Source organism: Gossypium arboreum, chromosome 5, assembly GCF_025698485.1.
Source record: "Gossypium arboreum isolate Shixiya-1 chromosome 5, ASM2569848v2, whole genome shotgun sequence".
NCBI classification, from domain to species: domain Eukaryota; kingdom Viridiplantae; phylum Streptophyta; class Magnoliopsida; order Malvales; family Malvaceae; genus Gossypium; species Gossypium arboreum.
Genome location: NC_069074.1, coordinates 14,242,286 through 14,303,233, shown reverse-complemented (window position 1 = coordinate 14,303,233; position 60,948 = coordinate 14,242,286). Strand labels below are relative to the sequence as shown.

General features: G+C 31.7%; 8 protein-coding genes and 1 long non-coding RNA gene across 15 annotated transcripts; 4 read left to right on the top strand and 5 right to left on the bottom strand.

Annotated features, from left to right (window-relative positions):
- The first annotated feature begins 5,815 nt into the window (after nt 1–5,815).
- On the top strand, nt 5,816–10,390 carry LOC108453660 (endonuclease 4-like). Its single transcript, XM_053027976.1, is given in 11 exon segments — nt 5,816–5,945; nt 6,218–6,356; nt 6,730–6,904; nt 7,006–7,116; nt 7,210–7,265; nt 7,985–8,068; nt 8,656–8,748; nt 9,024–9,091; nt 9,456–9,529; nt 10,025–10,127; nt 10,129–10,390. Coding segments are annotated over 10 exon segments (924 nt in total). The 5' UTR covers nt 5,816–5,945; nt 6,218–6,227; the 3' UTR covers nt 10,160–10,390.
- On the bottom strand, nt 10,100–12,260 carry LOC108453661 (uncharacterized). Its single transcript, XR_008282958.1, has 3 exons — nt 11,909–12,260; nt 11,731–11,807; nt 10,100–11,613 (listed from the first exon to the last, which is right to left on the bottom strand). It is a non-coding gene; the product is annotated as an uncharacterized LOC108453661 (long non-coding RNA).
- A 9,369-nt stretch (nt 12,261–21,629) lies between these two features.
- On the top strand, nt 21,630–22,307 carry LOC108450971 (pentatricopeptide repeat-containing protein At5g18390, mitochondrial-like). Its single transcript, XM_053027478.1, has 2 exons — nt 21,630–22,153; nt 22,262–22,307. Exons 1-2 carry the CDS (start codon nt 21,630–21,632, stop codon nt 22,305–22,307), a joined length of 570 nt encoding a protein of 189 aa, XP_052883438.1.
- Nucleotides 22,308–25,900: 3,593 nt separating this feature from the next.
- On the bottom strand, nt 25,901–27,681 carry LOC108452096 (pentatricopeptide repeat-containing protein At5g66500, mitochondrial). The gene has a single exon (XM_017749841.2). The coding sequence runs from the start codon at nt 27,679–27,681 to the stop codon at nt 26,026–26,028; it is 1,656 nt and encodes a 551-aa protein (XP_017605330.1). The 3' UTR covers nt 25,901–26,025.
- Nucleotides 25,963–30,056, top strand: LOC108453294 (glycine-rich cell wall structural protein-like). The gene has a single exon (XM_053027975.1). The coding sequence runs from the start codon at nt 29,357–29,359 to the stop codon at nt 29,831–29,833; it is 477 nt and encodes a 158-aa protein (XP_052883935.1). The 5' UTR covers nt 25,963–29,356; the 3' UTR covers nt 29,834–30,056.
- Nucleotides 30,057–30,409: 353 nt separating this feature from the next.
- Nucleotides 30,410–34,924, bottom strand: LOC108453293 (secretory carrier-associated membrane protein 3-like). 2 transcript variants are annotated; one of them, XM_017751314.2, is made up of 14 exons: nt 34,801–34,924; nt 34,547–34,626; nt 33,727–33,789; nt 33,376–33,510; nt 33,229–33,291; nt 32,818–32,851; nt 32,507–32,629; nt 32,188–32,250; nt 32,008–32,101; nt 31,770–31,815; nt 31,614–31,681; nt 31,237–31,285; nt 30,915–30,980; nt 30,410–30,770 (listed from the first exon to the last, which is right to left on the bottom strand). In XM_017751314.2, the coding sequence occupies exons 2-14, from the start codon at nt 34,607–34,609 to the stop codon at nt 30,684–30,686; spliced, it is 954 nt and encodes a 317-aa protein (XP_017606803.1). In that variant the 5' UTR covers nt 34,610–34,626; nt 34,801–34,924; the 3' UTR covers nt 30,410–30,683. The 2 variants fall into 2 exon arrangements, with proteins under 2 accessions (XP_017606803.1, XP_017606804.1); XM_017751315.2 differs by having other exon boundaries at nt 34,766–34,838.
- A 3,741-nt stretch (nt 34,925–38,665) lies between these two features.
- Nucleotides 38,666–44,753, bottom strand: LOC108450201 (uncharacterized). Of its 5 annotated transcripts, XM_017747720.2 has the most exons (16): nt 44,450–44,753; nt 43,967–44,059; nt 43,013–43,090; nt 42,808–42,915; nt 42,613–42,648; nt 42,298–42,405; nt 42,040–42,123; nt 41,848–41,966; nt 41,264–41,365; nt 40,947–41,063; nt 40,785–40,850; nt 40,358–40,424; nt 40,113–40,166; nt 39,861–39,965; nt 39,385–39,432; nt 38,666–39,100 (listed from the first exon to the last, which is right to left on the bottom strand). In XM_017747720.2, the coding sequence occupies exons 3-16, from the start codon at nt 43,055–43,057 to the stop codon at nt 38,948–38,950; spliced, it is 1,212 nt and encodes a 403-aa protein (XP_017603209.1). In that variant the 5' UTR covers nt 43,058–43,090; nt 43,967–44,059; nt 44,450–44,753; the 3' UTR covers nt 38,666–38,947. The 5 variants fall into 5 exon arrangements, with proteins under 5 accessions (XP_017603209.1, XP_052883932.1, XP_017603210.1 ...); XM_053027972.1 differs by lacking the exon at nt 43,013–43,090; XM_017747721.2 differs by lacking the exon at nt 43,967–44,059.
- A 7,929-nt stretch (nt 44,754–52,682) lies between these two features.
- On the bottom strand, nt 52,683–55,999 carry LOC108450718 (uncharacterized). Of its 2 annotated transcripts, XM_053027971.1 has the most exons (6): nt 55,566–55,985; nt 54,669–54,718; nt 54,495–54,572; nt 53,505–54,075; nt 53,297–53,431; nt 52,683–53,209 (listed from the first exon to the last, which is right to left on the bottom strand). In XM_053027971.1, exons 1-6 carry the CDS (start codon nt 55,701–55,703, stop codon nt 52,940–52,942), a joined length of 1,242 nt encoding a protein of 413 aa, XP_052883931.1. In that variant the 5' UTR covers nt 55,704–55,985; the 3' UTR covers nt 52,683–52,939. The 2 variants fall into 2 exon arrangements, with proteins under 2 accessions (XP_052883931.1, XP_017603956.1); XM_017748467.2 differs by having other exon boundaries at nt 52,683–53,431; nt 55,566–55,999.
- A 3,478-nt stretch (nt 56,000–59,477) lies between these two features.
- Nucleotides 59,478–60,368, top strand: LOC108450970 (uncharacterized). The gene has a single exon (XM_017748721.1). The coding sequence runs from the start codon at nt 59,478–59,480 to the stop codon at nt 60,366–60,368; it is 891 nt and encodes a 296-aa protein (XP_017604210.1).
- Nucleotides 60,369–60,948: the final 580 nt, after the last annotated feature.

The window sequence follows — 60,948 nt, the reverse complement described above, 5'->3', positions numbered from 1 at the left end:
TAGTCAGGTAGGTTCGGATACCCTGAATGAGCATGTAAATATAAAAATTTAAGTATTGTATCGTATTTTATATGATATTTTGAATTGAATATATGAAAAAGATGTTATATGAAACATGAAAATGAAATACTAAATAATATAAATTAATTGAAATTATTCTGAAAATTTCGGTAATGCCTCGTATCCTATCCCGATCTCAGGTACGGGTATGGGGTATTACATTTAATGGTATCAGAGCTAAGGTTTAGCCGGTTCTCGGACCGAACGTAGCATATGTGAAGTCTAGAAATACATGCCATTATATAACTTGTGATAAGATAATGTAATATCTTCTAATTCTGATGAGATTTATTTTACTTAAAGATAGAGATACTTTCCCAACCGAACTAATTACGATAATGATAAAAGCGATACTTAAATATATGAGCAAAAGTAGATTATGATGAGTCGAAACTCATAAAGGTATGAATAAATGTTATATTTAAATTTATGTGTATAGTAAGTAAAATTTTAAGGTAAGTATTAATATTGAATTGAATTTGTATGGATATATGTGATTGATGTGGAAATAGAATTTTGGATATATGTTATATTTGAAAATTTTATTGATTGGGAATGTGATGAAATTGATATGAATATGTGATTAATTGAAATGTGTATTGATTGGAAACTGGAAAGTGAATTGAATACCCTATTAACTGTACCGGACTGAGTCGGATATAGTTGGCATGCCATAGGATTTTGAGAAGGGATTTGGATATGCTGATGTTTATATCCTTCGGATTTATCCGAAGAGGCACTTTGTGCTATTCTGGTGTGTTTTGGATGGATTATATTATTCTGGTGTGTTTTGGATGGATTATATTATTCTGGTGTGTTTGGGAGGATTATATGATACTGGTGTGTTTTGGAGGATTATACTGGTGTGTTTTGGAGGATTATACTGGTGTGTTTTGGTTGGACATTTTGGTGTGTTTGGATGGAATCCGTGTATCCGCCAAAGTTCGAGTCTTGTTAATAGGGGTAAATATGAATATTAAGTGAAATTGAAATGAGAATTGAATTCCCTATTAACTTGTCGGACTAGTCGGATATAATTGGCATGCCATAGGAACTGGAAGTGTACGGGATTTGTCGGCTATACTGATCAGGCACTTTATGTGTCGTATTTCAGGCACCTTGTATGTCGTATCAGGCACCTCGTGTGTCGTTTCAGGCACCTCGTGTGTCGTATACTGATCAGGTACTACGTACCGTTTTAGGCACAATGTGCCGTACTGGTGTGTTTAGTTGGATCCGTGTATCCGTCTGAGTTCGAGTTATGTTAATAGGGTTGAGTAAATGAAATGAGAAAATCGAATGAATTTGATCGAACAAACTATTGAAAGTGTGAAAATAGTGGAATTATGAAAAGAAATGTGAATTGTGAATTGAAATAGAGATATGAGATTGAAAGCTTGAACCAAAGGTTCATGAATTGATTAAAGATAATATAGATGATATATGATGCCATTTGATGAAAGAGTATTGCCGAGATATGAAATTAAAGCATAATTAACACATATGACTTATATTGTTACATGCTTGATGTCTATTATTTATTATAGTATTTATAATTTGAATTATGGTAATACCACTGAGTACAAACATGCTCAACATACGATTATATTATTATAATTCAAATTATTTATTATTATTAAGTGTTAAATCCCTATCACTCCATATGGGATTCAATTCTATTATGTTTGGAAAAAGAAGTCAATGGTGAAACTTATATGAGACTATTCTTCTGTCTCTTCCGGATTTCTCTGAGAAATCATTTGGATATTTATTATTATTTTCGTATGAGTTATGTTCTCGGATTTTTGGTATGGTATCGTATTTTGGAATTCTTTATCTCGGTTTTCCTATCACTCTTATTTCATAAATTATCGATCATAATTTATCCTTAAAGTATGTTCTTTGGTTTATGATGACTATGTCTATTATGATAAGACTATACGTATCTGCATTTGGCATGTCTACGATGTTATGTGCCCAACATGTTTGATTAAGTAAATTTTATTCAAAACTGAATAAGTGTGTGTTTATGTACACTTGGTTGAATAAGTATGATTAGTAAGTTCATATGGCTAAATTTGATGTTGTGATATGAAAATTTCATGAATGATATAGTATATTATTGCATATGAATGTCATTAAACTGTGATAGTTGTAAAATAATATTTGAATAAAAGTACAAATTAAGTGGAACAATGGATTTGAGTACTTTCGTTCAGTGGCTAAGACGAATTGACGGAAAAGACCATGGTTGGACCATGGCATCAATGTGATATGTGATCTGTGTAAGACCATAGCTGGGCTATGGCATCAGAGATATGTGATTACATGCTTCCGTATAAGACCATATCTGGGATATGGCATCAATGTGATATGTGATTCGTGTAAGACCATGGCTGGGCTATGGCTACAGTGTGTGATGTGACTATGTGCAAGACCATAGTTTTACTATGGCATGATGAAAACGAAGTACTCAATTCCGAAATAGTTCCCTAAATTGATTAAGAAAGGTAAGTGATAAATGGACTTAAAAGATTGAAATTGATTAATTGTTGATATTGAGCTAAACTAAGTGAATTCATTGTTTGAAATTGTAGATGGCAAAAAATATTGATAGACTATATAAGTGTATAAATTTTCTTGAAGTGAATTATGTGAAAACGATGATGTTATGTATGAATGTCAAGTCATATGTGTGTAGTTATGAGAGTTAAGTTAGAGGCTTTACGACCTCACCCCCTTACCAGAGTTGTAATTATGAGGGAATAAGTGAGATTTTGATGATATGCTCCGACACTGTATGCTACAGTCTAAAGGTTATTGGGAAGAGATGTTTGAGATTAATTCGATTGTGATTATGAGAAATTTTGTGGAAGTTTTTCATTAGAGTTGAAAGCAACTTTTTCTGGTAAGATTTTCGGGGACGAAAATCCCTAAAGGGGGGGGAGAGTTGTAACAGCCAAATTTTTCAGTGGTGTCGGAAACAGTGATTCGAGATTACTAAATCCGACGAGTATGTTTAGAAATTTTAACAAATAATAATTATAGCCAAGTGCGAACTTAAAAGAATTGTTTTTAATTAGTGAATTTTGAGATTTTAAAAGAATTAATCAGGTAAATTTGGTTGAAAACGAGGTATCGAGACCTCGGATTCATAAACCGAGCCATAAATATTTTTATAAATACTTATGGAGTGTTATTTAGTATTAAAGTTTCGTTAGAAAATTTTAACGTTTGGTTAGTCAATTAATTAAAAAGAACTAAATTAAAAATAGTGCGAAATTTATTAAATTGTGATTAAATAGTTTAAGTGATTAAAAAGGAGGGATTTAAAAGGAATTGGACCCAAATTGTATGGGCTGGACGGTTGGGCAAGAAAATCAGCAAAAAAGACAAGGAGAAACAAGGGCAAAATGAGAAATTTTGTAAATTAAACATATAAAACAAGACAAATTTGAAAAATCTAGAGATATCATCATTTTTCTTCAGCAAAAACGCCATGGGAGGTCTGAAAGCTGCTGGTTTTTCATACTTTGACATATGTGAGTTCAATTCTTACCCTTTTCTTTGAGATTTTTATGTTTTGTGACTTTTACAATTAGGTCCAAGTATTTAATTCATTAGTTTTTATTTTATGAACAAAATTAAAAGATATCAATGATAATTTTGGCTGTTTATGATGAAATAAAATGAATTTTAAGCTTTGATTTTGTTGTTTGATGATTTTATCAAGTAATTTCAATAGAAATTGATTTTAGGACCTAATTGTGAAAAAGTTGTGAATTAAGGTTTAGTGTTAAAATGATGATTTTCAAAGGTTGTGTAATAGTTTATAATGATGGAATAAAATGTTAATTGAGAAAAATTAGCTTAATAGATGGGCTAATTGAGCAAGGACTGAATTATATGACCTTTGAAATTTAGAGGAAAAAAGGTAATAAACATCTTGAACTAAAACAATATTGGACAGCAGAAGTAGACTAACTTTGAAAAATCACCATAAATTGTAAAAATTGAATTATAAGATGAATAAAATATAAAATTAAAGCTTATTGAGTCTAGTTTTTCATAGAAGAAACGGTATAAGCAATAGATTTGTAAATTATGAGATATATTAAATTTTGTGAGACAATGTTAGAATGAATTCGGGTTCTCCTGTTTTGACTTTGGAAAATCACCAAAAATTGGAGAAAATTAATTAGAGTCTCAAATTTATATGCTTAGAATCCTTAATGAGTCTATTTTCAATAGAAATCAATGGGAACATTATCCGAGTTTTGTACTATGATATAATTAATTTTTAGTGAAGAGAGGTCAAAACTGTTGAATAGTGAAACAGGGGAAACTTAAATGAATAAACTGTACTAATTTTCTAAACCAAAAATTCTCAAAATTTTATGGTGGAATGATATGTGAGTCTAGTTTTAGGGAAAATTTACGGATCTTAATTTCGAGCTCTGTAGCTCGAATTATAAATAATTGAGTGACTATGACTTGTGTGAACAGATTGATGTGAGCATTAATAAGTAAATTGTGAAATCGTACTTATAAGAATGTTATATACATTAAGGACGTGGAATGGAGAGGAGGAGGAGGAAAAATATATATGAATATTCAGTTAGCATGGCTAATTTGCATGTTTTAAGCTCATGGACTAAATTGAATAAAAGTAAAATTTTAGGGGCAATTTTGTAAAATGTCAAAATGACTAAATTGAAGGAATAAATTGTTTTATTATCTAAATTAATAAATTGAATGAAATTATCAATTTAAGATTGGGTGAAATTTGGGAAAATGGTAAATTACCAATATGCCCTAAATCTTGGTATTTCTGCAATTTAGTCAAGTAGGTTCGGATACCCTAAATGAGCATGTAAATATAAAAATTTAAGTATTGTATCGTATTTTATATGATATTTTAAATTGAATATATGAAAAGGATGTTATATGAAACATGAAAATGAAATACTAAATAATATAAATTAATTAAAATTATTCTAAAAATTTCGGTAATGCTTCGTATCCTATCCCGGTCTCAGGTACGGGTATGGGGTATTACATTTACATTTGCATTTTAATCGCCCAACTTTTAAGTCACTTTGATTTTTATCATTAAAAAATCTTTTTTTTAAATCTTGATCGGGTAAAATAATTAAAGATTAAAATGAAAAGTGACAACAACTAAAATAATGAATTAAAATTTGTGTACTTATTCATCCTTTTGCAAAAAATTCTAAATTTCTTTTTTTAAAATTCAAAACATCTAAAACAATTGAATCAGTTATTGAATTTTTCATCCATTGATAATGTCTATTTGTTATTAAAATACTGAAATTAATTAATTTCAATAATATAATAATAAATCGGTTTATACTATGAAAATATAATTTTTTTCAATAAATTTACATAATTAATTTTTTTAAAATTTAAAATTTTAATATTGAAAAGGATAAACAAATACAATATAATATATTTTTAATTCTTATTTTTTACTCGGATCAAGACTTAATAAAAATTTTGGTGACTAACATGAAAATAAAAATGTAAATATGATTTAGATATTTTTTGACGTGTTGAATTGAATTTAATACTTGAATAACTAAAATGAAAATTTTCTAAAAATTGAATGAGAAAATTGTAATAATTATTTTAAGTGAAGGTAAAAAAGTTGTTTAGTTTATTATTTATCTTCCTACTATAGTCCCCTCTACTTTTCACTTCTAAGTTCGAGTTTTAACCCACCAGGGAAAGGCCTACTTGCTTTTCAGGCAAAACTGGAGGGTAAGTCCGTTGAAAGTTGAAACGTAAGTACTAAAGACTAATCCCCGTTTATGAAAAATATAATATTCTCACTTTCCCGGGGATCAAAGGCCATATATTTTGCGGTATCGTTTTTGTTTATTTTTCTTCTTTTGGTTTGTGCTTTGTGGGTTAATTTAGAAACTGAATGATTTTTTCTTTGCTTGGTTACTGAGAAAATGTTTGCTTTGATTTGATTTTTTCCAAATTAAAAATAAGATTATTATGGATCAAAAGGGGTTTTTATCTTTTTGTTCCGTTATTGCTTGTTTCTTCATCTTCTAATCAACTCAGCATGAAAAATATTTATTTTTCTTCCTAAACACAAATAAAAAGGTTGGCTTTTGAAACTTTACAGAATTCAATTAATGGGTTTTAGAAGAATGGGTTGGCATGAGTTACTATGGGTCGGAAGGCTGCTTGTTCTTATGCAACTGCTTCATGGGGTGTTTGGTTGGGGAAAGGACGGTCATTTTGCTGTTTGCAAGATAGCTGAGGTGAGACTTCTTTTCCTTTTTTTTTTTTTTTAAATAATAATAATTTATTCTTGTGTAGTATATGGACTCTCCAAATGTTTTGAACCATAAAATCATTTATCTTGATTTAAGGAAAGTTAATCTATTATTTGTTATTTAATAAGATTGAGATTTAGTGTTCATGATGGAACCAGCTTAATAATTGAACATTCAGGAATTTGGGTTGGTTCTTTTGTGTGATTTTGGAGTATGTGTTTTAATTATTTTATGCATTTGTAACCAACAATTTTATATGAAGCATTCATTTCTTGAGAGTATGATATTTTGCATCAACTGATTATGAATCAGAAGATGATGACAATTTCATCTGATTTTGCTGTTTGTGATCCTTCAGGAATATCTTACTAAAGATGCTCTGGCTACAGTAAAGGAACTGCTCCCTGATTCCGCTGGAGGTGAGCTTGCATCTGTATGCTCCTGGGCTGATGATGTAAGGTGGCACTATCACTGGTCTAGTCCCTTACACTATGTTGACACCCCAGATTTCAAGTGTAATTATAAATACTGCCGTAAGTTTAAGGTCATTTTATATTTCATGTTCAGATTTTGGCAATGTCAGTATTGCTTTGAGGTGGACTTCGTTAACTTTTCTAGTCATGGATACTTATAGGGGACTGCCATGATGCTGCTGGACATAAGGATCACTGCGTAACTGGAGCCATTTTCAACTATACAAAGCAACTTTTTTCAGCATATCAGGGATATAGTCCTCAGTTGAGTTGTAAGTTTGTTATTTCTCCAGGTTGCCACTTATGCAGGTTATGACATTATATTTCTAATCCTTATATGATGACTCTTCTTCTGTTGGTAACAGACAATTTGACAGAGGCGCTTATGTTCTTAGCTCATTTTATTGGGGATGTCCATCAGGTTTGTGCTCTTCTTCTGGTACCCCTGAACTTAAAGGTATTCCTAAAGATTCAATGTTACAAACTGTGCAGTTACACGGGAATTGGTCGAATGGCTGACTGGGTTTAAGGAATATGGTTTATGATCATTTGTTGACTCAGAAAATATGTTGTTGGAGTCTATTACTTTGCTAAGAAGTTTAAAGAAAAGGAAAAAAGAGTTAGAAAACAAAAATTGGTGTAAACCTACTCCATTTTCTATGATTTATCTTTAGAAGACTGGTAGTGCAGTGCAAATTTTTCAAACATTGTTTTTACTTGTCTTGTTGCATGATGGTTCATAGGATGGATGATTGTTAAAGACAGTCATTGTTAAATGCTACAGCTTAATCCTTAAAGTCCATTGTTTTAGAATGACATATTATAGCTTTAGAAAGCTATACTTTTTTGAAGGTACAATGAATATTTCCTGTAATTAAGGTTCTTTGTCATGTAATATTTCATTTTATGAACTTTTTTATGTAAACTTTGGCTGCAAGGTCACAATTTTACAAAGTATTCTGACTCACCTTCTATCTCCATCTAGTTTGTCTTGCTTATAACTGTTTATCCTTTTATCCATATTTAAACTGATTTAGCTTCTCACTTTCATGTGGAAGTATGGAAGAAAATTTGTCAACTTATTTCTTGTGAAAAAAGAGTTTACATTCAGTAACCTAACTTTTTCTTTCCTGACTACAGCCATTACATGTTGGCTTCTTAGGAGATTTAGGTGGGAATACAATTACAGTCCGTTGGTACCGCAGGAAGACAAATCTACACCATGTGAGCTCTTCTCTGTCCAGCATCCTTTTCTTGTTTTCCCTGTGATATGCACCAAATGATGTTAAAGCAAATTAAATATGCACTAATATGTTACTGTCTTTATGTAAACGTTCTCCCTTTTATGATGGGATGGGGTGCAAGAATTACATTTCAAAGCAATAATAGCTAGTTAGCAGGCATCGAAATAGGTTGTTAAAAACAAGTAACAATTGAGCCAAAACTGTCACTTGCCACTCCTGCTATCTAATAGTGAGAGAAATTATATATTAAAAAAAAGGGGGAAAAAGCACATGAAGGTGCTGCAGGTTTGAGTTATTGGAGGCAAACATATATTTGGGCAGGAAAGACAATCTCCTTGCCTCCTTCCTGACTGATGTAAATCTGGTGATAACCCTTCTTTTTGCCTGACTTGATAACTTGTTTGTCAGAATGTTTGGATAGAGATCTGCCTCTTTTAACAAGTTTTTTCAAAGAATTGATTCATGTCAAAGTGCTGAGAAAATCACCCATGAGAAAGTGGGCATATTTGTTTGGGTCCTATTTGTTCCATCTCAATGCAGTTTTATCCAATACTATCATTGTTCCAGGTCTGGGATACCATGATTATTGATTCTGCTGTGAAGACATTGTATGGCTCAGATCTTGCAACAATGATTCAAGCCATCCAGAGAAATATTACTGTAAGCATTTTGATTTCCTTCATATTCACTTGTGCAAGTAGCTACTACAGATAGCCGATAAGCACTGTTTTACTTTTAAAGGTGTAACATATTGAAACAAACTGAGCAGACAATATACTGTTTTATGATTTCCCTTCTTTTGTTGTTGTTTTTGGGCTTTTCTTTTCTTTTCCTCCTTGCGTTGGGGTTTAGAGTTGTATGTATGTTTGAAATGGCCTATGCAAATGCCAAGGTGTGATACTTATTGTTGTCATTATGTTTCTTTGTCATTGTAGGATGCTTGGTCCAATGATGTATCATCATGGGAGAACTGTGGACATAATCAAACTGTTTGTCCTAACCTGTAAGCACATGTCACAACTTATTCTTTCAACTCTTCTTCCAAGGCATATGCTGGACTTCTTAACTGTATTAACTGTAATGAAAATTGTTAAAGCATGTTAAAAGCAAAAAAAAAAAAAAATGCTTTACTTTATTGCCTATGTCTAATCACAAATTAATCCTTTCGCGTATATTAAATGTGCACCAGTTCATATTTCAGTTTTTCATGCATGTCCGAGTGGAAAGATGTAGATATACATGCTCCAAGCTTACGAACACATTTTCAATTTAATTCTGAATTTCTTACTTTAAGTAGCGAAAAAGTAATAATATTTTGTGTTACACGGAACTGACGGCATTAGGCATGATGAATTGCCTATATACAGGTATGCTTCTGAAAGTGTTAGGATGGCATGTAAGTTTGCATATAGGAATGCCACACCGGGAAGCACATTAGAAGGTATTTTCTTCTTCTCCAACAAACCTTTTCTTCTTTGACAATTGGAAGGCACCTCTTTATGGAATATCTTACGCTCAATTGTTGAGTTAAATAGAAGTAAAAACTTGTTGGATTCAGATGGCAACATTACTGCTACTATGCCTTCTAAGCACATGACTGGGTTATTGGCCTTTTCACCTTGCTCTATGACGGATTCAGTTCCTTAATTTGGTGCATATATGTGTTGTGTTTATATCTGGTTGCTGCTAACCATTAAAGGCACATCGATGATCTTTCTTACTGTTTTGTTTTCTCTTTGATCACCCCTTTAAATACTATTTTTCTTCCAAATGGTTGACTCAACATGGCTTTTCATGCAACCTGCCATGGTTGGATATAGACATGCTAAAATACAGAGAGAATGTTATTTGGTACATGATGCCACCTTGATGAGAAGCAGATCAGTTATCTTCTTTATGCCATCTTCTTTTAACATATTATTCTTTTGTTCCATAGATGAGTATTTCCTTTCTCGGTTGCCTATTGTGGAGAAGAGGCTTGCTCAAGGCGGGATTCGCCTAGCTGCCGTGCTTAACCGATTATTTAATTCTGAAGTTAAAATCGCTCAAGCATGAAGATAGGCATTTGTAAATTATGAAGTGAGGGCGACTATAGTATCCCTTTATCAACTCTTTCAAGAAAAGATGATGAACTTTATGTTTATCTCCGACTGTATTACTGTTAAAGATGCTCTTGCCTCCCTTATACTGGAAAATGCCCCACTTTGCTTGTCATTTAGGTCAACCTTTAGGGTACATCACGTAGTGGAACTCGAATATCAAACTTAATCTGAATGATTACCTGTTTTCAGTTTGTGTATAACTCCCATATACCGAAGTTAACCCCTGTTGGAAAACACATCAATTCCAAATTCAAGCTTTTCAAAAGATCTGTATTCTGTTTCGGAATGTTTTAACACATTTAAAATCTTAATGGGAACCTGTTTTAAGTCATGTTAACGAATACGCAAAAGGCTTTTAAGAAGAAAAGAGCATTGGCAGCTATTCACTGCCTAATATCTTAGGCCCTTTTACAGCCCCCCTTACAGCCCCCCAGGCTGCAACAGCTGTTAAAAGTTTGCCACCTCACTACCCCAGTGGGGACGTTTCGTCCCTCTGTGCCTGGCCTGGCTAAATCCGGCATTAGTACAGGTATTGATGGACAAAGCACACTTCACTTCCTTGAAATCCCCAGATGATGCTTGCACGTAAGACTATTCAAATAAGCAGAAACCTCGGCAATCCTTTGCTCATTAAACTGTAGAAAATCCCCTGAAATTTAAATAAACTAATTATGTCGTGTTTTAGGGAACTGTCAAGATTGCTGAGGTCACTGGTGCCATCCAAGACTTTTACTCACAACTTTTGCGCTACAACGATGGAACTGAAATACCAATGCATGAAACTGTCATAGAAGGATGGAACTTTACCTCACACCTTTTGCACTACAAGGATGGAACTTTGAGATACCAAGCTTTTGAACTACAAGGGTTTATCTGATTCATTACCGTGGTTTCTTTGTGGTTGCATTTGGATTGCCAGAATAACTTTAATGCATTAGACGAATTTTCAATGCCATTAAAAAGAAAATAGCAAAACATGAAACTGGCACAAAAATTTGACAAAAATGTTCTCTTTGTTTTATCTGCTATCAACAAACGAGCAAATCAACGTTTAGCAGTTGCTTGCTTTTGTGTTGTGGCCTTGGAAACAAACCGTTCTCAAATCTGCACAAACTTCTCTTGGTCATGTTCGGATCTAGAGCATACCTCGGGAGTTTCTACTTGATATTCTGTCCTGAATTTAGGCCTTCTGCTATATTGAAATTGCGTAGCGTACTTCTCTATGTTATGTTTTTCCAAAGGTCATAACTTGCAAGAATTTGAAAAAAGCAATCGCTTGACAAAGCCCCAACCACCCATGGCTGTTGGTCTTTGATATTTTCAAATTTATGATTCATCTTTCATTGATTCCACCTTTATGTAACTCGGTGTCATCTTAATTCATCGCCCAGTATGACTAAATATAATTGCTTTGCTACCAGATCTATGCGACGAACAAAACGGAGAACTTTGAGACTGATTCTTCTTTGAATCAACACAAAATTAAAATAAATGAACAAAGAAGATGGAGAGAAGTTCCATAAGATTGATATTATTTTACCTTTTTAAACTTGAAAATTGCCTTTCTTCAAGATCAAAGTACTGAGAGATGATAATCAATCAGAAGATAAACTGAAACTGATAGGAAAAAAAGAAACTGAAAATTCATTCATCTGAAAAGCTATAAATACAAGCTCTGTACAAAACTGATATGAACATCGACAAAAAAAACAACTCACATCTTTCCTAGGACGGGCAACGTTTACCCTTCCAGTTCTCTTACTTTTTGGGAGAAATTAAACAACCTAGGACAAGTGAGATGCAGATTGCCTGCGACTACTTGCAGAGAAAATAGAAGCAAAAGAATGGGCAATCCCCATTAAGATAGCAATTTTCACTTGACCCCTCCTTGGGATCGGACGTCCAGCAATTCTCGGCGAATAATTCCCACCGTTGATCATTTCCCCCCTTGCACCTGCCATTTGTTTTTTTTTTTTTTTTTTTGCAAAGATCAACAGGTTTAAGAGACTAGAGAATAAAAGAGAAAACAGAGGAAGTATTTTTTGAAGAACGTTATAGTTGTGTGATAAGCAGTTGCAGGTTGTCCCTTGGTATATATAGAAGGAAAACAAACTATTGCCCCTTGTTTCTCCCTGATATTACAGTCATGCCCTCAGACTTTGACTATGGCCTGACGATATTGACCTTTCGGCGTTATGTACTACTGCTCTGTTGCATTCACGTTATGGAATCTCTCCTTTTTTTCTTTGACTAAAAAAGTTCCATTTTTACTAGTACTTTCTTTGAGTGAACTCCAAGAATTCAATCTATTCAGCCATTAGAAATTTCAATGATAAGAAGAAGATGAGATGATGATTAAGGCTTTCTTCTTCTTCTTCTTTATGATAATTAAGTTGAAATTTTATTAAGCAGAAAGTTTAAATAAATTTTTACATAGTCCATTATACTAACTTACAGTGTAATATTAAAATTCAAATTAATAGTTGAGTATTTGATTTTTAATTTGGGGAGAACTAATTACTACACTATGCTCTAATAAATATATTGAGAAATAAAAAAATCAAAATTACTCCTTTTATATTTATTTTATGTAGTGAACAAATTTATATTCAAATTTGTAGGTATTCTATCCCTTTTCTTTATTTAGAGAAAATATCCTTGGTTTTGAGTGAAGTGTGAACATGAAATTCCTTAAGTTGAAATTTTCAATTCTATATAGTAAAGGATGAATTGGTAATTCAAACAAAGCGACAAGAAAGATTGCTAATCTCGTAAAATAAATGATAAAATAAGGATTTTTTTTTTCTTTTTTGCTTTTTCAAAATGATAGTAAGGTTTTAAGTAGTTAAAATATAAAATTAAGTATCGATGTCATGTCTGCATTAAAATCACGTGTTCCATTTGAATATATTGGTGGAATTCATTTCACTTACATTAACAAAAAACCAAAAAGCAGAGCACCACCAAATCCAAAATTGCCCCAGCGGTGGCTTTTGTCTCCCCTCCCATGTGGCACTGTCAGCCACCACCACGCCAATTTTATTTTTCCATATTATTTCTCAAAAATCCGATCCAAAGTCTAAAGTGTAAATCCACTTCCTCTATGAGAAAACTTTATAATTGGAGCCTCAAATTATGGACCCCACCACAAGGTTATCATCTTCTTTAACGTTAATGCAAAGGAGATAATGTTGCTTGAAAAAAAGGTTTAATATTTTGCTTTTGGGGGGTTAGTGGGGAGTCACAATCTTAATGTCTCGTATATTTTGAAGAAATAATCACAAGTTTAAGGGCAAAGTGGAATTGAACAGCTAATTGTTGATTACTTTAATTACTAATTGTTGTTAGTAACTAAGTAGTAAAATATAATAAGGCGTTCAATGAAATTAATAATTGAAAAAAAGGGGGAGTACGCCTTGTTGGTTTGATTCAATGCACATCCTGAAAGTACAAGAGGGATTAGTTTAATGGAGTTGGATTGTGTATGAAGGAGGGAATAGATTCGACTCTATCACTAAGTCAGGTTTATTAATTAATTACATAATGTGACAACCAAAGTACCTTTTAGTTACGGGTTTTGCTTAATAATGTCAGATCTTTTGTTTTTGATATCATCCCTTTATTTTCTAATGTCTGTTAGGTATTGATCAATGTCCTGTTTTCCTAGTTGTCTTGTCCTTTACCGAGCTGCTTAAATTCATTCAAATCCTTTACATTTTAAAAAAATATCAATGAACATAATATTTATGATCTACTTTTTTTTAGATATTTAGACATTTAGATTTCTAAAGATTCTATTCTATCCTCATATCACTCAACAGTATCTGTAACACCCCCAACCCCAAACCGTTACCGAAACGAGGTTATGAGGCATTACCGGACATATCAGACAACTTACGAATAATTTACAATTAATATAACTTTCATAGTATAATATTATAATTAAGTCCCTATCTTGAACTCTCGAAGTTCAAACACGTATTAAAAGTAGAACGGGACTTGTTCGAATATTCCAATTTTTTTTTATAAAAATTTAAAGCATTTCGCTTATTTTACCTAAACTTCTGCAAATTCAAACCAAAACAACCAACACCAATATTTCACATTCATATACTAATATTTATATTATTAACAAAATTTTAATTTAATAACTATCATAGCATCATTCAAAATTGATTAAAACTTCATTCATTTAACAACTTAATGTTCATGTATCAAAATATCATGTACTTTCCCTACCATTTCATTTAACCATCTAAATTTTATAATTCATCCTTCACTACCCAAAGTAATATACATATTCAAGTGACTAAATAACACCTATGTACATGCCACCTTTACCCAAAAGAAAAATATACATCACCAAGTTTGTGTTGGAGTCGGGATTGTTCTGGATGCTAAGCCGGGACACTTGACTTCTACTAACCTGCATGACGGAAACAACCGTCTTTGAGTATGGATATACTCAGTGGTATTACTATAAATCAAGACTATTTAACATCAATAAATTACAAATATCAACCATAAATTCTATAATTATTTAAACTACTTTTATATATAATTATTTTACTTCATAAATCTTAAATTCATAATTCATTTTTCTCATACTAACTTAATTCATAATTTAGTTCATACATTCTTTCTCGTACTTTTCAATAGTACTAAAACAAATAATCTCATTTTCAAAATTTCATTTCAATTATTTACCCTATTAACAAAGCTTGGACTATAGCAGATCTGGATTTCCACCCAAACACACCGAATATCCAACCCAAACACACCGAATATTGTAAATCCTCCATAACACACCGGTATAATATATCCTCCCAAACACACCAATAAGGCATTAAATGCCTATTCGGATAAACCGAAGTATATAATAACAGAAACATCTTCTCGGCCGAACTACAATCTCTTCATCACATCACAAATCCAATGGCATGCCATTTGTATCGAATCTAGTCCGACAAGTTAATAGGGTATTATTTTATTTTTTCTAATTTCAATTTAATTTACACAAAATTTTTCAATACTCATTCAATTCAAATATCTATTATCTTAATTCATATACAAATTAATTTTCACACAAGTGTATACCATCAACACCATACAATTGTCACCATTTATTTATTTTTCAATCAATACACTTTTCAAATAATCACATACTTACCTCAAGTCTTACTTACCATACATAACAATTAAAATTTCAGCAATCAATAATAATTAAAATTTGAATTATAGTAATACACACTGTAATTCTCCCGTTTTAGTCCTCGATGACTTTCTCATTTCCTTTCGATGCTGATGCTTCAAGTTCTTTGTTGACTTTTAAAGCTTCAAACCTTAAAACCCGAGTTTTTCTTTTCCCTTTTCTTTCTTTCTTTTTCTTTCCCTGTTTCGAAATGCTTCTGTTCTGTTTCTTCTTTGTTTCTTTTGTCTTTCTTTTATTCTTTTATTATTTCATTTATTTTACTTATTTATTTTATCATTTAACTAATATATATTATTATTATTAATTTAATAACAATATAATTAACACATTTGTATACATGTATCTTTGTACATTTGTACACTATTATTACCATCCATTTGTCATTCTTTTATTTATTTAACAAATAAAAATCTTATAATATTAATATTTAATTAATAAATATCTTTAACTTAAAATTTAAGTAAATACATAATTATAATACAAATGTATATATTCATATCATTACAAATGTCATTATTTAATTTGTTTTTCATACCAAAAATCTTATAATTTAATTATTTAATTAACAAATATCTTTATACTTAAATTATAAGTAATTAAATATTTAAATTACAAATGTACCCATACAATTCTTACACATGTATATTTTATTACCATACAATTATCTTTTATTTAATTTATTTATAATATATTATCAATTAAATAATCATAACAATTTAATATAAAACCATAATAATAATCATTATAATATATAAAACCTAAAAAAAATCTTTGATTTTATTTCACCAATATGCCACCTCATTTGTAGTCAATGGCTTAATTTCCATTTTAATCCTTTTTATTTTCTATTGCTTTATAATTAAACTTTTACCCTTTATTCAATTTAATCCTTTTTATTACTTACTCTAAATTAAGCTAAATTCACTTAATTAGATCCTAATTAGACACACCACTAGGCTCATAAATATTTTTAATAATTATTTTCAAACTTATTTCACTAAGACGGAGGCCCTATAACTCACTTTTTCGGTGCCCGTGAATTTTAGGTCATTACAGTATCTTTCCTCTTCGACAAAAAAAAAAAAAAAAAGAAACCTTCACCATCTCAATTATTTTCTTGCAAATTTTAGAAAATTAAAAAGAAGTGTCTGTTTTGTTTTTTACACGGTTAAAGGTATTTTATTCAATTTATTGGTGTACGATTTTAAATAGAAAATTTATTCACTTTGTAATTAATTAGTAATATAATAAAAATAATAATTTTGAATTTAATAAAAATAAATAGCATTAACAATTAATTTTAATTTTTCTTAATTTAAGAAATAAAATATTTAATTTTTAAAAATAAAAATAAAAATAAATTTCAAATGTATTAAGAGTATAAATATATATTTTAAGGAGTAGATAAAGTGGTTTAAAGATTAAATAAAAGAATGTATGAATTAAAATTTTGTACCTCTTCACTTGTGGTTTAGTGTTTGCTATTGCTCCGTTACAAAATGACTAATACCATTAATAAAAAAAATTAAAAGAGAAGCTAATAATAATAGATTTGTTTTCATCAATAATCAAGACTTTCAGGCTCTGTTTGGAAGTTAGGAAAACATTTTCCGGAAAATATTTTCCTGATTTTACGGTGTTTGGAAGGTTGAAAACATTTTACTAATGTAAAAGGTTTTCCTAGGCACGGGTAAAATGACTTACAATTTGGGGAAAATGTCTTACTGATTTCATTTCTGTAAGACATTTTTCATCCCCTTCTTCATCCAGGTAAGTCTTCTTCTTCTTCTTCTGTTCTTCAACTTTTTCCATCTCCTTCTTCATTCATCCAGGTAAGTCTTTTTCTTCTCTTTCGTTCTTCAACTTCTTAAACATTTCTTCCATTTTTCCTTACCGTCGCATATCTTCTCTTCTCATGAAAATTTTACACGCTGCTGTTTCATTTCCTATCTTTCTCTCTTTCTTAGGATCTCTTTCTCAGTTCAAGGCCCAATACCCAAACTTCATATTTTCCTCTGGTTTTTAAGTGTCTCTGAAGTCTTCACACTCTCACTCTCTATAATATCCATCTCCAGCAGCCACTGAGAAATGAGGTGTGTTCTTTATTTTTATTTTTTTTCTCATGTATTTTCTTTCTTTTCCATTTTACCTCCAACTCCAACTTTCAAGCTTGTAGATTTAATTGAGTTATTCAAAGCCTCTACCTTTAACCTTTTGTTCGATTTTCTTTAAGATTGTCAATCTCTTCTTTGATATAAGAAGTTATATACATGGGTTAAAAGTGATGAATTTATTAATGGGCATTTAGCTTTAATGGATAAAACCAACTTCTTTTCTTAGAAAATGTCATTTTCAATTATTGAGCTTTGCTTTCTCAAATTGGGTTATGTTTAATAGTTGTATCCATTGTTAAACTATGCGAGCAATTTTATGGAGCTATTTGTTTTATGTTATTTGGTTTTTTCTTCTTTAATAGTTCATTTCTATGGGTTACCTACGATGCCTTGTTGTTGAAAGGCTGAAAACATACTCAATTTGAATGAACATGAGAGTGGAATAAGAAATTTACAAATTCAGTTCATCGTTCAATTTTGGATATCAAACAAGTTGCTAATGTGAAATGATTTTAAGAAATGCCATTTTTTGATGCTCAGTATACCATTTTTATGCATTTCTCTTTAGTGTTAGCGAAATGTAGCTCAAATTCTTTTTGCCCTAGAGGGCTAGGTCTAAAGAAGCAACACTGCAAAACTTAGGACTCATAGAAGTGAACTTAATATGTTTATATGTTAATGTATGATAAGAGTGAGTTTCTTTACAATTGATTTTAGTCATCTTGTCTTGTTTCCTTTTCGATGTGGTACATGTGATTGGTATTTTTTGTTTATTCCTTGTTATAGAACGGAAGTTCTTTGAACTTGTAGCATAATATTCCTCTGTTGGTTCAGTCAATTAATGATTATCAAGGTGGAAATGGAGGTTATTGGACTGTAATTTCTACGCAAATGCTTGATGCTTACAATTTGCTCCACAAATATGGAAATAGATCCCGAACATTCTCTGTTCCTTTAGGACCCTAACCTCGATAAATTCTCTCCAAGGTACTTACATTTGAAGATGACTATTTTGCAGCTATCCACCACATTTCCAACATCGTTTGTCGTGAAGTTCATTCAGAGCGCACTCTCAACCGCATGAACCTTTTTGTGAACCATGAACTTGTATTCCGCGTACTTCGTTCCTGCTCAAACTCCCCTACAGAATCTCTTCGCTTCTTCTCATGGGCCTGTTCCCACTACACCCCCACCTTCGTCGAATTTGAGGAGCTAGTCAATATCCTCATTCTCCATAGGAAGTATGAATCCATGTGGAGAACCATTCAACAAATGCAAAAGCAGCAGCTTAGCCTTTTTTGTGATACCCTTTCTTTTATCATTGAAGAGTACGGAAGAACGGCCCCATAGACCAGGCTGTGGAAGTTTTCAACAAAAGCACTAATTTAGGTTGCAAACAGACCGTTAGCGTTTACAATTCATTTCTCTTTGCACTTTGTGAGGTGAATGTAACGGCCTAATTTTCAGTGGTGTCGGAAATGGTGATTTGAGATCACTAAATTCAACAAATAAGATTGAACAAGATAGTAATTTAATATTTATGAGTCAAGTAAGAATTTAGAAGAATTTGTGAAATGGTGAAATTAGTGAATTAAAATAATTTATTAGGTCAAACGGGTCAAAAATGAGGTATCGAGACCTCAAAGTTGAAAATCGAGCTATAAATATTTTTATAAATATTTATGGAGTGTCATTGAGTTAGTATTAAAGTTTCGTTAGAAAATTTTAACGTTTGGATGGCTAATTAATTAAAAAGGACTAAATTGAAAATAGCACAAAATTTGTTAAATTGTGAGTAAATAGCTTAAGTATTTAAAAAGATGGATTTAAAGAGCAATTAGACCCAAAGGTTAATGGCTGGACGGTTTGGGTATGAAATAAGCAAGAAAACAATGTGAACAAGGGCAAAATTGGAAATAGATAAAAGTTAATAGTTAAATAATGATGTAATTGAAAAATCTAGACATTTCTTCATATTTTCTCAGCCAAAACGCCATAGAAGGTCTGGAGAAAGCTGGTTTTTCATATTTTTACATCATGTGAGTTTAATTCTTGCTTTTTCTTGATAATTTTATGTTTTATGACTTTTACAATTAGGTCCACTTGTAGAATTCATTAGTTTTTGATTTTATGGGTGAAATTGGAAGTTACCCTGGATGTATAAGGAATTTTATGATGAATTATTATGAAATTTAAGTTCTAATTTCATATTAAGGTGGTTTTATTAAGTGATTTTGATAGGAAATGATATTTAGGACCTAATTGTGAAAAAGTTGTGAATTGAAGGTTGCTGTTGAAATTCAGAATATAAAAGGTTTTGAAATAGTTTATAATGATAAAATAAAGTGTTAATTGAGAAAAATTAGTTCAATTGATGGGTGAATTGAGCAGGACTAAATTGTGAAAACTGTAAATTTTGGGGTAAAAGTGCAATTTCGAAATTTGAACAGCATAAATTGTGAAGTGAAATAGAAATCTAATAAATGCTAATGAGTAGAAATATTTTATATTATAGATCAAGAATCCAAAGAAGAACGAGGAAAAGAAAAAGTTGCGGAATAGTCCCTAAATTTCAATATCTTCTACAAATTAGCGGGTAAGTTCATATGGTTGAATTTAGATGTTTATTTGTGAATGATTGAAGTTTATAACGTGTTATTATATACTGAATTTGTTGTGGGATTGTGTAGATTTTGTTAATGAAAGAATAAATGTGGAAATGCAAATTAGGAAAACGCAGGATTGAGTACGTTCAGTATCGTGACGTGTGATGAGTTGATGGATAAGACCATGGTTGTTCCATGGCAAAGTGTGAAATGTAGGTATGGTATCATCCATCTTGAGTTGTGAAATGTAGGTATGGTATTATCCATCTTGAAGTGTGAAATGTAGGTATGGTATTATCAAATCCATCTTGAGTTAAGAAATGTAGGTATGGCATTTCCCATACCGAGTTGAAAATGTAGGTATGGTATTTCAATGAGGAAAACCATACTGAGTTGTGAATCGTGGCATTGAGCAACGACGTACTCAATTTCGTAAGTCGTTTCCTAATTTGATTATAAGAAATAAAGAGAAGTGATCCAAATGAAAGAGATTGAGTAGTTATTCTTGTTGAGCTCAACTATGTGAATTATTATAACAATGGTTGTGAATCGCAGGAAACTTTAGTAAATGTTTTGGTATTGTTTGGAAATATTATATTTGGTAAGCATTACTTTTAACCTATGAACTTACTAAGCTTCAATAAGCTTACTTGTGTGTGTTTAATATTTTATGTAGATTGACTTGAAGTGAAGCGGGTAGATCGGATCAACACAACAAAGCACACTATCCAGATCAATCTCGGTAGCTTTTGTTTTATGTTTGAAGATTTACATGGCATGTATAGAGTTTAAATGAAATGAAGTAAAGATGTTATAAACTAGTTAACAACATTTTGTACTAAAACAGTTTTTGGATAGTAGCAGTAGTTTGAGTTTGAAAATTTACCATAAATCATGAAAATCTAATTAGAGGTTGAATAAAATATGAAATTAAATCTTATTGAATCTAGTTTCACATAGAAGAAACGGTGTAAGCAAAAGGCTTTCATATCAGGAGATATTTGAATTTTTGTGAGACAAGGTCAGAGTGATTTTGAACTCCCCTGTTCTGATTTGTAAAAATCATTAAAAATTATAAAAAATTAATTAGGAGTCATACTATATATGTATGGATTCCTTATTGAGTCTATTTTTAATAGAAATAAACGTCTTGGTTATTTGAATTCTGTACATGGAGAAATTTGGTTTGTAGTGAACAGGGTCAGAGCAGCCAAACCCTGAAACAGGGAGACTTCAACTAATAAACTGTACTAATTGGCCCAACCAAAATTCTAGAAAAAATTAGTAAGTAGATATATGAGCCTAGATTTGGGAAAAATTTACGGATTTGGATTTCGAGTTTTGTAACTCGAGATATGATTTTTTTGCATCTGTAATGCAGTTGGACAGCTTGTCTGGAAAGTGTGATATAAATTGTTTGAATTTGTTTAAGTGCTCAAATAAGTTTAGTAATGCCTCGTGCTCGACTCCGGCGACGGTCTCGAGTAAAGGGGGTGTTACAGTGAAAATGTTCCATGGAACATATGCATTAATCCGAAGGATGATTAGGAAAGGTGAGGTACCAGACAAGAGGACATACACAGTTCTGGTGAATGGATGGTGTTCCTCCAGGAAGATGAATGAAGCGCAAGACTTCTTAGAGGACATGAGTAAGAAAGGGTTTAATCCTCCGGTTAGAGGTCGAGATTTGTTGATAGAAGGTTTGTTGAATGTAGGTTATCTTGAATCAGCCAAGAAAATGGTAAGAAGAATGACCAAGGAAGGGTTTGTGCCTGACATTGCTACATTTAATTCTTTAGTGGAAACAATCTGTAAAACTAAGGAGATTGATTTCTACATCGATATGTATCATATTGTTTGTAAATTGGGGCTTTGTCCGGATATTAATAGTTACAAAATATTGATACCTGCGACTTCAAAAGTCGGTAGGATTGACGAGGCATTTAGACTTTTAAATAATTCAATTGAACAAGGTTATAAGCCATTCCCTAGTTTGTATGCACCTATAATCAAAGGCTTGTGTAGGAAAAGGTAGTTTGATGATGCATTTAGCTTTTTCGGTGAGATAAAGATCAAGGGTCATGCTCCAAACAGACCGGTCTATACAATGTTGATAACAATGTATGGACGTGGAAGCAGATTTGTAGAGGCAGCAAATTATTTGGTGGAGATGATTGAGCTGTGATTAGCACCAATTTCAAAGTGCTTTGATATGGTTACTGATGGTTTAAAGAATTGTGGGAAGCATGATTTGGCTAAGAGGATAGAGCAATTGGAGGTTTCCCTTCGACGTGTTTGATGCTACAATTGAAAATTGAAGATTATAGCAAACCCCATTGTCACAATACTTGACAGCTCAATGTAGCTATTAACTTCTGAAAGGTCAGTTGTTTCGGGATTCGTTTACTTCTAATTTAGTTCCGATTCATTCTTATTTCTGACCTTGTTCGATACTAGTTATACATTTTAAGTTCTACCACACAAAAGTCTCATTGAGGATTACTTGGTTACTTCTGTGTCTCGTATTTTTGCATTTAAGCTTCGACTAGTTTACTTAATGAGGCTTGATGCAGGCTTTTCAAGAACAATTGTGTCAAGTCGTTCTTGCCTAGCAAATCAGAATAGGGGCTTAGAGTAACATCTAACAGACGGGCTGCTCCAGCATTAACTGTTTGGTGAAAATGTTAATGGTAGTGCAATGTCGAAGTATTTTCATGGAAGGTGTTAAGAATTAATGTTATTGGGATTATTAATTTCTAGTATTAATTGTGGTTTGGAAGCTAATTTATAATTATTCAATCCTTGTTTTTTATCTTTTTTATAACACAATTACAAATAATTTATTTGACTTTGGTTGTTTTCAATTTATGACGGTTAATATTCTAGTTTAATAATTGAGCATTATTATATATTTAAAATGATAAATAAATCATTACAATATATGTAAAAATAATTTAAAATATAAATTTATTAATATATATATAATAAACTCAATCAAATAATAAAAGATAATAAATTCTTAAATATATCAATTTCTTAAAACAACTTTTCAGGAAAATATTTTGAGGAAATCTACTAAACAATAGAAAATATTTTACATGATTCATCCAAACACTAGAAAAATAAATCATTTCTAAAAAAGTAAATTATTTTTCAGAAATAATTTTTTAAAAAATATTTTACTGGCAAATAAATGGAACCTCAATGTACAATTACTGCAATACAGCCGCCGGCGTTAAAAAAAAATGTTACAAAGTGAAGCTAGGATTTCCGAGAAAAATCTGGCCTTTTTATTCATCTAGAAAATGAAGCACATCGGCTACTGCTCCGAGAGAAGATAGAAGCAAAAGAATGGGCGAGACCCAACACTAAAACTATCTTGACTTGACAGTTGACCCCTCTTGGGAAGCCGACGGCCAACAATTCTCTGAGAGTAAATCTCGCCGTTGATCGTTGCTCTCCTTGTACCAACCACATCTTCAACCTTGGAGTGTAAGTAAGTATGAAGTGGTGATTTGTGTGAAATATGGGTTGGAGTGGGTTGACAGTAAAGTTGGATTTATATCATGTAGATATTGTAGTTGGTTTTTTGATATAGACCCCAAAAAGTTAAGGGCTGCGATTAGGACTACATTATTTTTGTGTCGGATTTTGACATCCTAAGTGGACCAAATGAAGGGCAGCCAAGATATTGGTGAGTGGGAATCAAATGAAGAATATGCTTGACATGAACTAATAAATAATAATAATCAGTTTGAACCTAAAAACAAAACAAAAAAAAGAAAAGAAAAAGAAAAAACAGAAAATAATAATAAGAAGCTATTTTTGCCCAAAAAGTAGAGTCCTTGATGATCAAGTAAGTTGCATATTGATCACATGGGTTTTTTCATTTTGTATTGGTTCAAAGAATTATAATATTACTATATATTCAGCAGCCCTATTTTCACTGTTCAACTATTGTCAGTTTGTCACTTAAATAATCATTTCATAATCAGTTTTGGAATTCCTTTTATTATATTTTATATTTAGTACTTAAATTTTATATTTTATATTAAAAATAAAATCAAATTAAAAATTTAAATTCAAATACTATATGTTATATTAAGTTTTATAGAAATATATTCTTTAGCTAGTAACCACTATCATTAAATATGGACTAACCTCCTTTTCCCTTATAAAAAAATGCATGATTGTGTGTGATCACCTTTTTCCAACAAAAACGGCTTCTTTCATGTTGCAATTTCCATCAATCTGATTTGCATGTGACGTTCTTGTAAAATTTTCCCTCTTGCGTTATATTAATTATCAGCGGTTCGATGTGTAAATCACTCTCTTTCTTTTCATTCAAAAGTGGAAATGGGTTGAACTTTGAAATTTGATATTGGAAGCCCGCGGCTGACCTTAAAGCGTCACGTCTGCTTACAACATGGTTGACGAAATGCGTGAGGAGGTAATAATTGATGAAGATAGAAAAGAAAAGGTTCATCGAACCAAGACTTCTTCTGCTGTTGAGGGTTGGGTTTGATTGATACTAGATACCCGCTACTGCCACTAATTTTACATCACTATTAATAAAATTACACAGAAATAATATATTTAAAATATATATATGTCTATTTAAAAATAATATAAATAAATAGTAGAATATTTTAAAAATAATATAAATAAATAGTAGAATATTTTAAAAATAATAATTTATATACAATATATATGAAATTAAAATATATTTTAAATTATGAGTAAAATTTTTTAAATAAGTAAATGCATTAGATTAAAAATATTAAAGGAACTTCAATTATTTGGCATAACATTATCATTTTTTAAATTGGTATGAACTTAATTTTTGACATCAATTTAATCAATGAACATTACTAATATATAAAAATGTGGGTGAAACAATTTGTGTACTAAAATTAAAATGTATAAAGATATCAAAAGGAAGCTTTGATTGAAGTGATAAAAAAAAGATTTTATAGATGTTGGTGACATTAATTGGATTTTAACATTTGCAACATTTTTATTGGTTTTTAATAAAAATAGATAAAAATATCATCATGATAATATAATTTATTTAAAATAAATAATATTTTAATAATTTAATTGATTAAATTGATGTCGAATTAACTCATGACATGTTATCTACATGATATGCCTAAGTTTGAATACAACTTTAATTTCGTTGATTTCCTGAATTTATCCATTGTAATACACCAAAATTACAAATTGGTTCATCTTTTACGAATTATCTGCAAAAGATGCTAAATCATTAATTTAAAAATAAAATAAAATTTTCGTTACCTAAATCTTACAGGATTTTACTTTTTGTATTACAGGCAATATTTCTTTACTCCAATTTCTTTCTACCAAACTAATACACAGCTTTTTTTTACCTCCTAAGATGTGGGGCTTGATTTTATAGATTTTTAATATAAATTTCAAATTTAGAATTTGTTTTTTGTTCTGGATGGGGTTCGGTCTGGCCCATTTGTTAAATCATTCTATCAAATCCCAGGTTGTATCAGCCTGAAAATCGATTTTTCCATTTCCATTCTGATCGGTTCATTTAGTCTGATTTTGGCCTAAAAATGTTAGCCTGAAGTGACCTAGTCTCTGCTGACGTGATTTGATCCGTCTAACATCACTGTTTTCTATGTCAAAAAGGCCAATCATCAGCAATCATATCACTTTGTAAATTTTTTCCCGGTTCAAGGAGACCGATTTTGTCCTGCAACATGCAAATTTGTTTTATTTTGGACAATAAGCATATATTTGTGCCAATTTTGGACAAAACTTGTTTTATTTTGGAAAGTTTTATCAAAATGCAACCAAAAAAGAAAGAAACAATTTGTACTCTATTTAAGAGAAAGTACAGAAGGTAAATGAAAGGAACTGATCGTACATTTTCAAAGAAATACTCCGGCAATACGACTTTCTCCGATGATAACGGTTTTGTCATGGGGTTTAACAGTGACTCGACTACTTCCGGCTTCTTTATTGAGCCCTTTTTGCTTCATTACATCTCTCAACTTATCAACAGAATCCCATCTTCCAAATGCTGCATAGAAATTCGAAAGAAGCACGTAATTGCTGGGCTTATCCGGTTCCACTTCCAACAGACGCTTCGCGGCAATCTCGCCTCTGGCAATATCTTGATTAAGACTACAAGCGTTTAGCAATGCTATCCAAACTGCTGCTGTAGGGTTTGTACCATTCTTAACCATACCATCAAAGAGAGACCATGCCTCGTCTATTCGACCAGCTCGACCTAAAACATCAATGAAGCAAGCATAATGTTCTCGATCCGGGTCAAGACCATACTTCTCCCTCATTAAATGAAAACACTTTCGGCCTTCTTCAACTAGCCCAGAATGCCCACAAGCAGATAAAACAGCAAGAAATGTTACAGAATTGGGCATAACTCCATTTCTGTTCACCTCCATCTGCTTGAATAACTCGAGAGCTTCAATCCCATATCCATGACTACCATACGCATCGATCATGCTCGTCCATGAAACCACGCATTTGTTTGAAATCCCATCAAACAATGATCTTGCATACAAAATCTTCCCGCACTTTGCATACATATCCAATATAGCATTACATAATTGGGTATCATCGGTGAACCCAAAATGTAATGACAGACAGTGAATTTGCTTTCCAATCCACAAATCGGAGTTTTCAGAGCAAGCTCCTAGAGCACTAGTAAGTGCAACTACATTGGGTCTCATTTTACTCATAATCGAAAATGCCTCTTTGTACCTTCGATTTTTAATGCAGCCACTGATCAAAGAATTGCACATTACATTGTCTTTTCTATCTTTTAAACTGGAGAAAACTTTCAGGGCATCGTTAATACGTTCCATATCCGAGTAAAAGTCGACGAGAGCAGTACTCAGAATCACTAAATCACGACCAAACACAACAACCAAACCATGAATCTGCTTTCCTTGTGCAATAGCCTTCAAAGAAGAACAAGCTTTTAACACAGAACACAACGTAAACTCGCTAAGCCTCACTCTTTCTCTTCTCATTCTTGCAAAAACATGAAGTGCATCTTTAGCAAGACCATGCCTCAAAAAGCTCGAAATCATAGCATTCCAAGTCACAACATCCTTCAGTTCAATTTCTTCAAACGCCCTAACCGAGTCACCCAAGCATCCATACTTGGAATACAGGTTCATTAGTGCAGTTTTGGCTACCGTTCCGGCATCCACGCCTGTTTTAATCATTAGTCCATGCACTTGCTTTCCATATTTCGTGCCCGGCAAAGCAGAGCAGGCACTCAAAACCGGGGTAATGGTGTACGCATTAAGGTCACAGCATGAAAAATGCATGTGACAAAAGAGAGCCCATGTTGCTTGAACGTTGCCACTGCGAAAATACGAGGCAAGTCGAACATTAAATGAACTGATATCCCCAAGAGGCAATTCTTCAAGCGAGTGGCGGATGTGGGCATAACGTTTATGAAGCTTTTTAACGGGGACTTTGATTGAAGCAATCGCTCGAAGGTTCCTGACTTGATAACTAAGATAATCAATGCAACGACGAGATACAGACATAAATCCGTGAGACTAGGTCGCTTAGCCTAAGAAACTGCAATTTAGGCGAAAAATGTTTAATTGTAGTTACAGATTCCAAAAAGTTAAAATACCTAAACCCAAAGATTCAAACTTTTAATCGTTTAGGAAAATCTTTGATGGCAAAACAAAACCAAAATCAAACAGGAGAGACAAGATCCCATATCAAATATGAAAAAAACCATTCTTCATGAACCAAATATATATATATATATATTCAGGCGGGAAGCATTGAGAGAAGATGGAGGGGAGAGTAAACGAGAAGATTGACCTTGGATCCTAATAAAATCCATCGAAAATGAGCCCGCAGCCACCACCTGGATTCAATTCATGGAAGGTTGGGTCCAGTTCTGCGACAATTAAGCCCGGCCCTTAACCTAGCTGCCTAATCTACCTTATGCCTCCATTACACCCTAAATCTTCTCTTTTTTCTTTTCGTGATTTGATCATTATTATATTTTGAGACCATTTTTCCATGTAATATGGGAAATCATGCCACAGTACAACCGTTCATTGAATAAATGAAATAATAAGTTGGTAGGTGGGCGAGTCTTTACTAATTAGTGGCGGTATGTGTTTAAGTTGTCTGCCAAATGGCAGGGCCCGTCATTTTCAAGAGATTATGCCTAATAATGTTAACAATATGTAATGGTTGCAAGGACAAGGCTTAATGATTCAATGTTTCCCCTACTTGGAAGATTTTGGTATCTTTAAGACAAAGGGTGATGACCTTGGCACACTAGCTATAATTGAGTAGGTGAGGGAAATAAATATCGGATCATGCCTCAATGTGTGTGTTATACTACACGATGCTCTCCTTGTCTGACTTTTTGTTAAGATTTGGCTGTGGTATTCAATGATTCCAACAACTTTGTCAAATTTTTCGTAAATTTTATTTATTGAAGAATCAGATTTTGATGCAAGTACATACAGATATGTCTGAAAATGAAATGAGATACCATGCATTAATGTGCAGCAGCAAGCTCCAATTGCTAAGCCCATTGAAAAAGCTCATAAATCAGAAAAAGATGCAGAGCATCGGTTCAATGGTTCCTTTTTGAAGCAATGGTAACCCTTTCTCAATCCATCAGCATCACTGCTTCCTTTTTAAGTAGAAACTAATATTGCCCAAGTTGTCTTAATCGCATGGCTAAATCCTGTGTGTCGAAAACCTTTATGAAATCATCAAGTTGTTTTATGTGACATTTTCTTTAATCTTTTCCATAGTCAAACATGTAAGAAGAAAATCAATGCCATGAGCCCATCGCCAATTGGTAAGATACGTGGTAGTAATTTAATCGGGTTTCATTCTTTAATAGGGCATTCTAAATGTTGACTAACATGACTTTTAACACTATCATCAAGAAAACAAATAAAATTAAGATAGGGTCATAATTGAGCCCCAACCAACACCTACTCATTCATGGAGGGAGGAGGGGAGGCCCTCATCTGTCACCAACTCCCCCTCTTTTCCCTCCATAAATGGCTTACTATCATCATTCATCCCACCACTAACGCATTAAAATAGCAAAGTATTCCTTCACCATAACACTCTCCTCTCCTCTCCTCTCCTCTCCATACTTTGAAAGAAAAAAAGGTTTTCTCAAAGCGAAAATCCTCCCAAAACTGGATTAAGAAGAGCAAAAGAAAAAAAAAAATGAACCCCAAGAGCACCTTCATGTTGGCTGTTCTGCTACTTACAGCTTCACTAACTGCAGCAGCTAGGCCAGAGTCATTTGAACCTTTATCATCTGAGCAAAAGGACAACAAAGGCAGCGGCAAACCAGGCAGCCAAAACAACAAAGGTAGTGGTGGAAACACTGGTGGGATGGGAGGCTTCTTCGGTCCAGGGCCTGGATTTGGATTGCCAGGGTTTGAAAAAGGGTGGGGAAATGGGATCGTAGGCGGTGGCTATGGAGCTGGCTTCGGAGGTCCTACCGGAGGGTACTCAAAAGGTGGTGTTATTAGAACTACGGTTGTTTGCAAAGAAAAAGGTCCTTGTTTTAACAAGAAGCTAACCTGCCCTGCTAAGTGCTTCACCTATTTTAGGCGGTCGGGAAAAGGTTACGGTGAGGGTGGCGGTGGCGGTGGCTGCACCATGGATTGTAAGAAAAAATGCAGTGCTTACTGTTAAGAGGGTACCATACAGTATAAGTACTTGCTATATCGTTTAATATCTAGTTGCTAAACCATGTATGATTATATATGAGAAGCATCGAGTAGCTTTTATTAAAAGTTAAATAATATACATATTTAAGGGGGTATATTTAATGTTGTAAGAGTTCTCTGTTTTTATTTTTAGAATGAGCTTTCCCTGCATGAATTGAAATAAACAATAAAGAAAGAAAATAATAAAACCTTGAAGCTTAACTTCCAGCTAATTATGGTTACAATAATATTCTTGGTCCTAGGTGAAACAACCTGCTACGCAGTTTTGATATAGAAAGACCCAAGTACCTATGAAATCAATTTCACTCTTCATTTTCATGGTGAGTAGAGAAACACCTCCAAGATATTCAACCAGCCCCAAACTCCCATCACCAGGTTCGCCGCCATCATTGTCTACCCTTTCTTACATATTAGGTAGACCCCAAATGTCATTTCTATATGGGTATAATAAGGAAATGACAAAGACCAGTTATACTATGTCTGTCGCTCTCTAGTCTTGCACCTTTTGGTCTTGACTACACGTTACACCACGAACCAATCATAATTCACAAGAGGCAATTCTGTATCCATATATTTTATCAATTCATACATGAAATATCATATTTTTGTTCGCTAATCAAACTCCACAATACGAAAAAAAAAAAAAAAACTTTACAGAATGTAGCTCTGAGAACAAGTTAAAAAGATATGTGCAACAAAAACAAGGATAGACAAATGACAAGCTCAGTTTTTACTCTTTCCAAGGCAAAGAGCATATAAGCAGAAGTAGCACGAGGTTTACTGTATATCTCACTGCTGCTAGTCTGTCAGTGCCATTACAAGGCAGCCCTCATAGCTCCTCTTGCAGCTTCACGTTTCAGCTCAGCAGCTTTACCACTCCCACGGAAATACATGTATACTTGCTGAAAGGCCAACAGCCAACAATGTTAGATATCCGATACGCATGTATGTTTGTGTTTGTGTCCACACTTGTTTTTTTTTTTGGGGGGGTGGGGGGGGTGGTAAGTGGTGGGCTTGCATTGAATCAGGTTTGGAACAGAACAAACCTGGATAACCCAGATGCTTACAACTGATTCAAGACAGAATAGTCCGAAACCAATGAAGTAGAAGATCTACACAAACAAAAGAAATTTCATCAAAAGAGAAATATCTTTCTTAGCTTCTGCACTAACTCCAAATGCAATCACAATGATCGAGCCTTCACCATTACAAGCAACATTCCTTTGCTCCCATCAATATCCCACTAAACCTTACATATAATAATTTATGCTACAGGTTAAGCATAGCTTAAGAAAATGTCTAATTATTTTAATGATCAAACCTGATTGAGGGTATAAAACTTTTTCTCAGGCTTAAGCATATACTTACCCCAACCAAAGCATTGCCACCAACAAGATCAACTGCAGGTAGGATCCCGCTGTATGAGACCAAAAGAAAGGGGAAAAAAAAAAAAAGAAATAGTAAGAATACATAGATATAGGAAGAAATGAACTAGAATATACTAAATTTGCATCTCAAATACTTGCAGTACATTTAAATTCCACTGAGATAATAGTCGACCCATTATCTCATACTTGAAATAGAAGAATCCCATAAAAGAAACTGAAATCTTTTGGATGATAAGTGCATTATGTCAACTCTGGCGCACTAATGTAGTTGCAAACAAAGAAGATAGATTCAAATCCCATCAGTCTAACCTTAATATAGATTGCCAAAGATAAGCTAAAAATGATTAAGGAACATACGTGAGTGATTTCCCTCTAAAAACTATAGGGGGTGCCACCGCAGCAAAGATGCAAAAGGCAATGTGAAGCTATAAACAGGAAAAAAAAGAATAAAAGAATCAGTATGTAACTCCTAGGGAGAAAGAAAGATCTATCAGAAGAAACATGAGATATTACCAAATAAAACAGGAAGAACCATCCAAACCTCAAAGCACTCTCATTCCTGCATGATAGTCATAAAGTGAAACGGGGGGGGGGGGGGTTTCAAATTAAACTAAGGGCTGATTAGCTAGTGTAAGGAACATGAAAAGGCACATTTAAGAAACCAGCAATAGAAATTGGCATTCGAGCTTAACCCAACATTGAAAAAAAACTGAACTCTGCATTACGAAAAAGCATGAAAAATATCAAGTACCTAAAAGCACGATACAGTGGACGATACCACAATACATAGGCTCCTGGTACCCCTGCTAGGAAGAAGATGATAGCCAAGAACCAGATCCTAACACCTAAACAATAATAAGGAAAAGCCAACTCAATCTTAACACTACATTAAGAACAAAAACAAGACATGGAAGTATATATCTAAACAAACCTTCTCCTTTGATCCATGCTGTAGTAACAGCTATGATATTCCATAGAAGGCATAGAACCAATCCTGCATAGAATCATCATCAATCACCCAATTGTCTTCCAGCCCTTGGCTTAGAGCAAAGCCTTCTAAACTAAAGTGTTAAGAAAATAAAAGCATGGTACAAATGATCACCCAATGCAATCTAGCAAATAAAATAAATTCACATGAAAAAGACCCCAATTTTTTGGTCAATGATATAACACGTTTAGTGCTACTAAGATGCACAATGCACAGAACCAAAAAAAAAAGTAGCAAAAAGCCATCACAGAAGCTTACACACCTAAATATGTTGAAAACGCAACATACTGCAATCTTTGTAGATGAATTGGAATTTCATTGGCAATATCATGATGAATGATAGGAAAAAATGGTGGCCAATTTTTCTCTTCCAGCACAACTCCAGCTGCAAAACAGAGAAGTCAAACTGTAGTTCAAGGCAGAAATGTAAAGAGTTATTGACCATAAAAGAAATAAAATCTTGTCAAATATTTTGCAAAAAGAAGAGTGATCTAGACCAAATACTGAAGCTGTAAACAAAACTAAATGCGATTGGTTTGACTAGTCAAATTTTTAAAGGAAATTGAAAGGTACCTCTTGCCACTGCCTCTTCTTTCCTTCTCACTTCCTGCATTGAATTAGCTGACCAGTGAAAATTGCAGGCATGCTATGATTTATGAGCTACCAAAGAGCAGTAACAAAATAACAATCTTGCTATTTGTTTGTGAAATAAACATGCAAGAATGAGAAATTGCAGTTTAAACCATCCAAATAACTTAGTATGCTAAAATACATAGAATACACATGATATTCCGCAAACAGCCTAATAATAGTATTTTATCAGTAATTTGTACTACTAGGATAATTGAGATACATTTGCACTTCCATCACATCAGATTCTATGTTGATGATGTCTTTGGAAGAGAATTGAGAGAACAAAAATAAATCTATGATTCTGTACAACAAAAATGACTTCAAAGTTGTAAAATTTATCATACAAAATACCTGTTCCCGCCTTCTCAGTTCAGCCTCCTTGGCCTGGAGTTCCTTTTCTTTCTTCTTTAAATCCTATATTTCAACGTAAACCCGGAATAGTGAGGTTCAAGGCTTAATCGAATTATGGAAATTGAATTTAGACAAGTTTTTACCAACCTGATTACGTGATCCTCCTGAAGCTGTATCAAGAGGGATATCAACTGTTGCCTCACGCTCATAACTAAAACCAGCAGGTTCAGGAGGTAGCGGTGAAAGTCTTGAGTTTGAGGCAGGTGGAACGCTTGCAGTGCTCTGAAAATTACATGGATAATATCATTCAAGAAGCAAGTAATACAAGAAAATTTTCCGGTATCCGGTTGTTCCGAAGCAATATTAGAAGTGGCCAAATTACAGCAAGGAACTTAACTTTTCAGGATTAAATCATCCTATAATTAGACTCGTTCTAACTCTAACAATAAGTTTTGAATTAATGTTAACTTGTTACTTTATAATAAAGATTTAGCTTACCGTTGAAAATAGACCTCCTCCAAATTTAGACTGGCCAGGTGCCTTCCCTCTTGCTGTTGTATCCTGCACAAAATTATCAAAACAAGAATCATATTAACAGAGAAGCTTGTTAGCATCTGAACACTAATTATTGACAGATAAATCAAGTTATAAAGCACATTAATTTATCATAGTCTGCATTTCCTGGAATTGAATAAAGTTTTATCTGAGTGCATTAAACCACAAGAACCCCCCTTCTGCTTATTGCATGAATCATACGTGGAATATAGGTTAAAAGGTACCAATTAGATTAATGAGTGAGTTGACACTAAAGGAAAGATATCTTCTTTTCTCTGAGTATCGTAGATATATGATCAAATAAAACATGGAGAAACCATTATCCAAGTCAATTTTCTCAAAATCAATGATATGATAGTAAGAAAAAAATGATCCTTAGCACCAGGAAAATGATTTTTTAACAAATTGATGATAAATTCAGTAATTGAACAAGCTTAAATGAGCTTTGTAAAGTATTTAATGCTTATTCATCAACAAGAAAACAAGAAGTACTTCAATGAACAAATAAACTGCAACAACCAAGTAAAGGGCTTTCAAGAACCGGATTCAACCAAAACTTCAGATCAAAGTCAAAATCTAAAAAAAATAACAAGTGACCTATTTCCTCCTACTAAACCTTTTAGAAAAACCCTAAAATTTTTAAAATTTTACAATAAAAATAGAACAGAGCTGCGCCAGTGCCACTATTGAACTTCAAACTTCAAAACTCATTCAAACATCATCAGATAAAAAAAATACATAAAGAGTTAAGTTAACGACTGACAGCAAAAGGATTAACTTCTTCTTCTTCCTCGTCGAAAGGATTTTTATCGTAACGACCAGCCATCAGCGTAGGTTTTTTATCTGCAAAAACAAAAGCGTAAATATAATACTTATGATGAGGAAGATCTGAACTAGTACTACTACTACAAAAACAAAGAGCTTTTTGGAGAAGCAAATTGAAGAAAACAGGATAAAGGATTTTTTTGAGCACTGTTTTTACAAAGGGGAAGGATAAGTTTTCTAGAGAGAGAAGACCTGCTTTTGCTGTGGAGGAGGAAGAGCGAGAAAAGTCGGACTCTTGAACTTACAAATTTGTTGAAGTTCGCGGAGAATAATATTAAAAAAAAATAATAATTGCGGGAAAGTAGAATCAGTCGGTATTATATTCTTTCTTTTAATATCCATATTATTTATTTAATATCCATATTATTTATTTTAAATTCAATAAAATTAAGCTTTTGATCCATATTTCATTGGAAAAATTAAATCACGCTTAATAATGTAAATGATAGTTTTTTAAGTATTTAATTTTCAGTTTATAACACTTAAATTATGTTTATATAACAAATATATTTTAAATAAATGAAGAAAATATTATTATAGAGAACTACATTATTATTTAATTTTATTTAAAAATATAATTAATTATATTAAAATTGAGATAAAATATTGTTCTAAAGAACTAATTTGATAAAAAAATTCATATTTTATGAATATTATTATAGAATGTACAAAATAAAATTTAAAAATAATATTATATCAAATTTGGTAGTTATAATAAAATGTTACTATGGAAATAATTATTTAAAAAATATTATCAACACCCTAAAACGTCCAAAAAAAAAATGTCCAAAAGTTGTACTGGTGTAAAATTATATTGCTATTATCATATACGAAATTATTGTTTCATCGCAATATTTTTTCTTTACAATCTTTTGTTATTGTGTAATATATTTTCATAATCTCTCTCTAATTAATGTAGAATGGTTTCCAATGTAATTTTTCTCATAGCCTAATTAACATTAGCACGCTTTCCATGTACGTTAGTTGCCCTTGCACTTTATAGAATATATACCTTTTCCATGTACGTTTGAATTCGACGATGATGATGATGGCATCTAATTGGAAATATGATGAAACAGACCGGATGAAAATTTTAGTGTTTTTGATGAGGTTGGTGATTAAGATGTTTATTGTTAGGATTTTTATAATATTAACATGGAAGGTTCTAATCCCGTTGATGAGATTCACTATTAATATGTTCATTGTTAAATTTTTACAATTTATTATTAAGTCTTTCATTTTGAAAAATTCTCATTAAAATCCTCCATAGTTTTTGGAAATTAACATTAAGCCTCAATTTTAAAAATTCATTTAGACCATCAAAGTTCATTTTAATAATCAACGTTAAACTTTCTATATGTCTTGAAAATCATGATTAAGGGCTTCAAAAATTTTCAAGAGTTTCATTAAAACCATTAAATTCTTTTTTTTAGAGTTGTCATTAAATTCCAAACATAATTAACAATAAAACGATATTCAATTAATATTAAAATCACTAATTTCATCGACCATATAATAAATCAACGTCGAATCAATTTATCATATAATTTACATAAAAATTACAAGGAAATTGAGGCTTATCATTACATGACATTTTGTTGTAGCAAAGTTTGTTATAATCCAATCCAATGATTCGTCATTTTCATCCAAAGTGAATAAAACTCTGCTGATAAATAATTGACCATGCTTAGTACTAATTTTAATTGTTTTTCTTCTGGAGTTTAGAGTTTGATTATTTTAGGATGTTAACAATGGAGTATGATTATAATTATTTGACCTATTAGTTTTTTTTTTTATATATATATTTATAACTTCATTTGTGAAGTTAACATCATTTCACGATAAACAATAACAAAACGAACTTCACTAACAAATTAACATCAAACTTTAATGCCAAATAGAAAATAGTGAAAAATGATTTTGGATATGGTTTTGTTCCAAAATATACAAAGTATAAACATCAATAATAACGAATGGTTAACCATTTTACAAGTACACATACCAATAATGAAACCTACAATAAGAACATACATCAAATGAGCAAAAATTTATTATTTATCGAAACATTTAAGAAACTTTAATTGTTTTACATAGTATCCTTCGTAATAAAAACCCTAAATCGTTTTCATGGAAAAATCATAATAAAAATGATAAAAAAATTTCAACTGAGATAAATTTTAGATGAAGGAGAATTATTTTCCTATCCCTTTCATTAACAAATGAAAAAATTCTAAACTTTTTTTTAAATAGAGAATTATTACCCTAAATTCAAATTTATACAAATTTTGTTCATAAAGCCTGGATGTTTATTTTTTCCAAATATTATATAATTTTGATTTTAATTCGTCTCAATTGTATCAAATTACTATCAATGGGAATAGAATGAAATGTAATTGAAGTTATAAATATTTATTTGTAAAAGGAAAACTTATAAACATAAAATTGATATCAATTCAAGAGTTGAGTATAAATTGTAAGAAATTCTCCTTAAAATTCAATTAATAAAAATATAATTGATTAAAATTCAATACGTACGATATTTTTTTAACAAATCTCGAATTACCCACAAAAGTTTTGTATATTAAATGGATTATATTTCTTGTTATTGAAGAATGAAATACTATTTTAATTATTAATAAAATATTTTTGAGTGAAGTGTTGAAGAAGAAAATGGTAGATCATGAGAGATGCATGACGTTGGAAGAATCAAAACTAATTAACTAATTAATTAAATTTAAAAATAAGATTGAAAGACACAAAATAAATAGTTGAGTTTGTTGACAAGACAAAGACGTTCAGGCTGCCCGAATATCCACCCTTCAAATAAGTTTGCCTTCCCATAACTATGCCTATAATTAAATATCGAACCGAAAGGGACTAGTTTGCCTTCTTCCTACCTTAAACTAATGTCGTCTGGGCTTGTTAAAATTAACTCAAAACACTGTCCTGTCTGAAAATTTTTAAAAATTATGATGTTTGGATTATTTTATTTTATATTTTAAAATTTCGTATTCAATATATTTTAGATCTTTTTATTGGTTAGGTTATCTATTTAGGCCTAAAGAGTCACCTAAAAATTTTGAGGGTTTGGACAAAATATTAGATAAAAAATGGGCCCAGATAAAAAATTAGGTACGCTTAAAACTTGAACTAGACTTAAACTTTAACATTCAAGACTCGAATAAATCTATACTAAATATATAATATTACTCTAATATAAACATTAAAATAATATTAATATGGTTATATATAAAATATATAAAATAAAACAATATTAATATTTAAAAAAATTAAAAAATATGAATGGGCCTAAAATGGACTTAAGTTAGTATTTTGCAAATATGAGTGAGTTTGCGTAAATTTTTAAATCCAAATTTCGGGCCAAGCTTAAACAAGCATAAAATATAATAATATCATGCTAGACTAGAGGTGTGCATGGGCCGGGCCAGGTTTAGACCGAGCCCAGACAAAATTTTGGGCCGTTTTCTAGGCCCGAGCCTAGCCTGGCCCGAAATATGAGCCTAAAAATTTATCCAAGCCCGACCTAAAATAAAATTGTTAAACTGAGCCCGCCCATATTAATTTTTTTAGCTTATTTTATTAAATAAAAAATTTAAAATATAAAAATCAAATACATATAAAAACATAAAACAAATATTAAAACAAGAAGCAAATAAGAAGTGAGACAAACAACTCTTAAAACAATACACAAATTGAAAATATAATAAAAATTGGTTATATTAAAATTAAAAATAAAATGTAAATATGATTAAAAATAAAATATATATATTTAGTATATAATTCGGGCCGGACAGGGCTAGGCCCCAACCAATAAATTTTACCTGAGGCTCGGCCTGTTTTCTAAACGAGCCTAATTTTTTTTCCCAAATCCATATTTCGAGCCTATATTTTTATCCGAATCCTCCCATTTTTCAGGCAAACCTTCGGATCAAGCCGGTAGCCCAACTCATATACACCTCTATGTTAGACCTGACCCATCCTAGACCCATCCTAGCCCATGAGCACCTATGTTACATAATGTATAAGAGAGACATCCTTTCTTGCACGAATTAGATTTTTTTTTCCTTTTGCATCACGTGAATTGAATTGAGAAATATAGTTTCTTGGATTACATGTCTAAGTATAAATTACAAAGAGAAAAGAAGACGTGAAGAACCGGACAAAACTCAAGGCATTTGTGAAAAATGAAAATAATGATATATATATAATTATGAGCATTCAAAAAAGGGTAAAGGAAACCTAAAATACAAGTATGGTTGATGTTTGATGACTATTGAATCTGTGCATGAGGGGGATATCCAACCTAAACCAGCTGTGATTAGTCATAAAGGTCTACAAATTTTGATTGACGTTTATGTTTTCTCCGCCTTTGTTGTCTTGGAAATGGATCAATCCAATCCTTGTCTTGTGTTACTGCTTGATTCCATCGCTCTTTAAAGATTTTAAGTTCCCAAGTCGATTGTCTGCGAATCTGCAACAACGGTATATATATAGAAACCGTTTATACAGTGCCTATACGAGAATTAAAGACGATCATGTGATGCATTTAATTGTATTCATTCATTCATGCATTCGAAGAAGTCTGGTTAAAGCTCCTGCTATAGAGCCACATTATCGAGAGTGCCTAAAGACACTTATCAATTGTGAACTGTACAAGTTAAAAAACGAAGTTTTGGTTTGCCAGAGGAACTAAAAGCTATATACATGTAATCACTAAATCAAAGGATAAAGGTGAAGTCAAGAATCATGGATCACCTCAGCTCGGGTATCTAAACCTGAAGACCCACTGGAAGTCCCACGTTTCTGAGAATAAGCAGGAAAAACCATTAAGAAACCAAGTGAGTTATAATATCTAGAGATGAATCCGAAAGGATATGTCACTTATCATATAGCACAAATGAATATACAGGACTAGGGGTTTTGAGTTTCGGGTTTATAAAAACAATAAATAGTTAAAGAAATGGAAAACAAGAGAGCAGGTAAGAATATTAATCCAGTGTTTTACTGAATTAACAAAAACTCCTTAAAGGAGTATGTATATACTCTATGCTTGCTATAGATTACCATTGGCCGTGTGAAGAATACGCACAAATTAAGATGAAAGATATGCTTTCTTTTTTATTATTCAATCAAATCGAAGCACATAACTGCGATTAATAAAACGATGTAAAAAAAAAATTCACCCTTAAAGAATACAGAAAATAAAAGAAGGGAAGAAGGCATAGCAGAACCTTTTTGGTTTTCTTCGTGAGCTCCCCAGTCCCACCCAAAGTTTGTATGCCCTTATGAACAATGTACTCTCTATCAATCACCCCCACATTCTTCGTGCGGTCACCCTGAGTAATAGAATATGCAAACATAATAAAAATATTCAGTTTCTCAGAACAATGAAATAACTCTATTAGAATAAAAAGGAAATGAACTATAAAGAACGAATGGTCAACAAAGGCTAGCAGGTCTCAAACAGAAAAGTGAAATCTTACTTGTGCACAGTACCCGAGTTTCATATCCATTCCCCATCCATGAACAAGATCATTCTGAATGAAAAAACATATAAAAAAAAAAAGGGAGCTTAGAGATCAATAGCAAAATAAAATGAAAATAAGAAAATTATGTGTTGTTATAAATGAGTATGCAAAAGGAAAGGGTAGATTATATCGAAATGCAAGGAAGAGAATGAAGCAGCTGTTTAAAATACTATGTAGACAAGCAAAACATGCAAGATTACCTGTATGAGATGCCATGCGCAACGCCAGGCAGCTCTCGAAAACACAGGAGCCATTCCCTCCACAAACCTACAAAGATAATATGGAGCGTTAAAATCCGCACCAACTAATCAGGTCATGACACTCGATATTCATCAAGATTTTTAGCAATCTGCATTTCATCAGTCTTAGCTAAGGATAGCCAGATGGCTTTTCTGTCAGCTCGCAAAAGAGGATCTCAGATGGAGTTTGGAAGATAAAACTGGGGGCAAATCCTCTTAGGACTTAAACCCAAGCAATGGTCCATGTCAATTTTAGAAGTTATCAAGTATGACATATGATAGGATTGCTGTTTTTTCAAGCATTTTGATGGATGAAATTATTGTCATTAAATTGCTTTAAAACATTACATCGTATGCTACCAGGCAATGTGATGATAAAATAACTCACCCAGAGCATGGTGGCCCCTCGCTTATATTTGAACACCTCGTTTTACCTCTGAGTTCATAGACTCTCCTGTACTAGCCAAAACTTTTCATGTTAAAGTATTTACCAATAATCATCTGTAAGCTTTTTATGAAATTTCAATTTGTCATAGACCATTCCATTCACCTATGGAACTTCTTCATTCTAGAGCGTATAGTGATTCTGTGGTGTATTTCCGTTGAATTTGGGTCTAAAGCTGGCTGAGAAATCTCTAAACCTTCTGACTTCACAATTTCTAGATACCTGTAGAGATAAGAGTTTACTGAATCAAAACATTAGGATTTTCCCTAAAAGCCTCACGGAGCTCAAGATAGTAACAGAGAGAAAGATCAAACTAAATGTCCAATAAAACTGACAGAAGATTATACTAATGCTGAAAAACACATAAGATAACATCAAGATATTTATTGCAGGTGACCTAAAATATCATAAAAGCCATTTACCTTCCTGGATTGAAATGCTCCACCCCCAAATCTTCATCCCAAAGAAATATGTAGTCATAAGTAGACACAATATCTGGATGTAGAAAGCGCTTAGCAAACCACCTGAAAGAGGGAAGAAATCACTAAGCTTATCCAATTACTGAAGAAATGCAAACGTAGGTAACACCAATAAAAATAGCAACAAGGAAAGGACAGTGATATTTTTGGCAAATTCATTCAAGAAATTCCAGTTGACGAAATATGGATACAGTAAAATGGTTAAAAACACATCACACATAAAAACATCAATTCATAATCTTAAATGAGCACTCCTTAGCAGCAAAAACTGTAGATTCAACAATACAAATATACAGAGTTATCATGTAAAATGTAACTATAAGAATTAGTGGACTACTAATCAAGGCCTATTTTATACGGTAAGTCCCAAGTCGAACTGCTCCAACTTAAAATGACTTGAACCTTTTTTTCCCAACTATCTTATTTCTGGAATTATGAAACGGGTTACATTATGAGCATACATATCAACCACCATGTTTCACAAGACAAAGAACAAAAGGGATGCTCCCACCAACAGTAAGTCTTACCACTTTGTTTGGTTATGAGCCACTATGTGAATGGCTTTGTCACACCAATCAAGATCCCACCATCCATCCACTTTTCCATCGTAATGGAATAAAACAATGGTAAAATTCTCTGTACGAAACTGAATTTCACAAAATTAGGCAAACATTGTGCAATTCATCAAATCTGACAGTCAAGAGGACAAGATGCAATACCTTTTTCACAACATCATCAACATGTTCTTTTTGTTTAATACCAACTGGCATTGCCAGCAAGTTCTTATTTGTGTTAACCTTAACCTGTAATTGGATAGCCAACCAATGTCATGAACAATTGTAAACAATTTGATTTTTTGCACGAATAACAAAAAATGCAGCACATAACAACAGTCATTACTTTATCCATTGAAAGACAAACCGAAACCAAAACCAAAACCAAGTTCATGCCAGCATATGAAAAAATTCGAATCTCACCGCTGACCGTAAACTCTTTCTCCATTGAGGCCTTAGTTCCAAATCTGAGCGAGTGTGCATAATCCCACGAGGCAAATCTTTTAATTTCCCGGAAGGCAATTCATTATCCTTGACACAAACATAATACACACCTTAGATGAGGACAACGAAGAAACTGAATCCACACTTAATGAATTAAAAAATACACATTAAGTTATACTAAAACATAGTCCAAAGAAAAAACAAGGCGAAAAAGTTTCAAGTTCTTCAAGCTCAGGCGTCAACAGGAACTATAAACTAACTTGGCATGGTATATGTCAGTATTAAGATGCTTACCTCTACTGAGTCAAAAGGGTGCAATTTGGTTTCCATCTGACAATAAGAGAAAGCATTTAGAAAAGATAAGAATATAGCTTTGGCAAGCCTCACAACACCTTATTACAATATAACAATGCCAGCATGAAATCCTATTTATCTCCTTACAATAAATCAAAACCAGTGGAATCTAGAGAACAAGGAGAGTTGTTATACCTGTGTCTCATAGTATTGATAATTTGTTGTTCTATATACAATATACAATGTAACTGAACAAATAACTCCCATAAATGGAAGCTGCTTCATTTTAAATCCACTGTTCCCCTGCAACAACATCAGACAAGTAGAAGCTTTATAAGAATAAGATGCTACTAAAACCTCGATGTTCAAAGGCTTTCAATCTTGAAAAGAAAAAGTATACCCCATCAGATGAAGCATTTCTTCTCTTATCAGTAAATGTCTTCATAGACAACCAAAGCTTCTATTAAACGCATAAAAACTGCAGGAAATTGCATTGAAGAAAACAAAAGAAAAGGCTACCTCAAAAGTACTTTTAAAAGTAAATGCAACAATTAATAAGTTCTCACTTAATTTATGCTGAAAGACCATACATGGTAATAGCAAAAAAGACCCAGTTTTTCTTTTGTCTCAGCAAACTGACTTAAGGAAATGGAAGTCACAAAATGATATGATATGCGTAATGCCGTTAAACATTGAAATTTAAGATGTTTAAGTAAGTTGAAGCATGTGCATGCTGCATGTAATGGCCAAATCTCAAAAGAATTTATACCCACGCCTACAAATTCTAGAATGGAATCCCGATTATAAAGATTTGACATTAACCAATCCAGCACTTCTCCTTCAGTCAACCAGTGGTAGAAGGAAAATGGAAAAAGACCTCTGATTATTTGAACAATAAGAAAAAAATGAGAAAGATGTTGCCAAGAAGAGACAAATTTGAGCTTCTGTTAGATCTATGAATGTAGTTATTACTAATTTAAGCGCCTGATTGGGATTCAAAAAATACATGAAATGAAAGAACAATCACTGTAAAGAGCAAAGGTTCGATTTTTAGATTAAAGTGGAAAGATAAAATCCAAAAGCAATGAAAGCTAACACCCTCTATAAACTTGAAGTTCCCAGAATTATTCAATTCAAATAAAATTTGGAAATGCTTGAACTTGTACTGAGAGACTCTCCATTAGTACAATTACTAAAACAAAAAGTAAAGATTCAATAAAGAAAATAAAGAATGAACAAGAAATATGAATGGGCAGAAATAAAAGTCTCTTAAAAACCAGATCTTGATCCAACCACCATTGCCAGAAAATAAAAATAAAAAAAAAACGAAAAACAGAAACATAAAATGAGGGACCTTGAAGATTAAAAGGAGGCGATTTGATTGAAAAGAGATGAAACTAGACAGGGAGTAAAGCTCTTCTTTTGCCTTCGGGTAAATTCGGGTCGTCTGATTCAACAACAACCAAAAATTGAATGAATGAACCAGCAAAAACTAACAGAGAGAAAAGGTCTTTTAAAAGAAAAACCGAAACAAGAGGACGCAAGGCCACGTCTTAAAGGGACGTGTGGAAGAACAAAAGGAAAGAGATTTGGCGGGGGGGGGGGGGGGAACTCTTTGCTTTTGCTTTTGCTTTTGCATGGGGAAAGGGTTTTTGGTCTCTGCTCTGGGGTTTATATGAGTTGTCGAGCTGCCGCTCGTCGACGTCTCCCCCTGCGACAGCTCCCAAACACAACACCTTCCCATTTTTTTGAATACTCAATTTCACCATCTCTCCCCCTCACATGGATTTTCCTTTCTCTCTTTAAAATTACAACTAAAAATGCCAATCGAACCCACCTGAAGCAATTAATGAATGAAACAAAACCACTGTTAGAGAGTAAAAACTGTAAGCCAATAAGTTCAGCCCAGGTTTTTAATGTCTCTGCTTAATCTCAGTTTTCGCTAATAATCTCAAGGAGAAGCAGGCAATAGACTGAGACACGGATATAACTCTGGCGCTGGCGGGATTATCAGCTGCCTTTTCTGTTGTAGTGTTATTAATTACTTGATTAATTATATGTTTTTTAATTTTTCTATGTTCTGGGGATAAATCATCCTTCTTGAACTTTGCATTTTTACCATGTGCTTATAATGATACTAGTTCTCCTTTCTATATATATTGAAATTATATAATAGAAAAATCATGAATTGATGGAAAAAAATTGTTGTGGACAAATTTATCATTAACTTTTGTTAAAATAGTTTTAATTGTATTTTTAAAATTATTTTATTATTAATTTTTATTTTTTAATTTGTTTTTAATAGATTTAATAAAAGTTAACGAAATAATGTGAAATTTTATATGTAGAATATTTTTAATAAATATAATTTATTATTTAAATAACTTAATAAAATAATTATATATGGAAAATATTTAAATAAATAAATAATTCACGAAGTTAAAAAATAACTCTTAATTTAAGAAAAATAAACATAATTATCTAAAAAAAATTCAAAATGAACGCATACATTTAATATTTTCGGTTTAATTTATTAATTATTTTTTGAAACCTCTTAATATACAAACGTATGCATCCGTTTAAAAAAATTTAATAAAGGTTGATAATAAAAAATTCAAAAATACAATTGAGTCATCTTAATAAAACATGTAAAAGTTAATTAAATTTGTAATTAAATCTAAAATATTTATGGATAATTGTTTCTTATTGGTGGTGGAGTAGTAAAAAATTGTTGTCTTAAATTTATTTTTAAAAATAAAAATTAAATAAACAATGCACATGGCAATTCTTGATCTTTTGGGAATTCCATTGGTAGTATATTAGATAATAATAATCTTATGTTTATAGAGCAATTTTAGTTTTCTAGTAACATATGTGTTATATATATTCATATGCAAAAGTTATTTTTAAAATTATTAGTCAAGTTCGATAATTTAAATTAATAATTATATTCTAATTTAAATATATATATTTCATCATTAATTTAAATGTAATTATAAAATATATAATTATAAATTGATAGGATACCAGTTACAATGGTTTAAAAACTCTGATGCACATATTTTAGATAATAATAATACAGATTAGGAAATTTAAATAGATGTATTTTGTTAGAGCATCTCTTTTTTATTTTTTATTTTTTGCCCTTAACGGCAGTGCGATAACCTTATTGAAATCTAACCCTAAAAAAAAATAGGTGAACAATTAAGCCAAATTTGAAACTGTAGTTAGACGTAATAATAAAGAACATTAGGAGTAAGAGCGTAGTTAGAAAGTCGGCAAGACTTGCTCTTAACAGTCATCTTCAAGGGCGAAGCCTTTATTTTCTTTACTATAAATTTCATTTTTAGGCCTCTCAAAATTTAATAACACAAGTTAAGCCTTTTAGGGATTTGGATAAACGATTTTTTTTTCTCTGTTTTTATTGCTAAAGTTAATTATTTAATTTAAATCTTTTTAAAATAAAAAATTGAGTTTAAGTCTCTTAAAAAATTAATAATTTTCATTTCCACCCCTGACACAAAGTTGGTGGCTTCCCGCTTTTATCTAACGCCAAATTTTCTCAAGTGGAATAAACAAAGAAAAAATATTCGAAGATTATGACACGTGTAATTTATAAATAAATTTTAAATTAAATAATTTGTAAAATAAGTTGATGATAAATCAAAATTTTGATTCATCTGTCCAATAAAAATCATGTGATCGAACTATCTGCTAAAGCTCAAAACTGAATGAACCAAATTAAATGCTTATTTCTTCAGCTTGGCAGAATTAATCATTTTGGGAAAAAAAAATACGATTATTCTTTCGTACTGTAGGTTATAAAAACTAAACCAAATTCAGTTTGATTCATCAATATATAATATTTTAAAGTTGTTTTCATTAATTCAAATAAAAATATAAAAGTAAAAGTAAATAAAAAATTATTTATCAAAGGGAACTAAAATTGAATCGTGCTTGAGAAAACTAAACTAAAATACTATAAATCGAATAGATATTTTATTTGTGAATCCTAGTAAAGAGAAGTAAGGGTGGAAGAATGAGGTCCACTATGGCCCTTGTATCCACAATATTCGATGCTTATCTTATCTATTATCTAACTGAGACTAGATTCGTACCTCATTAAAAATCAGTGAGTTATAATACAAATTGTAGATAAAGTTGTTAATCTCGTGCACCCAACACTCCAATTTCTAGATTATCACATTCTCCTTGTTTCTTCTTATATTTTATCATTTTATCTCCAATAATAATGGTTTGGTAGTATGCCAACTTCGTCACTCCTTTGGTTATTTATTCTTTTTTTTTTTTTTTTTATTATGACGTCAATCTCTTTCTTTTTGTATTTTTCAAGTAGTTTATAAATTGGTTCAATTTTATTTTCAGTTTTTCTATCTTATGGATTTTTTGGACTTATTTTAATAGAATAGATTTTGTTTTATGGTTTCCCAAAATTGTTTAGTAAAGTAAAATATTTTTCATAGATATCTCTAAAAACAAAATAGAAAATAATCAATAACTCTTATATATAATTATAAAATATTTATTTTTATATGATAAAATTAAATAAAAATAAAATTTAGTTAAATTCGGATAAACCAACTTATATTTTAAAAATAATTCAAACACACTTCTACTCAGATTGATTGTTGATTTTTCTATATATCCTATCCATTATTGCTTTTCTTTTCATCGGCAAAGACTAACCAATAATCAAGGTTTAACCTTTTTTTCTAGTGACGAGGATAGACCTACGTACTTAATTGACAGTAGTGAAAGGTAATAAAAAATAGAAACGTTAACGACAAAATAAAATTGAGATAATCTAAGGTTGATGATCACATATTTCGTGTGAGTGGACTGATGAGGAAAGTTCTGTTTACGAGCCAAAAGAAACACCCCTACGCTGTGGCACACGCATGACAACGTGAGTTATTAACCACACTTTCAGATCGGTTATTTTTAAAAATGGCATCAAATTTTACATATTTAAATTTTCATATTTTTAATCTTTGTATTTGTATTCTTTTGGTCAAATTACACTAAAATGGATTCAAAATTTAATATTTGTTAACTTTGCTAATATGGCATACACATAGATTACTACATAAATGACATGTTAGCATTTAATTATTATTTTTAAATTTAAAAGATTTTTATACTCTTTTGAATTTTAAAATTTTAAAAATTAATTGAATGTTGACGTGACAATTCACATGTATGCCACATCATAAAGTTAAAAACGTTAATTTTTTCATATGTTTTGAGGTGATTTGACAAAAAATACAAACTTAATAGTTAAAATAAATAAAATGCTAAAATAACTTTTTATAAAATTAAAAGACTAAATAAGTCATTATACCAAAATAATTAAACTCTTAAATTATTTAAAGTTAATAAACAGATAACATATATCTTAATATGTAATGACACGAAATTCATGGGCACCGGAAAAGTGAGTTATAGGGCCTCCGTCTTAGTGAAATAAGTTCAAAAATAATTATTAAAAATGTTTATGAGCCTAGTAGTGTGTCTAATTAGGATCTAATTAAGTGAATTTAGCTTAATTTAGAGAAAGTAATAAAAGGATTAAATTGAATAAAGGGTAAAAGTTTAATTATAAAGCAATAGAAAATAAAAATGATTAAAATGGAAATTAAGCCATTGACTACAAATGAGGTGGCATATTGGTGAAATAAAATCAAATATTTTTTTAGGTTTTATATATTATAATGATTATTATTATGGTTTTATATTAAATTGTTATGATTATTTAATTGATAATATATTATAAATAAATTAAATAGAAGACAATTGTATGGTAATAAAATATACATGTGTAAGAATTGTATGGGTACATTTGTAATTTAAATATTTAATTACTTATAATTTAAGTATAAAGATATTTGTTAATTAAATAATTAAATTATAAGATTTTTGGTATGAAAAATAAATTAAATAATGACATTTGTAATAATATAAATATATACATTTGTATTATAATTATGTATTTACTTAAATTTTAAGTTAAAGATATTTATTAATTAAATATTAATATTTTTTATTTGTTAAATAAATAAAAGAAAGACAAATGGATGGTAATAATAGTGTACAAGTGTACAAAGATACATGTATACAAATGTGTTAATTATATTGTTATTAAATTAATAATAATATATATTAGTTAAATGATAAAATAAAGAAGTAAAATAAATGAAATAATAAAAGAATAAAAAGAAAGACAAAAGAAACAAAGAAGAAACAGAACAGAAGCATTTCGAAACAGGGAATGAAAAAGAAAGAAAGAAAAGGGAAAGGAAAAACTAGGGTTTTAAGGTTTGAGGCTTTAAAAGGTAAGTCAATTAAGTCCTTTTTCTCTTAATTTTGATGTTTTATGAGCTTTGAAACAAGATTTTGATGAAATTAAGTTGATAGTTCAAGAGTTCATATGTTTCCAAGTAGGGTTCATATTGGAAAAATTATGGAATTAGGGATTTAATTGAATGAATTCTAAGTTAGAATTGATTAAGGGATTAAATTGTAAACTAGGCTATAAGTTTTATGTTGTAGGGACTAAATTGAAGAAATTTAGAAATTAGGGAAATATGCTGGAAATTTTATAGTTAAATATAAGTTTAGACAAAATTTGAATAGAAAAGAGAGTGAATTGGATTAAGAAAATAATTAAGTTTAGTTAGGATTAAATTGGGAATAAGGTAGGAGTTGTTTAGAAATTTAATTATTTATTATAATTAGTGCTGTAAATAATAATGTAAATTACTATTATTTTCAGTAGCCAACAAATAACCCAAGCATCAAGATCGAAAGGAAATGAGAAAGTCATCGAGGACTAAAACGGAGAATTACGTGTGTATTACTATAATTCAAATTTTAATTATTATTGATTGCTGAAATTTTAATTGTTATGTATGGTAAGTAAGGCTTGAGGTAAGTATGTGATTATTTGAAAACTGTATTTATTGAAAAATAAATAAATGGTGACAAATGTATGGTGTTGATGGTATACACTTGTGTGAAAATTAATTTGTATATGAATTAAGATAATAGATATTTGAATTGAATGAGTATTGAAATTTATTGTGTAAATTAATTTGAAATTAGAAAAAGTAAAATAATACCCTATTAACTTGTCGGACTAGATTCGATACAAATGGCATGCCATTGGATTTGTGATGTGATGAAGAGATTGTAGTTCGGCCGAGAAGATGTTTCTGTTATTATATACTTCGGTTTATCCGAATAGGCATTTAATGCCTTATTGGTGTGTTTGGGAGGATATATTATACCACTGAGTATATCCATACTCAGCGTACGGTTGATTCCGTGCGCAGGTTAGTAGAAGTCAAGTGTCCCGGCTCAGCATCCAAAACAATCCCGACTCCAACACAAACTTGGTGATGTATATTTTTCTTTGGGTAAAGGTGGCATGTACATAGGTGTTATTTAGTCACTTGAATATGTATATTACTTTGGGTAGTGAATGATGAATTATAAAATTTAGACGGTTAAATGAAATGGTAAGGAAAGTACATGATATTTTGATACATGAACATTAAGTTGTTAAATGAATGAAGTTTTTAATCAATTTTGAATGATGCTATGATAGTTATTAAATTAAAATTTTGTTAATAATATAAATATTAGTATATGAATGTGAAATATTGGTGTTGGTTGTTTTGGTTTGAATTTGCAGGAGGTTTAGGTAAAATAAGCGAAATCTTGCGAAATTTTTATAAAAAAAAAAAAATGGAATACTCGAACAAGTTCTGTTCTACTTTTAATACGTGTTTGAACTTCGAGAGTTCAAAATAGGGACTTAATTATTATATTATACTATGAAAGTTATATTAATTGTAAATTATTCGTAAGTTGTCTAATATGTCCGGTAATGCCTCATAACCTCGTTCCGGTAACGGTTTGGGGTTAGGGGGTGTTACATAATAACTATTATCTTAATAATAAGACCTACACCACACATAGGGAAGATTAAACTTAAATATAATTTTGGATGAAATAATAAAGTCGTAAGTGTAGATTTTAAGATATCTTGGTTTAAATTATTACATGCATATATTTTTAAATTTATCAAATTATAAAAAGATATAAATATCCTCAAATAATATTTGATGCTTAGTAAAATAAATAAACTTTTTGATAAATTTACAATTAAATTAGAATCCGTTGATATATAACATTAATTCATAAATGCATTATAATAGTATAGATAAGTATAGATTCAAACCAATAACTCAGATATGATTTACAAAGAGGTGAGGCTAAGAATCTAAAATATCAAAATAGAGTTTAAACTTAGAAATATAACTTTTGCACGAAAGAATCGGTTGTTTGAGATATAGAAAGGAGGAAATTTATAAATAGAATTTATGCTCTATCTTATTTCTGAAAATATTTTTATATTTTACTTTTAAAAATTTAAAAATATATATATTTAGTAAATAAAATAAAATTTTGTATTCAATAAATAAAATTATGAAAAGTGTCTCTTTTTTTTCTAATAATAAAATATGAGAGATATAAGAAATTTTACTTTTATTTGGATTTGTTAATTTTATTTTAAATATTATTTTAACCAAACATATGTTTAATATTAAAAAATGAAAACCAATGTGATTTTTATTTGCTGAATTTCACCACTTAAAATCGCATATATAAAATGATGCAGTTTAGCCATTTCGGTGCGATTCTTAATGGATATGATGCCAGTACCATTTGATTAAATTGTACTTAATCAAATCTAAAATGGGTTAGGTACGTTTACATCAATGTTTTAAAAGTTAGGATTGATAGTTGGGCGAAGATGTGATTTGACATTAATTAAACAGTGAAATACAGAATACAATTTCTTTCTTTCTTTATTTGATTCAATGGCTGAATGAACATAATAGAACTTCATTTCGGTAAAAAACTTACATAATAACCCAGCATCCATCTCTTTCATAATCTGCCTAACATTGGTATAAAAAAATTTACTTCCATCTTTAGCTAAACATTGTATTTTATTGAGCTAGAGATGCTTTAATTTTTATTAGGTGAAATTAAATGTAGAATGTCTTTATTATTAGGTGATTCATTATTAACATTATTCTTGATATTGAAATTTTCAAATGTTCCGTTTGAATATTTATTTCATCTTTCATTTATTATAATATCTTTATAAGAGAGTTCAAATAAAATATTTAATGTTGTTATTCAAATTTTTATTTTTGGTTAAACTTTTCATATATATTTTTCTTCTTTGATAGAAAGTTAAAGAATAATGGAGAAATGAACAAATGATAAATTAATGTACTTTCATATGGTTTACATAGAGAAGACAAATTTTGGAAGTAAAGATTAATTGTGATAAATCTTGAAAATATAAATTAACTAATTAATTTTCAAGAAAGCATAATGGGCATTGGCGTAGCCACCATCGTTAGGATGACCATGTTTTATATTGAATGCAAATTTAGGGTGGAGTTAGAATATTTTCTGAAAGGAGTAACATTAAATTGTATATTTTATAATAGTAAAAGTAAAATTTTATTATTTTAATAATTTATATTTTTATAATTTTTAAAGAATTAAATATTTATTTTTATTTTTAAGATTAAAGTATAAATTTACTATATCTTAATTTAAAATTTTAAAATTATAAAAGATTAAAAACAAAGTTTTCCATTTTAGGGGGCTATTCTCTGCCAACCCCGACTCCGCCCTGACTGCAGTTAGTGATAATTTTATTCGTCACATAAAATATTTGAGAAGGAATGGGTTGTTATAAATGATTAAGTGGGGGCAATTGACTTTTGTTTTATCAGACTATTTTCCCGAGTAAAATAATAGAGTGAAAAAGACATGGATTAAACAATATTTTATAATGTCTGGTTTTTATTTTATGTAGATGCGGAAAGTGAAGAGTGGTTCCTTAATTAAGTTTGTTAAGAATTAGGTTTACTAGTCACCTAAAACATGTTGATTTTCACGACAGCTTTGACAGCAAATAAACAGAAGTCATGGGTCGGATTTGGACGACGTAAGACCTGGGATTATGTCTCTAACACGTGGCTACCGGCCAATAAATCCACTGTTTATTTTATTAAAGTTTCTCCGCAACCTATAGCCGAAGTCTAACATTTGAGTGGGTAGCCCTAATGAGCTAAAGTCCACTTGGAAAGGTCTCATTAACGTGAAAAATGAGAAAGCTAGCCCACAAGCCTGTAAATCGAATAGTTTAATATTAGACAACCGAGCTACAACTGCGTTCTACAAGTCCAAAAAGATTAACATGCATTTTACAACATGATCAACAAGCTCGAGCCCTCTTTCTTCCTTTTGTTGGACTTTCGGACTTTTGAATAGCGTATCCACAGCCCGCATTTCTTGGCTGAGCTGAAAACGTTGAGGATTCCATTGAGGGAGGAGACTCTGCATTAGATGTGTTTTTACATCCACGGGAATTCACAACTACTGGAGTCTCATTGTTGGCAGTGTTTCCTAGCCGTTCGTGATGACTTGGGTGAATGCTTCGGGGCTTTGCAAGAGGCTTATGCAGGGGAACCTTGCTTCTTAATTCCTTCAAATGTTGTTGCAAAGTTGCAGTGACAATATGTCTAAGGAGTAGTGCGGATTTATATTCACGAGTGTTCTTGGAATAAAATACCAGGGCGTTGTTGGCAACTAATAACATATCACGGAACAGTTCTTTTACCGACATGATGGACTTACTGGCTATTCTCGATCTTATAGTGTCAAAATCCCTGTGTTGCCGGATCATTTTCTTGTACCTCCCTCTTTCCTGCGTGTTGAGATTATCTATTTATCAACATTAACACCTAGGTAACAAACTAAATTGAGAATACTGTTCTTACCTGGCTATCAAGCCTTCTCCGAAAGACACTCGTGCAATCATTCTTGGCTATAGAACTGAATATTCCCATTATATCATCAATCACTTCACTGCTGGAACCTCTGTTCTGATCCTCACTGCTGGCTGAAGTTTCTTTGCACCATAAAGCATTTGCAACATCAGCTGGGCCTAGGAACTCGCTTTCTCCAACACTCCCTTCTTTGGCATTTTTGCTGCAATCTTTTCTCTTCCTCTTCCTTATACTCAGAAACCTTCCTCCACAGAAAGTATTTACCAACTTATCGATGCTTGAAATTTGCTCTCTCTCAGAGGTCAGTGAATCTCCTTGCTTCACATCCATCACTTCAGCAGGCACAGCAACGGGAATCTGACAATGAGGAGGCCAGTTTGTCTCAGCTTCCTGTGTGAAACTACTGGCAGAGAGTCTATCCTTACATTTTTCCTTACTGGAAAATTCAATTCCCTCAGATTTAAGACATGGTATAGCTGATTCTGTCTGACTGGAACCGTAAATAACCTGGGAATCATCTTTTTTCTCAGCCTTCAAGCCCTCTACCTTTGATTCCAGTGACCTGATAAGACCAGATGAGTCCAGTTTAACGTATACACAAGAATGCAATTTTTTAGAATGTTAAAATATCCAAAGGAACCAAGATCAAATTCACAACTTTTCATGTGCCATTATTATAAAACAAAATGCAGATACATATACTTGGAGACATCAATGATAAAAGAACTTTGGTAAAATCTCAAGCCCACTTTAAGTGTTTCTTCTCTATGTTCAACCCTTGTAACTACGGACCATCCAGAAATAGCTCTTACAGGACCATTAACTGGGTTACAGCTTTCTCTTTCACTCTTTGGGAAGTAACCATTGACTATAGGTGCTTTGTATATAGTTTAAACCAGAAAATCTTCTTAAGGAATCTGGTATTTTGGAACATCAAAAGTTAAAGCGATCGACAGATTACAAAAAGGGAAAATTACTCACCCAATCGAGTCTTCGGTTTTCTCTAAAGCTTGCCTCAACTCTGCCATTCGCTGTTTACGTAACTCTTCAAACCAAGCTCTGACAAGGAAAACGTAATACAATTGTTAATAAAGCACCACACTTCAAAATGTAAGTATGCAAACAAGAGAACTAGCTCTGATGAGGATTACTCACTTGCAACCTGAGTAACGTTGCTGCAAATCCTCGTACTTAGCCTTACAAATCTGCATTTAGATACCGGCTCCATCAGAAGAAACTAATGAAAATAAAATTAAGCATTTTGACAAAGAACCTAATAGACTGCGTTATAGCTGCAGTACTACTCTATTAATCCATCCTAAATGAACAAGGAAGAGTTCAACTTTATTCAATAAAACACATTTCCTTAATCATAGAATTGAATTATAAATCGCAACAACTTCAAGCATTCACCATAAAACCCATTTCCTTTTGCACCTATGATGAAATCCAAGCTTAGGTTGTAGGCAACCTTAAGATCCATAATTTTGATTCACTAGTTTTGAATCAAGCTCAAGCTCGACTCAGCTCGGTTACAGTGCTATCTACTACACCTAGCTAAGGCTTATTAAAAAAAAAAAAAAAAACAACCATGGAAGTGAAAGATCAAGCATTAACCAATGTCCAGCTTCATTCATGCATTGAGCAAATTCGCTGTTCCTTATTGGTCAGGTGGATATCACGTGACAGACCCTTTCCCCATTAGCCAAGCAAGCCCATCATTAACATAATGACATTGACCAACAGACAATATCTTCATTTTTTTAAAAAGTGGTTTTGCTAAGAAGTGTCCTAAGCACCCATTAAGATTGCTGTGTATAGAAATAATTAAAGAAAATTTGTCAACTATTGAATTTAATACAACATTATTAATTTGTTACTATAAATAGTAAATAATTAAGAAGTATATAATTAAAATCAAAACGTCGCGCTAGTATTTTGATTTTAAAACATATAATTTTAGGTAAATTCTGAACAAAGCAGTTATGCCAGAAAAAGGAGAAAAAAATTCCAACAAATCAAGTTGAATTGAAGTATTAATTGATTAATAACCTCCGGGGTGAATCCGAAAGGAGCAACAGTTCTGGTCCGGAGCTCCGAAGCGACGAGGTTCCAATCTCGGGTACCATGACGGAGAACCGCCCCGCCTAACAAAAGCTCCTCCCACGTACCCCACCTCCCTGTTCCCATTTCTACTTGTACGACACTGTCACTTCAATAACAACGACGACGACAAGGCACCACCGGAAATTATAAAAGCCGCCGTCTTTTCCGAACAAGCAAAAGGCGGTTTTTTTACGAGAAGACGAGCGGTTGTTTTCAAATTTTTAGTTGGTGAAAATTGAAATTCGCTCAAAAGGATGTAATAGGGAAAAAAATTCAATCTTTAATGGTAATGGAAATAGCAAAAAAGAGAAACTTATGGAGCAAACAAGTAACATCTAAGAATGGAAGGGAGAAGGATATAATTTTTTTTAATAGAATAATTTTTATAAAATCTATTTATGAATTCATATCACAATTTAATCCAATATCAATTTAGTTATGAAATTATTTTTGTTTTTTAATAACCTCATTATATATTTTGTTATTTTTGACTTAACGTATTTCAGTGTGCTTGAACTCAAACGTTTTCTTGTGTTGATAATAATATTCATATTAATTAAGTTAATACTCAATCAATTAATTATAAAATTATTAAAATACTATTAATTTAATTTAAAAGATAATTACTATTATTATAAGAATATTTTATTATTTCATACTTTTATATTAAAAACATTATTTAAAAGTCTAGACCAATAAGTTCAAATAAAGTTTTTCACCACTTCACCCATAATTTTTATTAAAATAATTTTATAAATATACATTTTTATATAAATTATTTATTCATCTACACCTTGGATGGATTTTTTTCAATCCGTTGGCATTTTCTCTTGTTAACATTTTTGCAAAAATGGTAACTTTGTTAATTTAATAAGAAACTAAAAATATTAAAGTCATTCAATAATAAAATTACCAATAAAACCTTGTCATTAATGGTAAATGTTGAGGATTTGAATCATAAATATTTAAATTATAATTTTGATATTCTATACATTATAATAATTTCATACTACATTATAAATATTGGATATATACTTAATAAACCTTCTTAACATAAGAAAGAATAATCTTTTCTTTCAACTCATTTTCAAAGAACTGTAATTAAATTATTTTTAAATGGTTATCTTCTCTTGCTCTATTATGTATTTGTATTTTCTTATTTTAATTAAATTAGAATACTAATTTCCATTTATTTATTTATTTTAATTATGACGTAGATGATTAAGTTTTTTGGCGAAATTATAAAAAATATTAAATTAAATAAATCTTTGTGTTGATAATGAATTTTAACAAAACTGATTTCAATTATTAATATGTCGTTGTTTAATAGTCAAAATTTGTTAACTAAAAGACTTGTAACTGTGCAACCTAAACATGTAACAAGAATTTAGGTATCTCATGTTAAAAAGCATTTTTTCTTAATTGCCTAGAGAACAAGCATAGAATATATCTTTTTTCTTTCTTTAAAACATTTAACTGAATATTATGGCTGGAGAGTAGATTGAGCTGCTGCAAATCAGTGCACATATATTATTTAACAGGAGCAATGTGGATTTCTGGGTTATGGGGCTCATTGTATAGGCCTTTGTCTCATTGAATTTGCAGCTTTTTGGATATTGCAACTTGTAAAACCTAATAGGCTGAGTTATGGGCTTCTAGGAAACTTGAAGCGAATGCATGGGCTGTCAACTTACTATTGAAATGCTTCTGCCTAACACCAATTTGGACCATTTTTTGGTCCTTCATGTTTTCATTGATTGTACTAACTAAAATCTCTAAGATAATTAACTATCCTAAAAAATTGCTGTACCTGTTTAAAAGATAGGTTTTTGAATAGAAACTTCAGGAGTTCCTGAGCAATATGAGTACCTGGAGAGTATCTTCCATCTTTAATCTCTATTCCTAAGAATTCAATCTCTGATTTGTTGATTTGCATCTTTCTTTTTGAAAGCATTATCTCATATTTATAAATAAGAAATTTGAAATTTTTAAGGAGCTGAGCATGAAATTCTTCATCTTAGCTGTAGAGCAAGATATCTCGAAGCATTTTTCATCAAAGAAAAATCTTTATCATTGCTTTCTGAAAGAGAGAAAGAGCTGCCTTCAACCCAAATAGCATAACTTTCCACTGAAAATGCCTATTAAGAAAGTAAAATCCTGTTTTTGGTCCACTTGTCTTTAAAGAACTTTACTGTTTTACCTTCTTTTGGTTGGAAAAAAAAAACAAAAAACAAAAAAGTACTGCTACCATTTAATAAAAAAGTTTGTTCGGGTCTTCTTCTTCTACAGAGTTGGTGAGCTCATGAAAGTTTGTGATAATTAAAATGTAATCAGATGAATGTGATAAACGTCCTTTTTTACTTTGATTAAGGTTTCTAGCAACATACTTGAACTTATTGGACAATATTAATACACATATTAATGTACACATGATTTTTTTTCCTTATTTTCGAAATTCGTATTTATTATTTTTAATAATATCGTCTTTCAATTTATCCTTTAACAATCACGACACAATGTCATTAATCTCCATTTCTGGTCATTTTCAACCTTTAGTCTGTTTGACAGCCCAAAAACTTTAAATCAAATGGGACAAAGGTTATTTTCCTATTTATTGTTTTAACTTACCACCCCTGCCTACCTGCAAGTACACCGCATCGATGTGATATGTTCATTTGTACTGCAATTTCCCCGGATCTATTATCAATCCATTCATTGCTTTCTAGCCTTTGCTCTGTGACATGGTTCATATCAAGTTGCCACATTTTGTTGTCTGGTTGGAGTGGATAAATTTATATATATTTACTTGAATATGTTAGATTTCAAAATATTGTCCACGAAAAAGAAGTCACAATTTGAAGACAGTTTAAATATTTATATCCCAAAATCAATGGATTTAAAATTAACAACTCCTCTAGCATTTTTCACTTGGCCTGAATAAAAACACGTGCTCACTGCTGAGGGGTCTCTTCGTACGTACGCATGTGTTTGTCATGTTACTTTGGATCATAATATTAATTATCACAAAATCTAACCATTGATAACATGTACATAAATTTGCTGGATTTATCACCATCTTACTAAGTTTGTATTTGTCATGTTACTTTGTATCATAGTAAATGTTTTCATTTAATATAATGCCCTACATAACTCAAACTTTATTACCTCTAAGTACAAACTGAGCCAAACAGAAAATGTCTTAGAATGTAATATTGTTGTTTAGGAACTTGAAAATCTAGACGAATTATTCACGTTCATGCAAATCCGTGAAACTTGTAGGTCAAATAGTCAACGCCAGACCATGAAATCAATCACTACCGTTAGATCTTCCATACTCCCCACATAAGATCCCTCAGTAGTGGCCCCCATCTACCCACCATTCTGATTAGATTAGACGCCATCAGTATTGATCGCAACAAAATCACAAGAATCGACGGTTTGCAAACATACAAAAATCACCCTCCACCTGCGCCGATCGCTAAATATTTGCGCAAATCACGAGACACAGTACGATTATATTAAAAGCAACCAAAAAAAAAAAAGAGAAGGGACTTAAATGAGAAAGAACAAAAATGTTTAGGGCATGAATAGAAATAGGAAAAAAGTTAGCTTGGCGAACTGACGGGGTGATGTTAGAGAATAAATGCATTTCATTGACCTCCATCTCTTTTATGAGACGTTCACATTCGGTTCCCATTTAACTACCCTACTCCTTGTCTCCTCTTGTCTTCATTTCTGACGCCGGGAAAAGTAAAATACCCAACCTTTTTTCCAAAGAAGAAGAAAAGCTTCGTTTTTGAGCTTAACCCAACAATGCTACCTTGTTTCTGAGTCCAGCTGTAGCCTCCATTTCCTCAAATGGGTTGTTGTCTAAGCACTAAAAACGGTTCCTCTCGTGGAAAGGAAGCACATTTACATGCGGGTCTTGAATCTTTTAACCAAAAGCCAAGCCTTGAAAGCAGAGCTCCGCCGCCTTCAGCGGAAGAAGAAACGGTGAAAGAAGTTCTTTCTGAAACTCCAAAGCCCAAAGCTCGCATCTTTATCCCACAAGAAGAAGAGAAGAAGAAACCCCAGATAGAAAAACCAGCGTTTGTCAAGACCCAAGGGGAGGAAAGCCTGAATTTTAACATCAAGCCTGAGCCGAAATTGCCTGTCAATGTCATTGAAGAGTCAGCGTCGGAGGATGTTTCTGAGATTTGCAGTGTTAGTGTAAGTGAAAGCGTTTCAACTATAACCGACAGAAGAGAAGAAGAAGAAGAAGTGAGGCAGCAGAAAGTGTTCAGATCTCCGGCGAGATCCGGGTCAAGGAACCAGGTTGTGGGTAGGTCCCCGACCCGAAAACTTGACCAATCGCCTGGCAGAAGAAATGGGGTTGTGAATGGGGGGTCAGCATCAGTGAGGTTGGTTCATAGCAGGGAACCCACACTGAGACGTGTGTCAAGACCCGACCTGCCGAGGAAGGACCCGGGTGAGAGTTCAGGAAGGAGGTCAAGGTCACCTGCTGTGAATAGATCTGTAATGGGTCGGAGCCCGTCTGGAAGAAGGACCAATCAATCCCCCGGTAGGGCCAGACTTGATCCGGGAGAGACGGATAATAGCAAAAAAGTGGAGCAGCAGCATGGTGCAACTACTACAACCACCATGGAAGGAAAATGGCCAAGTAGCAATAACAATGCAGCTACATCAAGTGCTCCAAATGAATCACTTGAAAATCCTCTTGTTTCCCTTGAATGTTTCATCTTTCTCTAGAGATGAACGAAGAAGTGTATCTTAAGTTTAATCACCTTTTTTAATTTTTGTTTGTTTGTTTAAAATTGTGAATATTGATTGAACATTGAAGTCAGAGGTCGTCCGTCTGAGCTGGAAGGGAAGATTTTGTTGTATATGTTTTTGAGAGTTGCAGTAGTGGGCTGTTGTCTACTACTACTTGTCTTAATTGACCTGTGATTTATCCTTTAATGAATTTCGCTCTTGTATTATTTTCTACTCTTCATTGCTGCTATATGAGAAAAAAAATATTTGCATTTCTGCAAGACTGAAACAATGACATTCAATCTGGAACTTCATCATGGCTGCCTTTTCCCTCTTCCTTTATTCAAAATTTCATGGCTTGAATCATAATTGAATCCTAACATTTAAATAAAAAAGTAGGAACTTAATGAATGTACCATTATTCTTTTATCTTTTGTTGTTGGTTTGGTTAAAGTAGTTTTTGGTGAGACAACTTTTAGGTGTAAAGTTGATGTTTAGACATTTATTATGATTAGATTTAGATAAATGAGGCACATAATTATGTCCTTTGAAACTGGGATCTTGAGCAAGCTATTAA

Coding starts and splice junctions, on each gene's coding strand:
- LOC108450970 (XM_017748721.1), top strand. CDS start 59,478: ATGGGTTGTTGTCTAAGCACTAAAAACGGTTCCTCTCGTGGAAAGGAA.
- LOC108452096 (XM_017749841.2), bottom strand. CDS start 27,681: ATGTCTGTATCTCGTCGTTGCATTGATTATCTTAGTTATCAAGTCAGG.
- LOC108450971 (XM_053027478.1), top strand. CDS start 21,630: ATGTTCCATGGAACATATGCATTAATCCGAAGGATGATTAGGAAAGGT. Junction 22,154..22,261: donor AAAGGCTTGTGTAGGAAAAG/GTAGTTTGATGA, acceptor ACGTGGAAGCAG/ATTTGTAGAGGCAGCAAATT.
- LOC108453294 (XM_053027975.1), top strand. CDS start 29,357: ATGAACCCCAAGAGCACCTTCATGTTGGCTGTTCTGCTACTTACAGCT.
- LOC108450201 (XM_017747720.2), bottom strand. CDS start 43,057: ATGAAGACATTTACTGATAAGAGAAGAAATGCTTCATCTGATGGG. Junction 42,406..42,612: donor ACCCTTTTGACTCAGTAGAG/GTAAGCATCTTA, acceptor GTTTGTGTCAAG/GATAATGAATTGCCTTCCGG. Junction 41,064..41,263: donor GAGCATTTCAATCCAGGAAG/GTAAATGGCTTT, acceptor TTATCTCTACAG/GTATCTAGAAATTGTGAAGT.
- LOC108453293 (XM_017751314.2), bottom strand. CDS start 34,609: ATGGCTGGTCGTTACGATAAAAATCCTTTCGACGAGGAAGAAGAAGAA. Junction 32,102..32,187: donor AGCATGGATCAAAGGAGAAG/GTTTGTTTAGAT, acceptor ATTATTGTTTAG/GTGTTAGGATCTGGTTCTTG. Junction 31,286..31,613: donor TTTAGAGGGAAATCACTCAC/GTATGTTCCTTA, acceptor GGTCTCATACAG/CGGGATCCTACCTGCAGTTG.
- LOC108450718 (XM_017748467.2), bottom strand. CDS start 55,703: ATGGGAACAGGGAGGTGGGGTACGTGGGAGGAGCTTTTGTTAGGCGGG. Junction 54,573..54,668: donor CAACGTTACTCAGGTTGCAA/GTGAGTAATCCT, acceptor TTTCCTTGTCAG/AGCTTGGTTTGAAGAGTTAC. Junction 53,432..53,504: donor GGAGAAGGCTTGATAGCCAG/GTAAGAACAGTA, acceptor CTCAACACGCAG/GAAAGAGGGAGGTACAAGAA.